This window comes from Hakea prostrata, chromosome 1 (assembly GCF_041222555.1).
Source record: "Hakea prostrata isolate BN-2017 chromosome 1, UWA_Hpros_2, whole genome shotgun sequence".
NCBI classification, from domain to species: domain Eukaryota; kingdom Viridiplantae; phylum Streptophyta; class Magnoliopsida; order Proteales; family Proteaceae; genus Hakea; species Hakea prostrata.
Window position 1 is genome coordinate 49,785,312 of NC_142600.1, and position 72,089 is coordinate 49,857,400.

Consider the following 72,089-nt stretch of genomic DNA (forward strand, 5'->3'; position numbering starts at 1 on the left):
GCATCGGAGGGAATAGTATGGGATGTTCTCCGATAGTGCCTATCGACACTCTCTCGAGTTATTGGATGACATACATAGGATTGTCTAGTTGTGTGGCTAGGTTCATCCTTGTCGTGTCAGACCCGAATCGGAAGGGCATTGAGACCGAACAACCCGTGGTAGTGTATGGTTGGATGGGCGCTCTTGGCCGGTAGCCAATCCGGTAGGGGACATAAACCATGCTACGGATACCTGAAAGGGGCCATTTATTGGTAGAGTTGCATATGGATAGACTTGGGCTCACGGGCGCTCAAGACCGGTAACCAATCCGTGAGAGGACGTGAGAGCTTCCCGTTTACTATATGTGGATGACCAATAGGGTTGATGAGTCCGAAATCTGGGATTTCGCTGACTCTAGTGTGAAGGATACCGGAAAGGATCGCCGGGGGCGAGGAATGGACGTATCTTAATCTGGCATGACCAAATGAGTAGATGACTTGCATTGGGCTAGGCTTTACTGTGACATGCGCCAGTACTTGACCAAATGGTGGTGTGAGAGAGTGGTGACCGATCCCCTTACCACGGCTTTTTGATGACTTTACCGATCTTCCCCGGGCATTCCCAAGATATGGAAATGGGAGAGTGACTGACGACCCAGAGAAGTACGGTGCTATGACTTAAAGCATGTCTACCCTAGAGACCAGCATTCATAGAGTTAGGCTCATATCTGCATCATATGTTCCATATCGCATTGCATTACTATATGTTCTGAATGTGTATGATTTCTAATTATGGAATAACTTCCTTGCTGAGTTCTTCGAACTCATTCCTTTTTGTGCAAATGTTTTAGATTACATTCCAGGTACCGAAGATTATGATGGCACCTCCTATGAGGCGGACTATGATTCCACATACTACCCTCTGGGTAGTGGCGTCGGTGAGGATTCGTATATTGGAGCCAAGGAGGATTACTATCAGCACCAGGGTTAGCCCCACAGTTGTGCGGGAACGGCAGCGTTGGGTTTACTTCATCCGTACTGTTGAGGAGACTACCATTAGTATAGAAGAAACCCTAGCATAGTACCCCATTCCCCTGGTGTATTTGTGGAACCTTGGATCTTGTAATTAACTTGTCTTTGAATTATTCTGGTGACACTTGGATATGTAACTAACTTGATTTACTTCTTTTCCACTGCTCTGAGAGGGTGGCTACCACACCTTCTCACCCTTTATGATTTTGATCACACTTTATTATTATCTATATTCCGCACTTTGATTTAGTTAATCTTATCTTATTCATGATACTTAGTATTAGCAGTTTTTACCATTGATTATTACTGTTCATGATTGTGTTACCGTGTATGTGGGAGGCATGGACCTCAGATCATTGATCCTTGGACTGCGGATCACAATTCGGGTATTCCAAATGGGGTACCGGCTGGGTGGATGTGACAGCTCTCTCACATCACCATTGGTCTAAGTAGTGGCGCATGTCGAGGTGAAGCCTAGCCCAATGCAAGTCTTCTACTTAGTCATATCATGTCAGATCCATATACGTCCATTCCTCGCCCCGGGCGATCCTTTCCGGTATCCTTCACACTAGAGTCAGCATAGTCTCGGACTACAGACTCACCAACCCTATTGGTCATCCACAAATAGTATACGAGAAGCTCTCACGTTCCCTCAAGGATATGACCCACCAACCCTCGAGCGCCTGTGAGCCCAAGTCTATCAATGGCTCCCACAATGTGATTCATGACCTCTCATTTTTCATTTCACCGGTCTTCCGTGCCCACAAACCCCACTGCTACCACAGGTCGTTCGGTCTCAATGCCCTTTCGATTCGGGTCTGATACGACAGGAACATCCTAGCCAAACAACTAGACAATCTTATGTATGTCATCTAATAACCCGGGAAAGTGTTGATAGGCATCTTCGGAGAACATCCCATACTATTTCCTCCGATGCCCAAGGACAGAAGCGTCAATAGGACACTCCCCAATCCCAAGTTATACCTAAGCAATCACATACTCAAGTCCATCATATCACATACATTTGATACATCATCATGATAGAAGTTAAATCATAACATTAAATGATCCATCATACATACAAGTAGCTAGAATAATAAATCATTATAACAAGAGTATATGAAATCACAATACTACTGTTCTAAAACATGTATAGCAGTCCTATGATATTCAAAAGCAATTAAGAGGCTATGTTCACTAAGTTATGAGAATTAAGACATAAGTACATAGCCTATGTATTTATGGCGATAATCATCCTTACCTTAAGTTGAGTTGATGACGATCCAAGAGTTGCAAAGGAATGATCCAATAATAGTGTTAAGACCCTAAACAACATAAATAAGAGATTAAAGAAGAAATCGGGAAGATCGGAGGTCGAACGGGTCAAAACGGACCAAGGTTGCTGTCAGCAGCATGTTTGGTCGATGCCCTTTGGTTGATGGGATCGACCAAAAGTGGTTTCGGACAGCAAGTTGGATTTTGATGATTTGGTCCGAAATCGGTCTTCCGGGGCTCGGATTGATCTGAAACTTGGAGGGATGATTAATAACAATGTAAGAACACTACCTAGCAAGTATTATCACAATCCAATGGTCCAAATAAAAACCCCCAAATTGAGGTCCTATATTCTAAAGACAAGAATCCTAGCATTCATGAGAAATCGATGTAATTGAAATGGAAGCTAGAGAATAAGTGGGGAAATGGGTTAGGAACAAGATTACAATCAATTGCAAGCCAGAATTTTGGCTAATCATACTCCACATTTCAGTCTAGTATAAGAAATCAAGTTGTTAAGCAAAGAATCATGGTAATGCATATGCAAGGATCAAGATGCAAGTGAGGCATAGCAAGAATGAAGAAAAAGCAAGTATAAATGGGAAGAGACATTCATGGCAAGGTGTTTGCAAGGTTGCAGCACCTTAGCCATGGTCTCATCAGTAAAAAGAAGGAGAGAAGTGGGTAGGATAGAGAGCAAGAGAGAGAATCATACCTTAGAAGATGATAGTTGGAGAAGAGAGACAATGATTGCAATGATTGGGGGCAAGAATCCTTCACAAATACCAAGAGAGTGCCTTGGGAAGCTCCACTCTCATTCTCAGTGGTCTAAATGAGTGTAATAGGATTCAAAACACGAGGCTAGCATATATAGATGAGAGAATATACCAAAAAGCATCTTTTACTCGAATCTGGGCAACTTTGGTCGATGCTCTTTGGTTGATGGCATCGACCAAAGAGGATCGACCAAAACAAGTTTTAGCAGAAAATCCAGAAATAGTTCAGCAACTTCGGACAGGGATTCGGAGGGTTATACGGGGTCAAATTGAGTGGGGTTTTCTCCTACAAGTCCATCAAGAAGTCTAGTTTCCAGAAATACCTTCGGATCGTGTACAAGAGTCCATTAGATACTTCAAATAGTTCACCTCTCTTCGATGTGCAGTATTTCACTAAACACTGACAATGTACTCAAGTAAGGGCATCATCGTCAATGTCCATGGGTTTCAGGTCAAACACCATGTCTTCCACAAAGAGGGCCCACAAGGACTTCTTCCTTCACTTCAGGACATTGGATCTACTCTAAGGAAAAGGTCGGACATAACCTCCTAAGGCTCTCAAAGATAATAACACTGAAATTAAGGTCTAATATTAAGGTTTAACATCAAACGAGTCTTTCTTTATCTTAAAGCAATTAGGGTGTCCTGGTTAGGTTTGGGATGGATTTCACACAAACAGGGAAAAGTTGATGGTAGGCCCTCTTTGGTTGCTTGGGCTTGGTCTCTTGGGGCAACCAAGCTTGTTGTGTACGAACAACAAACTCCAATTTTGGTCGGAAACTTCTCGTTTGAGATCAGAACACTTTGAAATTAATAGGAAAATTATAAAATAGTATACTAAGAGTATCTAGCATGATCTAAGCATCTAACATGGTCATTGGAATAGAACTCTACCAAATCACATAATAGGCTTAATTTGAAATCGATCCATAGATTTCACGAATAGACTAGAATGAATGGGAATTCATTCTAGAGATTATAAAATAGTAGATCATGGTAAAAAAATTCACTTAAGAATAGATCTAGTATAGGTTAGGGGTCAAACAACACAAATAGAATTAAGATCATGAAGATTATATTAGGTTTAATACCGAAATTGTCCACAGGAAGAATAGAGTGAATGGGAATTCACTCTAAGACTATGAAGATCCGAGATTAGGTCATTATAGTAGTAAAAGACCTTTCTCACAATCACAACAATGGGTTGAAGCAGTAATGAGAAAAGATCTAGAGAGAATAGATGCAAATACTAACATTGTAGAAGAAAATTCAATGGAGGAATCTCTCACAAATGCTTGGGATCAACCTTGGCCTTAAAGAGGAAGCTCTAGGGTTCTTCTCACATTCTCCAATAGCTAAGAGGCAAAGTGGTAGGAATTAGATCAAAGTTTGAATATATAGGGCTCCAAAAACCTAATTTTCCCAAAAGTGACAATTCTACTCTGCACCAGCTTTGGTCACTTGGCTTGGTCGCCTGGGGCCTCCAAGGCAATCAACCAAGGTAGTGCCTCTTGGTCAAATGCTGAATTTTGGTTTTCGAAAGCTGCAAGCTCCACTTGGTATGAAATCCAGCCCTATCCTAACCTTGAACTTGACTCGGAAACCCGGTTGTTTGTAGGTCCGAAGACCCAGAGTAAAGGAAGAAGCCAACTATGGGCCATCTCAATGGAAGACATGGTGTTTGACCCAGAACCCATGGAAGTTGATGATGGTGTTCCATAATTGGAAGTCTGTGATGATCTGGAAAGGAAGCTGCAGCTTGTTGAAGATGAGTCAAGCTGATGAACTTAACGTATAGTTGGACATGATTCGAAGGCATTTTTTTATACTAGGTAAGTCATATGTTGTGTTGGGAGAAGCCCATGAGGTTTGGACTTGAGTTGGGCCTCCAATTCCCTGTCTGGGCCTTGCTGACCAGCTTAGTCGACTGCTTGGTCGATTGGGCCAATCGACCAACAGGTCCAGTAATTCGAGAAAATCCTCTGTTTAGGGTTTTTCACTTTCTATTTAAGTAAACTTCGTGTTTCTTAATATTCTCTACCTCCAAAACTCTCAAGAGACGTGGGAAGACTTCCCACAGCTTATCGTGGTGAACTCAAATAACTTTTGCAAGATCTAAAGCTTCTCATATCTGATCTGTCAATCTAAGGTTAGTGATGTCACATCCACCCAGCCGGTACCCCATTTGGAATACCCGGGATGTGATCCACAGTCCAAGGATCATTGATCTGAGGTCCATTCCTCCCACATACACGGTAACACAATCATGAACAGTAATAATCAATGGTAAAAACAGCTAATACTAAGTATCATGAATAAGATAAGAGTAACTAAATCAGAGTGCGGAATATAGATAATAATAAAGTGTGATCAAAATCATCAAGGGTGAGAAGGTGTGGTAGTCACCCTCTCAGAGCAGCGGAAAAGAAGTAAATCAAGTTAGTTACATATCCGAATATCACCAGAATAATTCAAAGACAAGTTAATTACAATATCCAAGGTTCCACAAATACACCAGGGGAATGGGGCACTATGCTAGGGTTTCTTCTATACTAATGGTAGTCTCCTCAACAGTACGGATGAAGTAAACCCAGCGCTACCGCTCCCGCACAACTGTGGGAATAACCCTAGTGCGGATAGTAATCCTCCTCGGCTCCAATATACGGATCCTCACCGACGCCACTACCCGGAGGGTAGTATGTGGAATCATAGTCCGCCTCATAGGAGGTGCCATCGTAATCTTCGGTACCTGGAATGTAATCTAAAACATTTGCACAAAATGAATGAATTCGAAGAACTCAGCAAGGAAGTTATTCCATAATTAGAAATCATACACATTCAGAACATATAATAATGCAATGTGATATGGAACATGTGATGCAGATATGAGCCTAACTCTATGAATGCTGGTCTCTAAGGTAGACATGCTTTAAGTCATAGCACCGTACTTCTCTAGGTCGTCAGTCACTCTCCCATTTCCATATCTTGGGAATGCCCGGGGAAGATCGGTAAAGTCATCAAGAACCCTGGTAAGGAGATCGGTCACCGCTCTCTCACATCACCAATTGGTCAAGTACTGGCGCATGTCACAGTAAAGCCTAGCCCAATGCAAGTCATCTACTCAGTCGGTCAAGTCAGATTAAGATACGTCCATTCCTCGCCCCCGGCGATCCTTTTCGGTATCCTTCACACTAGAGTCAGCGAAATCCCAGATTTCGGACTCATCAACCCTATTGGTCATCCACATATAGTAAACGGGAAGCTCTCACGTCCTCTCACGGATTGGTTACCGGTCTTGAGCGCCCGTGAGCCCAAGTCTATCCATATGCAACTCTACCAATAAATGGCCCCTTTCAGGTATCCGTAGCATGGTTTATGTCCCCTATCGGATTGGTTACCGACCTAAAGCGCCCATCCAACCATACACTACCACGGGTTGTTCGGTCTCAATGCCCTTCCGATTTGGGTCTGACACGACAAGGATGAACCTAGCCACACAACTAGACAATCCTATGTATGTCATCCAATAACTCGGGAGAGTGTCGATAGGCACCATCGGAGAACATCCCATACTATTCCCTCCGATGCCCAAGGACAGAAGTGTCAGTAGGACACCCTCCAATCCCAAGTCATACGTAAGCAATCACACATCCAATCTCATCATTTCTCATGCATCCAATGCATATTCATAATAGTAATCAAATCATGATATTGAAACGAATCATTATAAACATAAGCAAATCAAAATGATAAAGTAACACAACAAAAGTATAAAGATTTAAATGTTACTGTTCTAACACATATGTAACAGTATCATAATGATTGAAAGAAATTTAGGGATTTCATTCTTTGAATAAAGCACAGTTCAATATTTGATGACTTATAGGTTTATGGATATAATCATCCTTACCTTGGATGAGTTGATGATGAATTGAGAATACCAAGAATAGTCCAATAGAATTGTTAAGGCCCTAAACAAACATCAATAATAAGTTAGAAAATAAGTCGGGAAGATCGGATGTCATTTGGGTCAAAACTGACCAAGGTTGCTGTCAGCAACAACTTTGGTCGATGGTCTTGGTCGATGGTATCGACCAAGAGTATCGACCAAAATTGTCCTCGGGGCAGAATAGTGGATTTTGGGGATTTTGGTCCGAAATGAGTCTTCCGGTGTTCGGATCAATCTGAAACTTGGAGGCATACTTAACAACAGTAGTAGGACACTATAAATCAAGGAATTAACCCAATCCAATGGTCCAATTAAAAAGCCCCAATTTGAGCTATCAAGTTCAAGTGATAAACATCATGGCATGAGTCGGAATTGATTGCATTGATGAGGAATAGCATGCAATAGCTAGAGGAACTAATAGAAATTCGATTGGAATCATATGGCAATGTTAAACATGAACATAATATACTCTATAGCTCAGTTTGATATCAAATGGTATGATGTTAATAGGTAAATCATGGAATACATATGATAGGCATGAGATATAAGCATTAGCATCAATGAATGGCTAAGGGAATCATGGATTGAGCACGAGTAGGCACTTGGAGTGGTGGTTGCAAGGTTGCAGCACCATTCCAAATGTCCCATCAGCAAGATGACAATAGAAAAGAGTAGAAAAGGGTAGGGTAGAGAGTGGAATGAAGAGTCATACCTTAGTGTGGAAGATGAAGACAAGAATCAATGATAAACTAAGTGTCTTTGATGAGATACCCTTCACACTAACTAAGGAGCTGCTTTGGGAAGCTCTCCCCACGTTCCCAGGTGAGAAAAATGATTGCAAAAGGTTCAAGGCTCGAGGTCATATTAAATAGAAAAGGAATATTCCATGGAATCATTAACTTGGCAGACTGGGATATTTTGGTCGATGGTCCTTGGTCGATGGTATCGACCAAAATGATCGACCAAAATATTTTCAGCAGAAAACTCAGGTTTAGAACAGCAACTTCAAGTAGGGATTTGAAAGGCTATACAAGGTCAAATTGAGTGAGGTTTTCTTCCACAATTCAATCAAGAAGTCTAGTTTCGGGGAATACCTTCGGATTGTGCACAGGAGGTCATTTGGTACATCAACCATATTAATATTCTCCGATGCGCAGACTTTCCTTAAACACCGACAATGCATTTAAGCAAGGGGTATCATTGTCAATGTCCATGGGCTCGGTCTCCAAATCATGATCATCAATCAGAATGGTCCATAAATCTCTTCTTCCACCCCTTCGGGTCCTCGGACCTGAATACAACAGTGGATCCGGGTCAGGGTCAAGGTTAGAATAGGGCTTGATATTACAAGTGATCTCTTCGGTGTTGTGATTTATTCTTCTATAATCTTATTCTTGATTGAGACTATGAAGAAGATGCTGCATCCCTGCAACCATATCTTCCATAATCTCCTTCCATTCTTAAGGATTTATGATCAACATAATGATCTTAACCCTAATCCTTGTAAAAACCCTCATGAAACCATGATCTCCCTTTTTGATTCACTTTCTTAACATGATTGGATCTAATTTTCATGATGGAATTGTGAATGACTTCTGATTATTTCCTACTAGGATGAGATCTGATCATTTCTAGTTTTCACATGGATTCATAGTATATTTTTCATCGAAAACTAGGGTTTTCACCAAATTGGGGAATCATGATTTCAAATTGGAAGGTAGTGTTTTTAATCATTGTTAATGCCTAATCTATACTCTTTTAGTGTTAGAATACTATTATAAAGGTTTCCTCCAAGTTTCGGAGTTTCGAATCTTGTAGATTGAGTTTCGGATAAAAATCCATGTTTTTGCTTCGTACTGACTCAGTTGGTCGACTAGTTGGTCGTCTGGGTTAGTAGACCAACCAATCGACCAAGCAAGTCCGTAGCTTTGTTTTTCGCTCGGTTTGATTCATTTGATCTCCAATCTTTTAGGCCTCTTTCCTAATGTTGTATCTATGATTGTTTAGGGTTTATTTGCTAGGTTTGGACCTCTCTCTTTGATCTTTGGATAATCATCAATGCTATTTAAGGTAAGGACAATTATTTTCATAATAACATAGATTGCGTGAATTTTAGTTTCTAATGACGAAAACTCTTAGATTCGCAACTGATATTGTATTTTCTAATTATGTTGTACTACTGTAAGTACAGTAGCACCTTACTTATGTTTTCTTTTTCATTATTCAAGTATAAATGTATGCTTACTCATGTATGTTGTTTAATGAATGGATCATGCTTTTACATATTCTTTTATATGATGATATGTCGGTTATGTATTATGTGACTGATCTGAGAATGTGTTTGAATAGGTATGATTTGGGATTGGGAAGTGTCCTTTTGACATTTCTATCCTTGGACATCAGTGGAAATAGTATGGGATGTTTCCAATGATGCCCTCTGATGCTTTCCCGGATTATTGGTTGTCATACCTAGGGCTGTCTAGCAGTGTTTGGCTAGGATGTCCCTGTTATATCAGACCCGATTCGGAAGGGTATTTAGAACGAATGACCCATGGTAGCAATGGTGATTCATGGGCGCTCAAGACCGGTAACCAATCCGTGAGAGGACATGAGTCACATTGTGGATACTCGTGAGAGGCCATTTACTGGTAGGGTTGCAAATAGTAGACTTGGGCTCATGGGCACTCAAGACCGGTAACCAACCCGTGAGGGGACATGAGAGCTTCCCATCTGTTATTTGTGGATGACCAGTAGGGTTGATGAGTTCGTAGTCGGGGACTATGATGACTTTAGTGTGAAGGATACCGAAAAGGATCGCCAGGGGAGAGGAATGGATGTATCTGGATCTGAGTTGATATGACTAAGTAGATGACATGCATTGAGTTAGGTTTTACCTTGACATGCACCAATACTTAGACCAATGGTGATGTGAGAGAGCGGTGACCTATACCCCAGCCATGGATTGTCCTGAGAGATGAAGGACCCACTACCAAATGGCGTTGTGTGATGAGACCTTCCTAAAGAAGTATGGTGCTATGACTTAAAGCATGTCTACCTATAGAGACCAGCATACATAGTGTCACACCCCACCCGCCAGTCTCGGTTATCCGCCCGACAACCCGTGGGAGTGAACCGTCACAGGATACACGGTCTTACCCATCAATAAAAATAAACACAAATATAGACAATCAAGAGCAAGAATAAGTGCAATAATTAATAAAAAGGTTACAGGAGTCCAAATACTCCAATAAATATCCAAGAAAGAATCAAAGGAAAGAATCAAGAATCAAATGTAATATTGAGTTCAGCGGAAGCAAAATAAATAATCCTCTTTCCGTTTTTCTTTTCTAAATCTAAAAACTGGTTTTCTAAATTAGCAAGTAAAGGGGTCCTCCAATCTTTCTCCATACGAAGGGCAAACTGCCTGGCAACCTGCCTCCTCCGCCCATCAATGGGTGCTAAAAGGGCACACCAAACATCTTCAGGAGGCTTCATATAATAAGGTTCAAAACATAATCAGACGTGACAATGGTGACGTGACTCTGTTTCATCCTATAGCACACCAATCATCCTCCCACATATACAATAACATAATCATAAACAGGAAATAATCAAGGTTTAATATTATAAATAAGGTTCAAAACAAGAAATGAATAAACAATATAATCAGAGTGCGGAAAATGATACCAGATATCTGTAGATATAAAAAGAAGTAAAGTGAGGAGGAAACTCACTCCGCAAAATACAACGGAACGCAGTATGTAAGTCTAAAGGAAATAACAACTAAATCAAAGGAACTAATAAAGATAACTAAACATCAGAGTTTTCTATTCTATAGATGACGTCTTCAAAATAATGGACTTCATCAATCCATTTGAGACGTTCCACCTCCACGTTGTCTTTAATCGTAGTACGCAGCTTGATCAACTGAGGGATCATCAGAGTAATCTTGATTGTTGCCAACACCTTGCGTGAAGTACGCTTCATCGGCTTGCGCTTCATCGTACTGTTTGCCATAGTAATCAATACATGTAGAATAGTCTAACAAAAACAATGTACAAAAAGGAATGAGTTTCGAAGAAACTCAGTAAGGTAGTTAATCCATAACAACATAAATAACATGGAAGCAAACCATAATAAGATGCAATGCAATATGAAACAAATAATGTATTTATGCATCTATACTTTATGTATGCTGGTCTCTATTGGGCGACATGCTTTAAGTCATAGCACCGTACTTCTTTGGGTAGGTCACGCATACGGCTCCTGTTGGTAGTGGGTCCGGCATCCCTCAGGACAAACCATGGCAGGGGGTTAAGTCAACACTCTCTCTCACAGCCATTTGGCATAAGTACCGGCGCATGTCAGGGTAAAGCCTAGCCCAATGCAAGTCATCTACTCAGTTACATCAACCCAGGTCTAGATACCTCCATTCTTCGCCCCGGGCGATCCTTTCCGGTATCCTTTCCACTAGAGTCCTAATATCCCCAGACTACAGACTCATCAACCCTATTGGTTATCCACATATGGTAAACAGGAAGCTCTCATGTCCTCTCACGGATATAACTCATCGGTCTTAAGTGCCCATGAGCCCAAGTCTAACCATATACAACCCTCCAATACATGGCCCCACAATGTGATTCCCGTCCTCTCACGGGTTGATTACCAGTCTTGAGCGCCCGTGAATCCCCATTGCTGCCACAGGTCGTTTGGTCTCAATACCCTTCCGAATCGGGTCTGATATAACGGGGACATCCTAGCCAAACACTGCTAGACAGCCCTAGGTATGACAATCAATAACTCGGGAAAGCGTCGATGGACAACCCCGAAAACATCCCATACTATTTCCGATAATGTCCAAGGACAGAAGTGTCAAAAGGACACCTCTCAATCCCAAATCATACCTAATCAGATACAATCTCAGATCAGTCATGACATACACAGTCAACAGTTCATCATATACCAAAGAGAATATAAAGTCATGATCTAATCATTAACAACATGATAATAACCAATTCATATAAGTATGAATAATGAAAAGATAACATAACAAGTGCTACTGTTCTCACAGTAGTATATCAAAAGTAAAAGTATACAAACAGTAGTTAAACTCATAGTTTCATAAAGATAGAAACCAGAGAGTATGTGATCTATGTAGTTAATGAGATAACTGTCCTTACCTTCTAACTCGTAAAGGAACTTAGAGAATCAAGTAAGACCTTGACTAAACCTTAGAAAAGAGTCTTAAACAAGTGTATACAATGAGTTAGGGAAGATACATAGAAGGAAAGATCACAATTCAATTAAAACAGACCAAGAAAGGATTTGTTGTACCCATTGGTCGACTGATTGGTCTACTGCCCCAATCGACCAATGAGTCGACCAACAGAGACAGTAGCCTTTAACAATCAGAAATTTTAGAATATGAATCCGAATTTGGTGGTTCAAAAGGGTACAAAATAAGGGGGAAACTCTAATGGAAGCATCTAAGTCTATAGAGGACAACCAACCACCAATCAAATCAAGTTTCCAGGTTGCAACTTAGGAACCAGAAAGTTAACCTAATTAGGTTAAACATAGATCATGAAGGGAAAATATAGTATGATCAAGGGTAAGGAATTAAAGATTGATAGGCTACAATTCTAGTAAAGAGAATAAAGTGAGTGTCTTCTAACATGATCAAAATAGGGGTTCTTGATTTTACCCAAGAAACTAGGGTTTCACCCTTTTTGGCTCCCATGAAAAGGTTGAGAGCACCGGATGAAGGGAGGTAAATTGTTAGGTCAAATAAAACAAGAAGAATTAAAGAGTATTGAATTTAGATCAACCTCCACATTACCCATGAAGTTTCCCTCACATGGGGGGTTTACCAAAAGGTTCTCCTGACGACCACACAAGGTTAGGGTTTCAAGGGTTAGGGTTTACAAGGTTCAACTGGCAAGGGTTGAGATCATGATGATGATCATAGATCTCAAAGAACATGATGAGATCATGGAATAGATGGTTGCAAGAATGCAGCATCATCTTCTTGATCTCAATCAAGAACAGATTAAAGGAAAGAAAATCAGAGATAGAGAGGAAAGAGATCATAAACATACCTTTGATGCAGGAGGATGAAGATTACTTGAGTTCTTGCGAGATATCAACCAAGGATGCAAGGGAATCGATTAGAATAGTGTTCTAACTCGTTCCAGAGGCTTAGGAGGCAGATGAGGCGGAGTATTCCCGAGACTAAACTTAAATAGAGTAGCCACGACCTAAATTTAAAAAACAGAATCAATTGGTCGATTGATTGGTCGACTGGTCCAATCGACCAATCAGAACAGCAACTTCAAAACAGGGAATTGAAGGCTCAGATCAAGTCCAAACATCAAGGGGTTTTTCACACACCTAAAGTGACATACGTAGTAGGTAGAAAAGCCTTCGAACCAATACAGAGAGCACTCCAAGTCCATCAACTAATCCAATCTTCATCAGGGTGCAGTTTCCATAGAAGGGGCACTGACATTCACACTCAAGGATTCCACTCCAGCCATCAAGTCTTCTACAGAAATGGCCCAAAGATGACTTCTTGCCTTACTTCGGGTTACTGGACCTACAAACAATAGGGTTTCCGTCAGGGTTAGGGCTGGGTTTCACAAATAGCATGTGGTACCTAGCCATGCAATTCTAGACTCTCCTAGGTATGTCATTCAGTAATCATGATAGTGCTAGAGGCATCAGTGAGCATGTGTCCCATACCACATCCCTCTGATATCTCTAGCCAAGATATCCCAATGGAATACCCCTTCCATCACAACTACACTACATCACTCTTTATCATACCATGAACAGTTGTGCAATATCATAAAAGATGAAGTACATCAAGAAACACCACAAACAACAAGTATACAATAAGATTCACATGCTTTATACAATTACAACAAGTTACATGATCAAAGAATAGTAAATAGAACAGCTGAATCATCATGTATATGTAATTGCATATAAATAAGAATGCATGTCCTTACCTGTAATTTAATAGAAGTCCTTTAAATTGCAATCCAAACACAATTATAAAACTTTAAGTAGAAATAGAGGACACCTATATACAGGGTTATAAGAATGTATAAGAGTCAAGAGTCAAAACAAATCCAAAGTCAAACCTACACAGTCACTGGAAACCAGCCGGTTGCTTGTGCTGGTCGCTTAGGTTAAGTGACCTCCACAAGCGACCGCCCCAGTTTCAAACAGTTTCCAACTCCAAAATTTTGACTTTTGATCATCCAATTTCAATCCGTTTTGGGATGATCTTAGTCCAAATTTCAAACTTAATAGGTCTATAACAAAGGGGTGAAACGAAACCCTAAAATTAACAAAGATTTAAATACCCAAATCATTCCCCTTGATTAGATCCATCCATTTAACAAATGCAGGGATTCGTTTCTAGACAGGATCTCATCAAGAAAATTGGAAAGAGAGCTACAACTAATCAAGTGGGTAACCAATAACAAAATGGGGATGGGTTCATATCAATTAGAGGTTAAAAAGAAGAGAATAGCAGATGGAGATTCATTACCTTAATCAGAATCACCAAGAATAGAAGGGAAGAGGTTCTAGATCATTGACAGCACTTCGCCCACCTTCCAGCACGATTCCACTGCCGCCTAATCACCCAAAATAGCAATCCCGAACATAATAATGTGTTAATAGGGCGAGGGATGCTGTTTATAACGAACATGGGGCAAAATAGGGCATTTTCCCGCAAGCAAAAAGTGGCGGTTGCTTGGTTTAATCAACCGCCACTAGCAAACGCCCCCAAGTATATTGCTATACAAGGGTTTTTTGCTCAGGGGGTTGAAACCCAAACACAAACTAACCCAAAACAACACATGGGGGAGGTCTTACCTTCATTCCGGACATCTCCAAACACCACTTGCCTTCTACTAGAGATCCAACTTCCCAGTAAGGCAGATTCTTCAACAAGAGAATCCAGATCCATGGGTTCTGGATATGGATCATGGACTTCTATCTGGACACTCCACAAAATTAATCCGACTAGACCTTCAGGTTCTTAGACCTGCAATACGGATTCCGGGTTAGAAATATGGGGTTTGTTACATATAGACTTAGATTCATACATTCACTGTCTATTTCATATTGCATTACGTCATTTTATGTTCTGAAATCATGTTATTTATGTTGTTGTGAATTAACTTGCCTTGCTGAGTTCATTCGAACTCACTCCTTTTTGTGCAACCTCGTGTGTTAGATTACTCTACAAGTACTGACTACTATGAAGGCCAATATGAAGAAGCACCAGTTGAAGAAGCGTACTACACGCAAGGTGTCACATCCACCCAGCTGGTACCCCATTTGGAATACCCGGGATGTGATCCACAGTCCAAGGATCAATGATCTGAGGTCCATGCCTCCCACATACACGGTAACACAATCATGAACAATAATAATCAATGGTAAAAACAGTTAATACTAAATATCATGAATAAGATAAGACTAAATAAATCAGAGTGCGGAAGGCAATAACATTAAAGCATAATCATAAGGGTGAGAGAAGGTATGACAACCACTCTCTCAGAATAGCGGAAAAGAAGTGTGATAACGTCAAATACATGTCTAAGTATAAAAAGGGTAACTCAAAGATAAGTTAGTTACAAGACCAATGGTTCCACAAATACACCAGGGGAATGGGGCACTATGCTAGGGTTTCTTCTATACTAATAGTAGTCTCCTCAACAGTACGGATGAAGTAAACCCAGCGCTGCCGCTCCCGCACAACTGTGGGGCTAACCCTGGTGCGAATAATAATCCTCCTCGGCTCCAATATACGAATCCTCACCGACGCCACTACCCGGAGGGTAGTATGTGGAATCATAGTCCGCCTCATAGGAGGTGCCATCGTAATCTTCGGTACCTGGAATGTAATCTAAAACATTTGCACAAAAGGAATGAGTTCGAAGAACTCAGCAAGGAAGTTATTCCATAATTAGAAATCATACACATTCAGAACATATAATAATGCAATGTGATATAGAACATATGATGCAGATATGAGCCTAACTCTATGAATGCTGGTTTCTAAGGTAGACATGCTTTAAGTCATAGCACCGTACTTCTCTGGGTCGTTAGTCACTCTCCCATTTCCATATCTTGGGAATGCCCGGGGAAGATCGGTAAAGTCATCAAAACCATGGTAAGGGGAATCGGTCACCGCTCTCTCACATCACCATTTGGTCAAGTACTGGCGCATGTCACAGTAAAGCCTAGCCCAATGCAAGTCATCTACTCAGTCGATCAAGTCAGATTAGATACGTCCATTCCTCGTCCCCGGCGATCCTTTCCGGTATCCTTCACACTAGAGTCAGCGAAATCCCGGATTTCGGACTCATCAACCCTACTGGTCATCCACATATAGTAAACGGGAAGCTCTCACGTCCTCTCACGGATTGGTTACCGGTCTTGAGCGCCCGTGAGCCCAAGTCTATCCATATGCAACCCTACCAATAAATGGCCCCTTTTAGGTATCCGTAGCATGGTTTATGTCCCCTACCGGGTTGGCTACCGGCCTAGGGCGCCCATCCAACCATACACTACCACGGGTTGTTCGGTCTCAATGCCCTTCCGATTCGGGTCTGACACGACAAGGATGAACCTAGCCACACCACTAGACACTCCTATGTATGTCATCCAATAACTCGGGAGAGTGTCGATAGGCACCATCGGAGAATATCCCATACTATTCCCTCCGATGCCCAAGGACAGAAGTGTCAGTAGGACACCCTCCAATCCCAAGTCATACGTAAGCAATCACACATCAGATCTCATCATTTCTCATGCATCCAATGCATATTCATAATAGTACTCAAATCATGATATTGAAACGAATCATTATAAACATAAGCAAATCAAAATGATAGAGTAACACAACAATTGTACAAAGATTTAAATATTACTGTTCCAACACATATGTATCAGTATCATAATGATTGAAAGAATTTAGGGACTTCATTCTTTGAATACAGCATAGTTCAATATTTGATGACTTATATGTTTATGGATATAACCATCCTTACCTTGGATGAGTTGATGATGAATTGAGAATACCAAGAATAGTCCAATAAAAGTGTTAAGGCCCTAAACAGACATCAATAATAAGTTAGAAAAGAAGTCGGGAAGATCGGATGTCATTCGAGTCAAAACTGACCAAGGTTGCTGTCAGCAACAACTTTGGTCGATGGTTTTGGTCGATGGTATCGACCAAAATGATCGACCAAAATAGTCCTCGGGCAGAATAGTGGATTTTGGGGATTTTTGGTCCGAAATGAGTCTTCCGGTGTTCGGATCAATCTGGAACTTGGAGGCATACTTAACAACAGTAGTAGGACACTATAAATCTAGGAATTAACCCAATCCAATGGTCTAATTAAAAAGCCCCAATTTGAGCTATCAAGTTCAAATGATAAACATCATGGCATGAGTTGGAATTGATTGCATTGATGAGTAATAGCATGCAATAGTTAGAGGAACTAATAGAAATTCGATTGGAATCATATGGCAATGTTAAACATGAACATAATACACTTTATAGCTTAGTTTGATATCAAATGGTATGATGTTAATAGGTAAAGCATGGAATACATATGCTAGGCATGAGATATAAGCATTAGCATCAATGAATGGCTAAGGGAATCATGGATTGAGCATGAGTAGGCACTAGGAGTGGTGGTTGCAAGGTTGCAGCACCATTCCAAATGTCCCATCAGCAAGATGACAATAGAAAGGAGTAGAAAATGGTAGGGTAGAGAGTGGAATGAAGAGTCTTACCTTAGTGTAGAAGATGAAGGCAAGAATCAATGATAAACTAAGTGTCTTTGATGAGATACCCTTCACACTAACCAAGGAGCAGCTTTGGGAAGTTCTCCCCACGTTTCCAGGTGAGAAAAATGATTGCAAAAGGCTCAAGGCTCGAGGTCATATTAAATAGAAAAGGAATATTCCATGGAATCATTAACTTGGCAGACTGGGACATTTTGGTCGATGCTTTTGGTCGATGGTATCGACCAAAATGATCGACCAAGATGATTTCAGCAGAAAACTCAGGTTTAGAACAGCAACTTCAAGTAGGGATTTGAAAGGCTATACAAGGTCAAATTGAGTGAGGTTTTCTTCTACAATTCAATCAAGAAGTCTTGTTTCGGGGAATACCTTCGGATTGTGCACAGGAGGTCATTTGGTACATCAACCATGTTAATCTTCTCCGATGCGCAGACTTTCCTTAAACACTGACAATGCATTTAAGCAAGGGGTATCATTGTCAATGTCCATGGACTCGGTCTCCAAATCATGATCATCAATTAGGATGGTCCATAGATCTCTTCTTCCACCGCTTCGGGTCCTCGGACCTGAATACAACAGTGGATCCGGGTCAGGGTCAAGGTTAGAATAGGGCTGGATATTACACAAGGTGTTGGCAACAATGAAGATCACATTGATGATCCCACGAGTGATCACGTTGCGTACTACGATTAGACCTAATGTGGAGTGGGAACGTCTGAGTTGGATTGATGAAGTCTATACTTATGAAGACGTTATCTATAAAGTAGAAGACTCTGAGTTTAGTTGATTTCCATTTCTTTACTTTCTTTTAAGAACAGTTGTATCTCTTTTTAGACTTACGTGCTACATTTCCGCTGTAACTGTGAAGTGAGATTCCACCTCACTCTACTCCTTTTTTATGTTTACATCTGGTATCATTTTTCCGCACTCTAATTATACTGTCATTCATTTCCTTATTTGGATCTTTTATTTATAATATTTACACATTGATTATATATGTTCATGATTATGTTATTGCCTATGTGGGAGGATGATTTCCTCAATACTTGATCTTCGGGGCTGTGGATCACACACTTGGGTATGCCAGATAGGGTACCGGTTGGGTGGATGTGACACTTGGTTCCTCTTCCAACTTAAGAAAGGGTCTTACCTGATTGTGTAGGACCTTCTGAATGTGTCAACATTGTACTCAAAGTCCATCTCCCAAGTTCATCTTCATTCAAACTACATCTTCTATAAAAGTCAGTCAGGGTTTCCATAATGGGATTTTCATTATCAACTTCCATTGGTTCTAGGTCAGACCCAATGGGTTCAAATGAGAGAGTCCACAACTATCTTCTTCCTTGACTTTGGGTCTTCGGACTTATAGCATAGACTTTCGGGTTAGGGTTCGTGAGGGATTTCACACATTCCATATCTTCTTCCTTTCCCTATGGGGAAAATAGGATGGTAGATTATGTATAATGCAAAATATGGGGTACTTATTGTTGGGAAATGCCATGTCAGCATTACCACATTAGCTTCCATTAGTTTTGATGATAACAAACATGAATTACTATTGGCTATACTGAGTTGTGTTTGTTTAGTAAAAAGAGAGCAAGTGGACCAAATCCAACTCAATGCCAAATGCCTAAGCCCAAGTCAAGGCCAAGACCAAGCCAAGATGGACATGAAGTCTAAGTCAAGATGAGCATGAATAATAGAGTACAAGAAGACTCAAGAACATCAATGATCATCAACTCAAGCTCAAGCAAGAAAACTTAGCAAATTAGGACTTAAGTCACTTCATGTACACTCATATGTAATTGCACTCAATTATTCACATATCATGTCATTAGACTGACTTAGGGAATGTTAGGAGAGTGTATGATGCTTAGGATTGGATAGAAAATCTCAAAAACCCAATCGAGTCCTTAAATGCACATTACTGTGCACTCTGTGCTGTAGACTGTCGTCCGTCTAGTCAGAAAGTGCCAAACGGAAATTGAAAGCTAGACGGATGATCGTCTGACCAGACAAATGTCCATCTACTTTAAAAGTTTGCCTTAACGGCTATTTTCTAGACGAAGCTTCGTCTGATTCAGACGGACGTTCGTCTAGACTGAAATCTAGACTAAAAATATGTCCATTTTCTATTCGTTGGGGATTGGGCTAAGGCACTCAAAGACCATCTATATAAGCCAATTCATCCTATTTGAGACCTTGAACCTTACAATTGATCAACTACTCCCCAAAAATTCTTAAGCTCTCAAATTACGAAAAAAACACTTGTTTTTCCTCTCACCCTTACTCCACCCTTGAAGAACATACCAAGGTGTTTAAGCAAGCTCATTGGAGCAAAGCTTGAGCTGATTGAAGACTTTTCATTAGAAGGTTATTGGTGGTGCAAATTATATCATTTGGGCATACATCTTTTATTGCATCAGACTCACACAAGGGGTAAAGTGTCACACCCCTTGTTAGGTAATCTCTGACCATCTATTGTATCTACTTGTCTTCAATTATAGTCTAGGTAAATTAGAATTGATTTTAGGTGCTCTTGCCTATGAACAAAGATTGAAGAGGGTGCGCTTGCCCTAAGGGAAACAAAGATTGTAAAGGGTGCTCTTGCCCGGTAATAAAGATTGTAAATGATTTGATCTCTACCCATTGTATTGAAAGAGAATCACTTATGGAATACTCTCTTGAGGCCAAGAGGAGTGGACATAGACTTGTAAAGTCAAACCACTATAAATTTTTGTGTTGTGGTTGTTTGTCATCATTTAATTCCATTTGAATTTTCAATTTGTCTTGAAATTGCAATCAAATCGAAAAACTGGGACAATTCATTAGTTGCAACCAATTCACACACCCCTCTAGGTTGCACCAGCGCTTACATACTTTGATCAAAATTTAAATGATAGAGATACACCTGTAAATGAAATTTAAAAAGAGGCTATAGATGAAATTTCTGGCAACCCCTATGTGATTTTACACTTAAAAAATGATATCGATTTCAAAACTATAATCGAATTCATTACTGATTTTTTTACACTTCTTTGGTATAACTTAAAAGAAATGCGAAAAGCCAAATTATTGTAGTCCATTCTAGCGTTGTAACTTGTACGATAAACATAGAGAAGGAACAATGGAGGGGAAAACTTGATGGGATATGCCATTTGCAAGTAGCACAAGCAACCCAAAATCAAGACCAAGGGTTGGAAAATGGTCGCTACTCTCTTGTCAAATCCAATCAATCCATTCTCTATTGTAGGCAATAGGGTCTCGGCTCGACCATTGTTGGTTCGTCCAACTTCAACTCCATTGTTGGGTAGTCCGATGTCAATTCCCTACTTGTGGAGGAGCAAGAGCTTTCCAACATCGTCAATATAAATTAACTAGAAGAAAAGTTACAGTACCCATCATTGCCGAGCTAGAGCTGACGATTCTTCCTTCTGCCCTATCTATCGAGATGGCTTCAAGCTTCTATGTCTCAACCAAGGTTCAACATGTCGGCCTGCATCGCTGTGTCGGACCCTGGCGACACGGCGACACGGGCGACATGTCGCCAAAAGTCGGGCGACTTTTGGTTGGGGTTCGATTTGTTTCGAAGGGTATTTCAGGTCATTTTGACCTGAAAGTTGACGTGTAGCCTAATTTGAGGCTAATAAACATATTGGGAGTGTTATTTTGACCTAAAACATCACCTAAGCTAATGTTCTTAATTGACCCATGTCCTACTGTATGCGGACCAAAGCCCCGAAACTAAAAATCTAAAAACTCATAAAAACCAAATCATCTAAAGTCTACATTTCATTGTACAAATATATAGAATCATCCAACCGTATAAAGTACAAATACATAGAGTCATCCAACCGTATAAAGTACAAATACATAGAGTGTTGTGCCTACATCCAATCTCGAACTATCAATACCAAGTATTGTGCCTAGGTGGATCAAACTCTTGTGACTCAGACTGCCTTTAGTGATGGTCCCCTAACAATTTCACATAATGATCCCATGTCATTGATACGGACAATGTTCCAGATAATCATTAACTGCACCTCTATAGCGGTGATCTTCCGCCCCCAAGAATAGTTACCTTTTGATGAAAAAACTCCCAAATTTGTGAAAAACACCGCCTGATCGACAAAAACAACGTGATATCCGGCAATAATGAAGCAAGATGTACTCGTAGATGTCGAAGATCGGACCAAAATATGGTGAAAAGTTTGAAAAATGAGAGAGAGAAGCTCTGGAGAAGGGAGAGAGAAAATGTAAAAAAATCAAGTGGGAAATTCAGGTGAAATCCGCCTAATCCCCCTATTTATCACCAAAAGTCGGCGATATGGCGATACATCGCAGAGAAGTTGACGATATATTGCCGACAAATTGTTAAGTCGGTGTCGCCAGGGGGTGTCGTGTCGCCCCCAGCAACACCTCGACATGAGGGTACCATAGTCTCAACAAAGGAGACGACGAAGAGGTTACAATTAACAAAAAAATACAATCAGTTTCCATAAATTAAGTGTTTGACTCACGAGATTAAATCTAACAAGGGAAAGTAGAAGCAGGACCGTAAATAAAGAAAAGGCAATTGGAAATAGCCGATGATGAAAAGTTAGCAATAAATAATCGAAAAAAATATAATTTAATTAATAAGAGGTTTAGATTTAATTCAATAAAATTAATGGTAGGATTTTTTTTAGCGTTCAGCCAGCTAATGTCATGGCCATTTAAGCTTTTTATTTATTCTGATAAAAATCCAAAATAAAAATCATGCCAAACACTACCCATTTCAACTGGATAAGGAACCGGTCGACTCGTAGAGTCGTACGACCAATTCTAATTCATGCCGTTTTGGTTCAGAATTTTCTCGCTCGAAAATATTTGGTCTGTAGAAATGAGAGTTGCAGAAGATCAAAGAGCTCAGTTGTCGATCAACCATCTGAAATTTTGCTGATACGTTCTCCATGGAATCAAAACATAATGAGAAGGATTTAAAGCGAAATTCTTTCACAGCCTTGGAAGAGCTGGCCTGGTTCGCAGGCGTCGCTACATGCGTTAAGCTTCTTCTAATCCCCTCTTATCGAAGCACTGATTTCGAAGTTCATCGTAACTGGCTTGCTCTCACTTTCTCTCTTCCCTTCTCTCAATGGTATTCAGACGAGACCAGTCCATGGACTCTCGACTACCCACCTCTCTTTGCTTACTTTGAACGGTTTCTCTCCGTCTTTGCCAATCTCGTCGATCCAAAGATCGTAGACCTTCACGGTGGAATAAATTACAGTGCAGATTCGGTCGTTTATTTTCAGAGAATCAGCGTTATTGTCTCTGATCTGTGTCTGTTCTACGGGGTATATAGATTGACCAGACGCCTAGACTCTATTAAGCGGAGGTTAGTATGGGTTCTTGTTGTGTGGTCGCCGGCGTTGATTATTGTCGATCACATGCATTTTCAGTACAATGGATTTCTTCTTGGGTTCCTGTTGATATCGCTTTCATTTTTGGAGGAAGGGAGGGATTTGCTTGGCGGTTTCTTTTTTGCTGTCTTGTTGTGCTTCAAACACTTGTTTGCTGTGGCGGCACCCGTGTTTTTTGTTTACCTATTGAGGCATTATTGCCGTGGCGGATTCGTCAGGGGATTTGGGAAGTTTTTGATGATGGGTGCTGTGGTTGGATCCGTTTTCATGGTTTCGTTTGGGCCGTTTTTGTACCACGGGCAGGTGATTTTGCTTTTCTTTCTCTCCTCTCGATGATGTTGTTCTCCATTTTCCTTTTCGTTAGTAAGAAAATTCAAATTGGATTTTGAAGCTTGCAGTTTAGTTATGTATCTGCATTCTCTGTGTGTTATTAGTGTTTGCATTTGAACTCGTTACTTGGGGGCTGTCTCAAATAAAGTTGATTGGTGTTGCTGGTTGTTTTTGTCAAGTCACCCAAATTTGAAATTAGATTTACCAACCAAAAAAAAAAAAATTTTTGAAATTAGAATTTTGTGACCGTTGAAGTAAGTGTTTGATTGTTTACTTTGTGTGGTTTGTTTGTTTGTGGCAAAGGATTTCAGAAAGTACTTTCCATCTCTTCAGAATTGTGGCTTGACAGAATTGTTTTTTTTTCCCGTCTGTAAAGCTCCTGATCTGTCACAATGTTGGTAGTGGGATAATTGGTGCTTGAGCAAATCTGTGAATTGGAGGTTGAAGCCTGCATCTTTTTTCAGATAATCTGCTTTGTTACTGAAAACCAACATACTCACAGCTGCTGTGCTTCAGAAGAATGTAACGTGGGAAGGGGTTGACTAGCTGCAGGTAGTGGTCAACGTTATGAAAACTTGTTTTAGGAAGTGAGATCAGGGAGATGGTTCATCACGCAGTATAACAACTTGACAAACTCTATAGGGAAAGTTACCTGTGTATTTGGAAGTCCAAGTGATGTCAGATGAATTTTACTGATAATGCAAAAAAAAAAAAAAAAAAAACGTCTTGAATTGATTCCAAGTTTGAGGACAGGAGTTTGTGAGTATAAAATTGGAATAAGGAGATGGTGGCTATAGGAAATGACTGATCAAGGAATGAAATGAGTTTCAGCATCCTGTCATCCAGGAACTATTATATAGATTGGAAGATAACAGTGCTTTTTGGTGATGGTTTTTTCTGCTAGTATCAGGGAGAAAATGGCACGCCTAAAAGGCTTCATGGACACAGTGCTCATTAGGGATTTTAGGTGATATAGATGGGATGAAGTAAACCAAATAAACTAACCAAAATACACTTTTAGGTACTGTCCCTGGAACCTTTTTGTTGTGAAACCATCCTTCGGTAGATACTTTCTTTTATGGTCCTCATTGGTCAAGTCATGGACTTTTATGATGCCTTGAAGTTTGTCCTTAGTCTCTATTTTCAAAACCCTCCCCTTTTTTCTCTTGGGTCATGAATGACACCTCTGTAGGTGTCATCTGAAGTTGTTGCTAGACTTCCACCTATCCATATTTTTTCATTGACCTCCATGGATGTAATTTAGAAATCTACCTAACTGGTAATAATCTTCATAATTTCAAACCAATCTGTTGTCAATCTTTTTGAGGGAGAATCCTCTACTTTCAAAGATGGAACCATGTCCAACGGGAAATTAAGATCATCTGGATTGTTGTCGATGAGGTTTTTCAAATGATCTTTGTGGAGTGCAAGTGACTGATAATGTTAAATCTCCAAAAAGGATGGGATTTCCTTGGCTTTTATCATGCAGACAGCATTGAGTGAAATGCTTGTAATACAGTTTTGGTTGGTGTCTCCACCTCAATGATTGAATGTAATAAACCATGTTTTGCTGAGTGGAGTTCATGTTAATGTTTTATCATTTCTTTTTGTAGTGTCAAAGAGCGAGCAATTAGGAAGGTTATCTGAAACCTAGAGTCAATGCTTGTGCCCCAGTGGCATTATTCATCAAAAATACATATGAAACTTGACAATTCTGTCCCCAATTAATTTAATGGAGCCTACCATTTTAAGCTGTGGCACACTTAGCTGCATTGATGTGAAAACAACATTAAGCCCTTCAATGGATTCCAGCTGTTCACCGGCATGATTCGAGTGAGGAAAAATAAAAGTAGGTTACAATCTGTTCATCAATTAGATTTCATTTTTCTGTTTCTTGCAAATGTGAATGCCACCTCCTAGCACTAAACAAATGTTTAATTGCCTTAGTTTTTTCTCAATAAAGTGTTCTGAAACTTGTAATTCAACATGCATAGTAGCAGTCGCCATTTGGGCCTTTCCTGTCTTTCCCTTCTTCCTCCCTACACTTTCTTTCTTCAGTGGGATACTGTGCTTGTAAATTAATCATAAGTGAGAAATACTGATAAGTGATAGGCCCCTTGCATCGCGAGCGTATACTTGCAAGCATAGAAAGAGAAGCAAGGGATCTTATGTGCAGCAATAGGAGAAGGAAACCAGATCTGAGACAAGGATTATTGTTCTAGAATAAAAATAATACTGAATTGGAAAGGGATTCTGCGAATCCGATTAGGGGACTGATTTAGGAAATTATTTATTACTAATATTGGAGAAGGGTAGCAAGTTAGATAGCTTTAAATATTATCAGGGAAATTGCAATGTAGACCTTGCAGGGCGAGAGCTGCTGGCCTTGGGTAGCTGTAGAAGGTAAACCGACTGCTGGTTATGATATTAAGTATTTGTGTTCTTGAGTTCAGTGATTAATAAAGAACAATATTCTCATTATCCTAAACCAACTCTATTCTGTGCTTGCTGTTTTTTTTTTGGATTAACTGAGGGCTGTTGTGGGTGAGGGAATAGCCATTGTTAAACTAGATTGCGGGCTTAACAATAAGATTAGCAATAAAGACTGCACGAGGGATAAAATATGTCTATAAGAATTAGATGCAGAAAAGATTGGAAAAAATCAAATGAGTGGAGCAAAAAGATTGAAGAATACGGGCCGACCTAAGATAACCTCAAGGGAAGTGGTGAGAAAGGATATGCATAGCTTTGGCCTTGTATAGTATGGCCTCAAACAGAGCTGATTGGAAGGCAAGAATCCAAGCAGCCAACCCCATTTAGTTGGGACAAGGCTTCTTCTTGTTGTTGTTGTTACACTCCACCCAACTACCCATGGGTGTGATCCACAGTCACAAGATCAGGTTGCGTACCACAATCAAAATAATCAACGCAATACCATAATCAAGAACAAAATAATAAATGTCATTAAAAAGGAATGAAATGCTTAAATGTAATTAATTATGTCCTTTAATAAAACCTATCAAAACTGCTGAGTGGCATAGGAACACTCCATACATGCACATGAACTATAATGCGGCTTGTATTCATCCACGACAGGTGTCTAGTATGCCTCTACCAATACTGAGAACTCTTGCACGATTGCGTCATCATAACTTGCTACCAACTCTGAAATGTTTCCCTAAGGGGACGAGTTCCACAGAACTCGCGAGATAAACAAGTCTCGCATAAAAATAGCATGAATGTCCGAATAAAGTATGCAATGACATATGGAATGCATCTAGTAAACTAATTATGCTAGTCTTTATTTAGGTAATATGCATTAAGATACCACCAACCCCTTCTGGGTAGGTTTACACTCACATTAACCCCTCACAGCTCTCAACAATCTGTTGGGCGTTGACTAGGGTCCAAGGGTTAGGTCACCACTCTCTCACCACAACCAAGGTAAATAGGAAGTAGGTCTATCATATCCAAACCATGATAGTTGGTTTGAGATTGGCGCGTGTTAAGGAAATACCTAGCCCAATGCAAAAGTCATCTACTTGTCATGTCACTCAGCTTCAAAATACCCTTCCTCATGCCACATATTTTGTTGGTCTGGTATCCTTTCCAAGTCTAGGAATACTAATCCTCATGCCACATGCCTTGTTAGATTAGCACCCCGTAACCTTATGGTCATCCACATATGGTATGTTGAACGCCTCTCATGTCCCCTCACCGTTCTCAACCGTCTGTTGGGTGCCCTATGAGCCTTTCTCCTACCATATACAAGCCTATCATGAATGACACGTTGGTAGGACTCTCTCCTCACAGTTCTTAACCTTCTGTTGAATGCCCACAATCATGTCTGCTGCTGTCACGGGTCAATCGGCTTCAATGCCCATGCCGAATGGATAACAAACACATTATAAGGTTCCTAGCTATGCATCTAGACAATTATAATATTCAACATACAATCTATATGACATGCAAGAGGTACCAAGGGTAATGGCCTAAACCACAACCCCTGATAGATAACAATATGGATGCATCTACATTAACAACCAGCCCCATCATACTTATATATAATAAAAAAAATAAATAGAACAACATGTTAAATCATATTCCCAGAATAAATCCCATGCATGTATGTTCTAAACAACATGTTATCACTACAAAACATTACTGGCATATAAAAGAGAGCAAAATAAAGTCAAGCATCTTAACCCAATATGTGAGCATCGTTTCCCTTACCTAACTAGTTGTCCAAATCCTTTAAAATGATCTCAAACTTCTCAATCAAGTGAGCTAGCAAGCTACTAGAACTCCTAAAGACATGTTTATATAGATAGATTAGGGTTTGAAATCAAACTAACCAAGAAAAAGCCCCAAAACCAACATAGCAGGAGGGGCGGTTGGTCCATCCTATAGAGGCCAGTTGACCTCCTAGGTGCATGAACAACACCTAGCATTGAAAGTCATCCTTTTGATCCCTGATCCTCAAGAGGGTTCTAGGTTGATCTTAGGCATGGATTTCGTCCTTAAGGCATATTCAATCACAACCAAACACTAACAAATAACAACTAATTCAAAATATTTATCCAATTTGAAGACCAGAGATCCTATTCTGGGAAGAACAACAGTTGGGAAGGATGTGAATCTCATCCCTCCTGCCGGATCCAATTAGGATTGATGGAACAGAAAGGTTTCCCAATCAGATCTTAATCCCCTAACATAGTTCCCTTAATCCATCTCTTTAGAAAATAATGAAGAGTAGGAAAACAAATAGAAAGGATGGACATCTTGCCTTCAAGATCACGAACCCAAAGAAGATTTATGATTTCCATTGTGAATATCGCTGCCTTCCACATTTTTACAAACTCTTTGACTTGCTCCGAGTTTCTCTACCGTCTAAGAGTAAAATAATCCGAAATAAGGGTTTAGCACCATTAAATAGGGGCTTTAGAGGCTAAAACCCCCAAAATACTCTGTGTTGTCTGACTAACTGCCCATACGGAGCGGTAGGTTGGCAACCACCCTCCCCCGACCAACCACCCCTGTCATTTTGCAATAACGAGGTGGCCATCCGTCCAGGGTTGCCCTGGACATATGCACAAGCCTGGGGATCATTCCAAGGGTTCTTACCTGAACCTGGGCACCTCCTAATTTTGACACTCGTGAGCTAGAGATCCACCTTCCCAATCCATCTGGGTTTGAGTAAGATCTTCTTCCAAATTCTAACAAAGTGACAAGATCAAGATCTTCACCATCCAGGTCCATTGATTCTAATGCTAATTCAATTGTCTCAAGTTGGATGGCCCACAACTTCCTTCTACTGGATCCTTGGGTCCTCGGGCCTACAAGTAGGGTTTTTGGTTAGGATCCTAGGGGTTATCATAGGTGTAGTAGAGAAAAAAGATTATTACAAGAGTGAAAGCATAGGTGCTGCTTAGGGTATGTTCCTTCAAAGAAATAAAATGTTGTTTCATCTTTATTTGATTTCTCCTTGCATACAAAAAGAGAGGTTTCTTTGTCATTCTTGCTTGTTGCCTTTTTTAGTTCATACATATGTATAAAGGGCATATACATATTTCCTAACATTCTAATTTCTAAGAATGTAATCCTCTACTAAGGCCCAAAAAGAAAAATTATGATTTTGCCTTTACAAATTTAGAGGACTAGATAGAGCTTCCTTAGGTACAAATAGGCCTCCCACTTGATGAATTTATAGGATGGCATCTTATTGTTAATCCATTAGCTTTAGTTCAGTGGTTAAAGTTTATCTAAGGGATAAAATTTGCTGTTAGGTTTGTCTAAACGAACATACTTCAGGTATCTGTGATTTGGTTGATTACACCAGTTGCCATGACACCAATTTTCAAATATATATACGAAAAATTTCGATGTCCAAAGTAAAAGAAGCTTCAATGAGGATGAAAGTAGGCAAAGCACAGGTCCTGATGAAATTCCAATAGAAGCATAGAAGAGTATAGGAACCTATGGGTTAGCTTGACTGACCAAGTTGTCTAATAAAATTATGAACACAAGGATTGCTAGATGAATAGAGGACACTGTGGTCCCAATTCACAAACATAAAGGAAATATTCAAAGCTGTAATAACCATGGGGGTATTTTTCATCTGGACCCCCTGAGGTTTGGTCCATGTCACTTTTAGTCCAAAAAAAGTTCTTCTTTGCATCTGGCTCCCCTGTGATTTTGAGAAATGATAAAATAAGGACATATCATAATTGATGACCAAAATGCCCTTATGGTGCGACGGTCAAGATTGTATCTATATATGCCATTTCGATCTAACGGTTCATATTAAAAAGACAAATTATAATTACAAGTATAATCTTTTCATTTTATATTCAAGGGTTTTAAGATTTCAAATTTACAAAATTATGCCCGAAATATCAAGCGCTAAACTAACCGTAGATGGCTTACCAGCTGGTGCCGAAGCTACCGTCGATATGATCTCCATGGATCAAATACAGTATCTCAAGATAGCCTATGACCTCTTGAAACCACAACTCAAGCAATTTTTCTCCCAAGATACTCCACCCAGATTGGATCGTTTAAGATTTTTTCCCCCATTGGATGTCCGAGATTTCCCAGGAACTCAATCTCGAAATCCTTGTCATCTTCTTCTCAGTCTTCACCGCTGCTTTGTTAGCCTTCCTCAGTCCACCAGAGTACCTCACTGTTGAAGCCCATAGTAAATATTGGTCAACCCCTGAAACCCTAACCTCTCCATCTGAGTGGATCACCTTTCCGTCCACAGGTGCTTACCGACCATTTGAAGCAGGTCCTTTACATGTCAGTTTCTTTGGTAACAATGCCTCAGGCGTCACTAACGCTGACCTAGTCGAGATCACGGTGAAGTCTTGCAAGGCGATCGCTATACGAAGCTGCAAAGATTTTGAAGGTGAATACGGTCGATTTGCTGGAGAAGATCTATCTTTCTGATTAATGGTTCTAGGTTGTGTATTTCTGTTAAAATCAGTCAGATATTGCTTATGGGTGCCCCTGGAACACAGCTGAAACTAGGTAAAGTGTGGAATCACAAATTCATATTGTTATTGTAATTCCTCAAAAGTAAATTTGTATTGCGTTCCTGCTTGCCCGTATTAGTTTGACGCTTGATATTTTGGGCATAATTTTGTAAATTTGAAATCTTAAAACCCTTGAATATAAAATGAAAAGATTATACTTGTAATTAAAATTTGTCTTTTTAATGTGAGCCATTAGATTAAAATGGCATATATAGATACAATCTTGACCGTTGCACCATAAGGGCATTTTGGTCATCAAAATTATGATATGTCCTTATTTTATCATTTCTCAAAATCACAGGGGAGCCAGATGCAAAGAAGAACTTTTTTTGGACTAAAAGTGACATGGACCAAACCTCAGGGGGTCCAGATGAAAAATACCCTAACCATGGAGGCATAAAACAGATGAGTCATGCTGTGAAATTATTGGAGAGAGTAGTTGAAATCTATTTAATACAAAGACCACTACTATTGAGAACCAAGTTGGTTTCATGCTAGGAAGATCTACAATGGATGCTATTTACCTTATTAGGAGACGTATGAAAATGTATAGAGAGTGTAGGAAAGATCCCCCGTGTGGTCTTTATTGACTTAGAAAGAGTTTATAATGGAGTCCCTAGAGCATTAATTTGGCAAGAACTAGAGAAAAGAAATGTTGCAAGTAAATATGTAGAGTTTTAGACATAGTTAAAGATATGTATAATGGTTCTGTGACAAGTGTAAGAATTGTCGGAAATAAGGTGGTGAATTTCCGATTATAGTTGGGCTATATCGAGGATAAGCTTTTAAGCCCATATTTATTTATAAATTATAATGGATGACTTTTAAGCAAATTTCACCACCCAAAAAAAAAAGGATGATTTTTAGCCGAAGACATTCTGATGGAAGCCCAATTTTAGGGTTAAGGCTCCTAGGATGATTTGCCCAAATTTTCCATAAAATAATTTTAAAAATATCAAGGGATGCCTATGGGTCTCTAAGAAAGTTGTTGAAAGCTCTTATTAGGGATATGGTTTGATAGCAAATTGGTGGGAAATTCTTAGGGAAGATATGGGTTGCTTTGATCTAGATGGGAACTAGACAGAAAGGCTAGAAAACAAATTGGGGATCCTATGGGGTGATAGGGAAAAGTTATGGTTTTAATAAACCCTAAATGGTGGAAACTTTGGAGGGGAAATAGTTAACTTGTGGGATGGGATGGGATAGGGTTGTGAGGATCTTGGGCAATCTTTCTTTCTTTCCTTTTTTTTGTTTTGCTGCGTTTCAGTAGAGAAAGAGAGGGGCCAAGAGGTAAAGAAAGGGGGGAGGAAGGGTGCCGCAAGGTTGGGAGGGGCTGGGGGGAGGGTTTCCTTGCTCCTGCAAGGAAGGTTGGGAGCTAGGGAATGCCTGCATGGGCGAGGGGAGGGTTGGGGAGGAGCTGTGATGAGAGGGAGGGATTTCTAGGGCCTGCACAAGAAGGAGAAGGGGCTTGGGAGGGGTGCGATGGGTTTGGGAGGTGAAGGGAGGGGATGGCTGCCTGCTGTACTTAGTTGGGAGCTGCTGTAAATTCTTGAAGTTGCTGGAAACTGGAAGAAGGGTGCTAGAAGTTTGAAGAAGGTGCTGATCTTGAAGAATAACTCTTATTCTTGACTCAACAGTGGCCTCCTTAACAAGGCCATAATCCTTAATCAATTCTTATTCAAATAATCAGACTTATAAGAGTCATTCTTTAAAGAAAGACTCCTAAGAACTCAAGAACTCAATTCACAAATCAAACTAACTCTAAACAAAACAACTCTGAAAATTAAGAATAAAGTTCTGAAAATTAATTCCAGCGGATATTGAGGGCTGAAATTGACCAAAATACCCCTCTTGGAGTGTTCAGCCAGCCCTAGGTGCACCATTTTGGAGTGGCCTTGGGGGCTTCCTTAGGGTTTCAGCGAGGGGGTGAACCCTTATTCACATCACATTCAAGAAGAAGTTCCTTGATGCATGCTTTTTGCTGATGATATTTTTTGATAGATGAGACGTAAGTAGGGATTAATGCCAAGTTAGACTTTTGGAGAGCAACTTTGGAATCAAAAGGCTTTAAACTAAGTAATACAAAGGTGGAATATTTAGTATGTAACTTTGGTCCTGATCGGATGTATTATGAGGTGGTGAAAGTTGATGAAGAGATTCCACAAAGTGATTATTTTAGGTACCTTGGTTCAATCATAAATGAAAAAAGTGATACAGAGGATGATATTTGCCAAAGATTTAGGGTGGATGAAGTGGAGATGTGTGTCCGGTGTCTTGTGTGATCAATGTAGTCATTTTAAGCTCAAACGAAAATTATATAGGATGGTTCTGCGACCAGATATGATGTATAGTGCAAAGTTTGGGATGTTAAGAAATATCATATAGATAAATTCAGTGTAGTGGAAATGAGGATGCCGAGATGGATGAATGGCAAAATTGGGAAGCATAAGATAAGGAATGATCATACTATAGATAATTTGGGGTTTAGCTTTGTTAAATAATTAGTTGTGAGAATCAATTGAGGTGGCACGACCATTTTCACTGGAGGTCTTTAAATGCCCCTATATAGAGAAGTGATTTAATCTAGATTGAAGGAAGTAGAAGAACTAGGGGCTGACCTAAGATAACCTAAATAGAAGTGGTGAGAAAGTATATGCATAACTTAGGCCTTGTATCTAATATGGCCTCAAACAGCTAATTGGAAGGCAAGAGTCTATGCAGCCGACCCCATTTAGTTGGTACAAAGACTTTTTGGTTGTTTTTGCTGTTGTTTGTCTCATCCACTCACTGTTGCATGCGGGAGTAATATTGCAGAGTCTCTTTACTGTCTTCTCAGCTGGAGATTTCTATGTGGCCGACCCCATTTAGTTGGTAGAAAGGCTTTTTGGTTGTTTTTGTTATTGTTTGTCTCATTCACTCACTGTTGCGGGCAGGAGTAATATTGCAGAGTCTCTTTACTGTCTTCTCAGCTGGAGATTATCTCTTGTAGACTGACACCTGAAAACATTGCTCCCACTTTAATCATTCTCCTTGGACACCATTGAATATTGATTTATTGTCTTTCTTGCAGATTCATCAAGTCATTGGCCGCATGTTTCCATTTGGCAGGGGACTCTGCCATGCATATTGGGCTCCCAATTTCTGGGTATTTTACATTATTTTGGACAAAGTGCTCGCGTTCTTGCTTGCAAAACTGGGGTTCAAGATCCAGGCACCAACAGCTTCATTTACCGGTGGTCTAGTAGGGGAGTCCTCCCCTTTTACTGTGCTTCCTCGGGTAATCCTGTTTAATTTTTCTATATTGAGCATCAGATGGACTTAAATGTCTTACTGTTCAATCAGTTGTTGACCATCTTATTGTTAAACCCTATATTAAAGTCATCCACACAGTGGACCAGCTTTCTGTTCTGCTGTTCAATCAGTTGGGCTTAGTTTTGAGTTGGCATTGCTCTAAATGAGTTGATGCTGGACACTCAACCTTGTATGCCTTAGGCCTGGAAAACTGCTGTGGAAAAGAATGTGAACTGGTTTGCTCCCATTGCTCTGATATTTTGCATTCAGGGTTAGTGGGTTGGTGGACCATTTGTTTGATATATAGTACATTTGCTCATGTTCACAGGATTTTTCTCCTAATTATTATTTTAAAGTATTTGAATTTTCTGAATTACAGGTTACTCCGATGGTGACATTTCTTTTGGTCCTAATCACAATATCTCCTTGTCTGGTTAAGGCATGGAAAAAGCCTCAGCCAGGGATGATCTCTAGATTTGTAGCCTATGCTTATACATGTGGTTTTCTCTTTGGGTGGCATGTACATGAGAAGGCATCTCTCCATTTTGTGGTTCCCCTTGCACTTGTTGCGATGCACAGTTTGGAAGATGCGAGACATTACTTCATTTTGTCAATAGGTACATCCTTAAAGCCAATTCTCCTTTTTGGACTCTTTCTTACAATTTTGGTTCTATGCACTGCCTAACTTGTTTTTCACTTTTTAAGTCTTCTGGTTGTATGCACAACCAAATTGGTTTACTTCATTCATAGAAGCAAGCCAGAGCCTTCATTTTATAAATTTTCCAATTGGGACTTATAAAACTTGCGATCTGCATAAAGTGTGTAACTAGACGTGTTCAATTGGATTCTTTTGGGGGCCAGTGTCATATCGGTGGAGTGAACTTTGCCAATCCACTGCAGGTAATCTGAAACTGTGAGTAGCTGTTGTGCCTGACCTTAATTAACCAAAAAAATGGGATGACGAAAAGTGGCTGAGGCTAAGGGTGTAAATTGATTTATGCAAATTAAATATAGAGATATATGACCTCAAAAATGTCGAGTTCATTTGGGTCTGTATATCCAAGTTCGAATCCATTGATTAGAAGTATGATGATGAGAATCAGTAGATCAGCAGCTAAGAAGGTAGGAAGAGGATAGTTGATGGAAGGAGACGTGAAATAACCTAAGAGCACTGTAGGTTCTGAGTACTTACTGTGAGACCAGGCCCATATAGTTATGATTTAATAAATAAAATATACTCCCTCCAATCATCATTGTAAAGAATTTGAATGTGGCATCAAATTGAGTCTGAATCGATTTGTCGAACTTTTAAAAATAATAAAGCGCTACACTTTCTTGTTGCATTAGATACACCCATCTGGTATGACTGTGACATCAACGAAAGTGACCAGAGATGGAAACATGATGAGCTAGACCCATAGTTGTTAAGGCGTTGCCTAGGCGTCCGCATGGTGGGAGATCTCGCTCTCGAGCGAGATCTCGCCACTAAAAAAACCGAGATCTCAACCGAGATGGCGAGATCTCGGTCGAGATATGCCAAAAAATTGGCGGTAGTCTCGGTGGCCCATCTCGGTGTGTTTTAGGGCTCTGGTTGGGCTAAAACTTGGTATTTAGCCTATTTAAGGCCTTTTGAACACATTGGTGGCCTTAGATTTGTGAGAAAATAACCCTAACTATGTCTCCTAAGTCGACCCTATGTGTAAAACCGAAATTCTGTGAAATGCAAGGTTAGAGTCTTAGAGAATAGAGTTAGAGTCTTAGAGAGTCAGAGACAACATGTAATGTAAAGATATCAAGTAATTCAAGACTTCAAGTAAATGAGTTATCAATTATCAACTATAAAGTATCAAATACAAATATACAAATACAATAACATTACACATCAAGTATTCAAGTCAAAAAGTGATTAAAGTTCAAACTTCAAACTATCAAAGATTCAAAGTAATAAATTGTTAAATGTCTTCAAAATTTTACAACCATAAGAATTAAGAAGATTACAACTTACAACTTACAAGACTAAGAGTATCACTCAACATTCCGCATCAATTGATTCTGAACGGTGGCCACATATGACTCCTAAGTCAATTGATCACTGAAGTATGTCACATATCGGTTTATATGATCAGTATATGTCTGCATGTCAGAATACTGGAGGAATAGCACTCTGGGATAACCGTCAATCATGGGTGGGTGAAAGAGCCATTGTTGTTGTTGTTGTTCATATAGTTGTTGAGTATTTGAGTACAGGTTTCTAAACCACTCATTTAACAACCCACCTTCACTCCTATATGCGTACTCTCCAGGTGAAGGGTCTTGAGGAATAGTATGACCTCCATAAGAAGAATACCCACTGTAATCTGACCCGGTGCTGTGATCCCTGTATTGGTACCCCGATGACAGGCTCTGCTATTGTGAATCACTCTGATCTAGGCTCATGCTTCCCATGTTCAATTCAAGATCATGCATGCTCGCATCATCATTCGGTTGCCCCCCCTCCTGTTTTGATCTGCTCTTCCTACTCCTACTATAAGTCCGAGAGATAGGGGAACTGTGGCTCACATGTGTTGGATGACTCGGACCTGGTGGAGGTGAGTCAGGTGACTCCCTTTGTTGACGCTGACTTCCACCAGAAACACGATCAGCCTGATTGCCTCCATGACTCGAACTCAATGGTTGACTTGGGCCACTTGGCTGTCTGGTATCATCGGCGTCATCTGAATCCTCACTACTAGTTATCACCTCAGTTGTTTCAAGTCGACCAGGTGGCTCCACAAATGGTACAGCTGATCCTTCTGATGCCGCTACAGCAGCCTGACCCTCATCAAAGATAGGTGCTTAGCCACAGCATCTGGGCCCATAGCAGCAGCAATGGTAGGATCAGGCTGCCCTTCTGGCCCATCTAGCACTGGGCCACCTCGATCCCTAACCCACTGATATATGATATCATCTTCCTCATCTTCTGCGGGGGGCTCATGGAATATATTAGTCTACTCAATCGGTTCACGACTGTCGTCATCTATATTATCTTGTATGTGCCCTACTCTCAATCTCATGTTGTAATGCATATACACTAAGTCCTCGAGCCTCTTACTCCCCAATCTGTTCCGTACCTTACTATGAATGAGCGAGAAGGTGCTCCAGTTCCTCTCGCAACCAGAGGATGAGCAAGTCTGTGAGAGTACTTTAATTGCTATGTCCCTGAGATTTGGCGCACTAGTTCCATATAGAAACCACCAAATCACCGCATAACAAAAAATAAGAATGCATTAGGCAAGTAAATCTTTATATTTATATAACTTATCAGTTATCATTTATAGAGTTATAGTCTATAGACTTATAGACTTAATGACTTATAGAGTAGTGAACTATTTACCAGGATCAGTTTTTTTCCTAGTTGCAACTGCAGAAGGCTTTCCAAAACTCCCAAAGGCATCCCTGAACTCCCTGATCTATACACCAATTCTTCAATTATTGTATTATGTATATACTAAATGCACTAATGCAAGAAGTTGAAGAAACAATTGAATAAGTTCTCACCTCTCCATTAATTGTCCCTTGCATGACGGGATTTGACACAAGCTTCTCCACCACCTCTTGCACCGCAGTCATCAACTTTACATCAAGCCCCAGATCATTCTTGTAATGGTACTTTGGGTTGAGGTAGTAAGCTTGCATTGTGGAAATAAAAAATTTGGTTAGTGACTTAGTGATTTGGTTGTTTAATTGTTTATAAATTATAAGTTATAACAAATAAAGAATGTAAATTAAAGTATACAACAAAAACTTAAAGACTTAAAAGTGACTCACCAGCCAAGTGCAAAGGATGCATCAAGTGCATCTCCCATCTATTATCGATGATCCTCTCGTAGGATTTGAAGGTGCTAGGGGCAGCAGCTCTAACCAACTATTTCATTTGCTGAAGGGCAGCATATATGTGGGGCATTGTGGGCTTCTTCTCCGAATCCACCATCCTTAAAACAAACACAATAGGCTCTATAATGCCCAGTGTCCTATTTAGCTGCCTCCAAAAGGAATCATCAGCAATGGTTTGTTGGGCTAGTATTGCATCAGGATGGCTAGATCCACGCCAACCAAACCACTCCTCACTTGCAAACATGTGCCGAAGACCCACCACTTTCTTCTGGAAGCTTTTCAGAGCTACATAGTTGGTGGCGAATCTAGTCAATCCAGGTCTGACTAGATCACCCTTACAGTAGTTCCTCATCATCTTCAGCACATAACCATGGTTATAAATAAAATTACTTGCCCTTTTAGTCCTCTCAACCACAATATTGATTGACTTTCTTTTCCCCAAGTCCTTTAACATAAGATCAATCGAATGAGCAACACATGATGTCCAAAAGAGGTGGATCCTGCTGCTCTTCTTTCTCATCAACATTTCACTAGCTTTTTTGAAGTTAGCACCATTATCTGTGACAATTTGGACATGGCCCTACTTCGAGGACCATCTCCCTAAGAAGCTTGTAAAGGTAGTCAGCATATTTGATCTTATCTGAGGCATCCACTGACTTAAGGAAGGATGTCTTTCCATTGCAGCCCACCATGAAATTAATGATGGACTGTCTAGTAGGACCAGTCCATCCATCAGCCATCACAGTAACACCATATGTACTCCATTTTTCCTTTAATGAACCAATGTATTCATCCACCTCCTGCTTTACCTTGGGTAAATATTTATTCATTACTTCCCAAGTTGTTGGGCCTTTAACCCCTACACCTGCCCTAGCAACTGCATTGATCATCCCCTGATAGTATGGTGTGTTGGCTACATTGGCTGAATGTTGTTATAGAGCATGAATTTGCTGATTGATAACCTAGCTTCCTCCTCCCTACTGCCTTCTCTACCTCCAGCAAACATATAGGGAATGCTTCTTTGATAGATGTCTTGTTGGTTGAAGAGGGAGGGATCTTGGTCAAATGTGGAATCATAATGTCTAGTCTTCCTCCTCCTTTCGGTCCTCTCAGTCTCAGTTCCCTGAAAACTATGTCTAGGTGGCATGTATGCCCTTGACCCCGAACCACCTGCTCCCCTTGTCTGTTCATATTGCCTCACACTCTCAGCATGTAAGGACTGTCTGTTAGCTTCCATTGCAGCCTTCATCTGTCTCCATTCAGCTCGTGACTCAACACCCATAACCCTCCTCCTCTCTTCATCATCGCTTGACTCCTCATCAACATCAAGAGTAGGTCTAAATAGCACTGTATCCTCAAATTCCCTTTGCTTTTGTGCCATTTCTTCCTTTTTTTGTTTCCCTCCCCTTAAAGTTACTGCAATTGCTTTTTGCACTTCATAAGGAACCCTGGGACACTTGGCAACATCTTTATAACCATCAGCCAAATGTTGCTTTAATCTGGTTGAACCACCAGAATTCAAAATCTTGAGGCAATACTTGCATCGGGATTTCTTCTTGTCAGCAGTCAGTGGATCCCCATGTTGCCAAGCAATGTCCTGAGTCCCACTACCAGTGCCGCCACTCCCACTAGTTGCCATTTAAGATTCAAATGTACAGCACTGAAAGTCTGAAATACATACATGAATCATGAATATTCCCAAATAATCATTAGAATAATTTTTAATAGACATTATGATTGTAGCCATAATCAAAATATTAATACGTGAGATTGTAGCCCTCTAAATGTAGTTTAACATAAATAATAATCACATTCATATCATAAGTATTTATTTATAATCTTTAATTTTAATTTTTTAGATAATATATTTTTTAAATACGAAAATTCAAAAAAAAATAAAAAAACAGAAAATTAAATTTTTTTCCATGAAAGTTTAGATCAAAGCTTGATCATCAACATATATTTATATCACACTCATACAATCATTGTAGAACCTTGTATTTGAAAAAAAACAAATTTGGGGGAAAATCTTACATTTCTTGAAGATCCCTTGAAATAGGCTTGAACCACTACAAATATGCTTGAATTTGTTGTTGTAGATGAGTTGATGATGTTGCTATGTTGAATCCCCAACAAATTCCGGCCAAATTCTGGCAAAAAATCGAGTTTTCCGGTCAAAATTATGCTTCCAGTGAGATAGAGGAGAGAGACAGGCTCGAGAGAGGCGAGATATGCCTCTCTCGAGCGAGACAGGGGCTTTAAAAAGCCCCCAAAGCATGCATTTTTGTCCTGTTAGATCGCAGATCTCGCCAGAGATCTCGTCTCGCCTCTCACAAAAGGCGAGATATCTCGTGAGATCTCCCATCATGGGCGTCCGAGCGCCTCAAATCGGCGTCGCCTTATTTTTAGGCAATAAGGCGACCGCCTTGGGGTATGAGGCATTGCTTAGGTGTCGCCTCGGACGCCTTATGTTCCAAGGCATCCGCTTTTTTTCTTATTTTTTAAATCACATGAAAGATGCCAAGTTGAAGGCATATATTGAATTACTTATTAAATTCCAATTGTAAAGTATCTATTGTTTGAACCTATATGCATATTTATAATGATGCTACATATGATCAAATGTTATAATAAATAAATAAAAAACAAACAAAATCGAAAGAGAATAAGTTCTTGACTCGAGTCTCACGCTTACTCTAATCCCTAATTTCTTTCTCTCTTCCTCTCTTCTTCTCTTCCATTCCCGCAATGATACTCTGGCAAGTAGCGGCCAGCGACAAGCGACTTCTTCTCCTCCTTTCTTCCTGCAACTTTTTATTTAGGACCTATTATGTGTGGTTTGTAGTATGTTGGATGACTTGAGGTAGGCTAATATATATATATATATATATATATATATATATATAAGATATGTGATTTGTAATGAATTAGAGTGAATGAGATATGCACTAAAATGCCTCAAAAGCGCCTCGGAGGGCACCTCGTCGACTCATCACTTCAACTAGCCTAAACTGCCTCGCATCTCCTCATCGCCGTGACAACTATGGCCAGACCCCATACATCAGAGTGAACCATATTGAAAGGGGAAATATGGGAGTAAAGTCCCAATTGTGGATTCCCTGATGTGCAGTGCCATTGATATTAGTCCAAAGAGGTAGAATGCAACTGATGAACGGGCAAGGGGACAGCAGGCGAAGAGCGGGAACCTGATGTAGCCCAAGCGGAGCTACTAGAACAATAGGATCAGGAGAGTGACTAGCACACACTGAAACTAGTCACAACTACAAGCAGAATTTTCTGTTCTGTAGTGGGTTGGACAACTACAAGCAGAATTTTCTGTTCTGTAGTGGGTCGGGAAAAATGGTGTATCTTCTTCAATATATGTTGGATTGACCTGATTCAAAAATCAATATTTCAAGGACTTGTAGATCTACAACTTTTGTGTTTTGAGTTTCCTCAGATAAGGACTGGAACATGGCTGAAATGAGGATGGAAGTGAGAAAATGTGGGTGGGTAGGTTTGGGGGTTTTGGTAGAATATGAAGGGGATGAGTAGAACCTGAAAGGCTGCTCTTCATGGGGGAAAACTCCAACTCAAGAGGGCATCAATTCTTCCAGATTGATGGGGTGCTCTCTTCAAGGGGAGAACTCCAACTCCAAGGTTCAAAGAAAATGCTCCTAGGCAATAATACATTCGAACTTTTGAAACTTTTGCAAAACAAGATAGCCTTTTATAGGGAAAGTAGAGGTGAGGAACCTAATTACTATGATATCTCAACCCTTGATTACAAAGGGGTTTGAATAGTTGAAATTGACATAAGACTTAGAGCTATTCAGAAACTAAAAATATAAGAAATAGTAAATTCTTCCAATAACTAGTGTTGTTTCAAAGTACTTCGAAGCAAGTTCCAATGAAGTTTTCTTCCAAAGCTCGTTGATGCAAGCTCCAATGAAGTAGTGGTTCCAATACTTGTTGAGGCAAGCTCCAATGTTTAGAGAATAACAAAGTTAAAATGGAACTAATTCTTGGGCTAGAATTGTCCAAGAATTATAATTGAGCAAGAACTAGACTAGGCTAGAGTTGAACTGTGCTTGAATACAGGGTCGATCTTCTTACTTGGGTGGGGCTTGTCATGTGGGCTTCAAGGTAGGTTGCCTTAGAACCACTATCAAGCAATTAAAGAGCACTGTGCACTTTGTCACATCCAACTGTCTTTCGGTCTCCATATCCTGTAAGACACAAAGAGAAGGGAATTTTTTTTGCAATTTAGATCTGAGGGAACTACTAATAGATACTAGGTTAATGGACATGGAAGGGGCATGCAGAATAGAGGACGAAGTAAGACTAGGAGAGCAGTGATAGAGCCCTTTTCAGATATAGAAGAAAGAGACCCATTAGTGATCAAAGTTGGTCTCTCCTGAGTCCTGAGAGGGAAAATTTGCTGAAAATTGGTAGAACTAACTAAATGGTTGGTTCAATGGAGTCAATGATCCAAGAATGTAGACTGCCAATGCACAATGAACCCATGAGGAATATCTAAGGCAATGTGAGAACCAGAAGAGGCAGCACCTATAGAAGACTGTGCATCAGAGGTAGAGGACAACTTTAGAAACCTACAGAAAGGCTGAAGTTTGTCCAGAGGAATTCCACTGGGGCTGCAGTTGTTTCAGTGTAACATGGAGTCATGAGAGATACATTGATCCTAATGTGGTAATGTAAAACTGTAAACCCAATGGTAAGGTCCAAGTATGATGTCAAGCTCCGAATAACTCCAATAGGAAACCCAGCTTCACGTATAGAATCTATAGACAGCCAAATTTGGAGAATAGAGAATAGACTCAGATTAGGTAGTACTACTATTACAGCAACCTAGCAAACAGTTGAGGTGAAAACTGGAATTGGGTGAAGGTGCATAGAGCAGTTGAATACCTTTAAATCTCAATAAATTTTTACCATGGGTTGCCAAGTTATGAATTTCACTAGTTGCAGTAGCAAGACTAAATTGCAGGAACAGCAATAGTATTCAATCGATGGCCACAGATAGCAGCATCTGGAATCAACTGAGGACGGATTCTAATCTTCAATTTGAGTTCTTCATGATGGTTGCAGAAGCAAACAGTAGCAGCAGATGGGAAGATAAAGGTAGGGAAAAGATTGTGGAGGGAGGAGATAGACGAGAACAGGGTAGAGGTTAGGCTATCTCAGCCCTAGGTCTCTCACCCACATCTATCTCGGCTGTTGAACATGGATTACTCCATAAGCAATGGGAACATGGCCTGCATTTTCAATTTAATTTTTCTTAAGTCTTATCATCTATTGGAATGAGAGGGCTTATTGATAGGCTTATAGCTAGGCTAAAGCTTTACAAGAAATATAATCTTTCTAAACTGAAAATAGAAACTAGTGACAATTGGGCCTTTTTGTTATCAGTTCTCATTCTCTATTTTGCCTTTTTGAAAGAAATGAACCATAGGATGAGTTTCGAATGAAACATGTGAACTATTGGTCAAAATGCCTGCATATTTTCAAGTTGAAACAAAACTGGGCAGATTCCGTTTCGGTCTTTCGGTACAATGTTTCGACCGAAATTTCAGTTTTCAACCATCTCTGCCTCTGTTTCCCAGCTAGGTTTTGATATTCTAACTTGTTTTCCCTTGGTTTTTGTTGATTTTTATCCCATTTTCACCTATTTTCCACAAGTCCTTAAGTCCTTGGCTTTCAAACACCTCTTTTGCTCCTCTTTTGCCTTCAAACACCTCTTAAACCACAACAACATTCATGGGCCTAAGCCCAAACTGCAAAGGAATCTCCATCAGTAATTGGATGTGAAGTATGAGCCATACCCAACAATTCCAAACTTCTCATTTTTTTATTTTTGTTTTGTTCGTGCTTAAATGATCTTGTATTGTGACAAGTCCCTACTAATATCTCAGAAAATCCATACGAAAATACAATAATTAACAAGATAGAAGTTGGTTTAATGGTGCCAGTCACCCCCACACCCAAAGGTGTCCCTCAGCCTACAGCTGCCCAAGAAAACTCTCAAAACATTCCCCCTTTCTCCACTCAATTGTCCCTCTATTACTACCCCTCAACTAACCCTAATTCTCCCTCTCTCCTCCACATGGCCTCATCCTAGGGTCCTAACAACTACCGGCCCCTCGAAAATCACCTTGTCCTCAAGGTGATGGAAAATTTGAGGTTGAGTCTTCACATGTGTGCCAGCCAGCTCGGCAACCTGCACATTCTTTTGAAAAACTTTCACATGTTCATATTGCAAAGAAAGGGCAATCAATAAGCTCCTATCATCAGCGGAGGGCCCGTGTATATGGGTTGTCCCCACAAAAAAGCTGCATAAAAAATGCCTAGAAGGATAACCGTTTGATTAGGCAGCTAGCAACTCCAATCAGTAATCAAGGGCTGATCTCAAGTACTCGTCATCCATCCACATCAAGCTCTTATGGGTCTTCTCTGCAGCATAAATAAACGGGTTATTCAAGAGGTTGGCGACGATGGCATGTGGCGTGGCAATGAATATATGGCGTTGCCTAAGTAACCAGGTGAAAGTGGATGGCGCAATGTAGACTGTCTTTCAATGGAAACGAAGAATAAGGTTTCCTGATCATCTGAGTAACCTCTTACACTAGGTCCCTCTCGAGCACTATACCAAACACCATAAACGCATATTTGGGAGCTGAGGAGCTGCAACACTGCCATTACTAAGATGTGGTTGCAGCAACGACCAAGAAGCGATGCTTTAGATGTATATCCGCTTGAAATCCAATGTAGAGGTAAGCGATTTCGGTCGACGATTTTATGGCACAAGCAGTGATGGAGCGCAGGTCACTAAGCACATCAAGAAAAAATTTCAGCGAAAAACCAAGGGAATGATGCCGAGCAGTGGTTTTCTCCGATAGAAATTTTAGTCCAAGTGTTGTTGGAGCAAATCGCACCCCTGCAAATGTTGCGCTCCATTCTCGCCGCCTGCATTTTGGCTCGATGCTGCAAGGTTGAAGACGGTGAATTCCTTTTCTTTTAGGTTCGGTCAGACCTTGGTTCGGTAAGTGCTTGGTTCGGGCTGGTTTGGGTTTGGTTTGTTGATTTTCTGAGAGTATTTAGGCCCAAAATGGTGATGAGAGACAATGGGTTTTGGTGTAACGAATTGGGCCAGGCCCATAATAGACGTTTTAACTGGGTGGGGTCCAAATAGTTAACCCATTGTTTGGAAAAAATTGGCTGGGTATGGTATAAATTAAATGGGCTGGGTAATAGAATGGGTTGGGCCCAAGGGGGTTTCTTAGGGAACTTGATGGCCCAGTCTTTGAATTTGGTTCGCTTTGCCCCTAAGTTTGAGACATTGCGGTCCTGAGTTGGGCCCAAATAAAGAATTTGTTGGTCAGTAGAATATGAACCAAACCCATTAGCTGGCTGAGTGTAAACCAAACGAACCCCTAACTTCCTCTAGCATCGTCTTCTCCATCTTTGGCGAACAGAAACCCTAGACTGCCTGAAAATTACGGCCATTCTTTCTCGCCTTCACCCTCATCCAAGGGGGTTTCTCTGGCGCTCGCATTGCCCAATCGATTCTCCATCTTAAGTGATGCTGCCCCGTTCTTTGGCCAGTAACAAAGTCCTTTGCACCTTCATTGATGCATGCTTTTCGATTGCACCTTGCCCCATCGCCGACAGTAACTGTAGAGCATGGTTTCTGGTCTCTAAGATGTGTATTGAGCCTTGTGATGAACTTTGGGATGTTGGTTCGAGCAAGCAAGCCTCTCTTGTGCCGTTTACTGCAAATGTGGCGTGAGACCCCTGTAACATGCCATCGATCTCTGCTGGCGTTTCTACTTGGCTCTTTTCCCATCATTTTGGCATGGGCTTCCAAATCTATTACTCCATTAGCATCATTAATTTCTCCTTGGTTGCTATCCAAAACCAAGTTCACGTCTGCCACTTGGCTCTTACTGAAATCAGTTTGCAGGGCTTCTTTGAAACTCACCCACTCAAACATTGGCCAAGACCTTGCGTAAACCCAATCCAACGTGTCTCCTTCCAAATGTTGAAGAGCTATTCCGAGCCAATACTCCTGCGCCATTTGATGTTGCTTGCAAAAACTTTCGACTTCATTCAACCATTCTTGTGCCTTTCCATCACCAGAAAACAGAGACAAAGCCATTTCACCTTCTAGGACCCACACAGCTCTGATACCAGTTAATAAGTCCCTACTAATATCCCAGAAAATCCATATGAAAATACAAGAATTAACGAGATAGAAGCTGGTTTAATGTTGCCAGTCACCCCCACACCCAAAGGTGTCCCTCAGCCTATGGCTGCCCAAGAAAACTCTCAAAACATTCCCCCTTTCTCCACTCAATTGTCCCTCTATTTATTACCCCTCAACTAACCCTAATTCTCTCTCTCTCCTCCACATGCCTCATTCTAGGGTCCTAACATATTGCTTTGAAATTAATATATGTTTAGTCTAGGACTATGATCTATGATTGTGTGTTGTTAAACTTAATTTTTGATAATTGCTACTATTTTTTTAATTTTCTGATTTTAAAAACTATTTTCTACCTCAAAATACATATATATACATGATATATGGGCTTAAGCTTACACCATCACTTGATCTAGTTGGTTATTGTATTTTGTCGACTTGTATATGTAACTATTCTATCAAACAACTCATGTGTGCTGATGATTCTATGATTGTATGCGATCCAGTTGTACTTGTCGGACCAGTCATTTGTTAGTATACTTGGATTATAACTTTTTCGTTTTTTTTTTGGACAAAATACTAGTTCTGTGGTGTTTATTATGCTTTAAATAGGTAGCAAGTAATAAATCAGATGAGATGGAGGTCATATAGGCCTAAAAGACAGGGTCAGAATTTAAAAAAAAAGCACAAGGTTTTGACTGAAATTTTCAGTCGAAACCGGCCTTGAAACTGAAACCTTGATCTTGAAATGAATACAAAAATCCATTTATAGTCAAGAATGAAAAATGGTTTGGTTACTTTTGTCCAAACTAAATTTTGGAATGAAGAATAAATTTGGCATGTCAAATGAAATATTGTTAGAAAATGATGATGAAAATTGATACCAAAAATTGATACCAAATAGGTCATATTAATTAATATCCATAATTAATTAATTATAAGAAAAATGCGATTATTTTTGTTAATTAACATCACTATGTAAGAAGAAATAACTAATATTGTACAGTATAAGGAACAAATGATGAGGAACATAAACTTATATTAACAAAAAAGTTACTGTATAAGTCATCAATTACATCTGAAAATCTTGTTACATTGAAGAAACAAAGGGAAATATGGAGGGTGTATTTGGGTAGACATGGAACTTTCTAAGGTTAGGAGCTTAGGGTAGCTTTGTCTTCAATTATTTTGATCATCTGGTGGATTGACCAGCTATGTCATCTACTGAACCCAGTCGGCAACCTTTCTCCACCTGCAGTACAGAATATCCAATTAAAGATCAAATTTTCCTAAGAGATTCCAAAGCCAAGTGGTTTTCAAACATAAAAACATAATCACAAAAGAGTGAAGGTTTCTTCAATGAACAACACCTTCAACCATATTGCTAATTACAATTAATAGCTGAAAAGGGAAACATACTGCTAATAAGACAAGTTAACTGAAAAAACCAATCCACAGAGAGATACAGCAAAAGAGAAGATTAATTATTAAACCATTCAACAAGTTGGAAGTTAGGACCTGAACGGAAGGGGCCAAGGAAGCAGAAGAAGTGACTTCATTAAATAAAAGAGGGAGCAAGTAGCTAAAGTACTTACCATGATTAGCCAAGTAATTCTCCTAAACTAATGAAGTCATGCCCTCTATAGAAATCACAAAATCTAGATGTAGACCAATGAAAAGAAGAGAGACTTGACTTTACCTTCCATACTAATTGAATTGATCAAATGGATTCCGAACTCCTTTTAGGATAAAGTCCATAATATACTCAAATGTTCTTAAGAACTTGATACACAATATTCCTATGGACAGATTAGTTTTAGCTTCTAGAGCAAACAAAGTGAACTTCACACAAGTCATGGATCTAATTATTTATAAGCATACAGGGGCCCACCACATCAACTATGTGGATGTTCGGGATGCTCATATGATTATCAAGTGCATGCCCAGGGATGATCCAATTACTATTACAATCTACCTTGCCATAACTCTGAATTTGTGATGGTTCTAAACAGTCAAAGACAGACCTATGCTATAGAGAATCCAAAAATATGCAAATACACGTTGAGAAAGATAAGCAAAGCAACTTAATTAAGCTTTATACAAACTACTAGGAATTGCAAATGAATTATGGGGGGTATACAAACTATTAGCAAACACAAATGGATTATGGATTTCACCAATATTCTCATACTGAATTCACCCAAAATAAATAAATAAATTCACAGATTAAGACTTGTGAAGAGGGAAAGTCTGTGCACGCTGGAGGAACAGCACAGAGTCATTCGATGAAGGCTTGGTTCTAGTTTAGTTGGGATAAGTGAATGTATGAGTTTGAGCAGGCAGGCAGGCAGGCAAATATGAAGGGATTTAACTCTAGCCTGTACTGGAACCTGGATTCTTAATTTTGAGTTGAAACGGGTTTGGATGAGACCTTATTGGTGAAAACTGATTGCCTATTGTTGTGGCTCTGTAACTAACATGCATATGAATGGAAAAAACAACGATATTGCTTTGGGTATAATAATAGGTATGTGGAGCAAAGCCAAGATGGAGTTGAGTCTGTTCAATTTAGAAATGTACTAATGGTAACTGCTAAACATTTGACTTGGTCCCAGCGGTTGATGATGTTCATTACGTACGATTTTCAGAATATGTATATATTGGTAGAAAAATGAAGAGAAATAAAACAAAGCATATCTGAAAAAACTGACAAAAGAACTTGGACCAAAGCAACTTCAGAACACCAAAAGGGATCACAACTCAAAAGGATGGAGTCCTACATCTCCTGGTTAGTTAATTTTCTTTTTCCAGATTCTTAAATAGAAAATACCAACGAATTGCACAGAATCAGGGAAAAGTTATAAGGCTTCATATATATATATATATATATATATATATATATATATATATATATATATATATATATATATATATATATATATATATTAACAATCAGATCAAGAAGATATGAATAAATCTGTCAATAAAATCTAAAGAAAGAGCAGTAGGAAAGGGATCTGCAAATCTTCAAAAGAGATGGTTAGAGGAAAGGCATCAGATCTCCAAGGTGATAGAATCAATGAAATATCCAAATGCAAATTACCCAAACTCATGAGATCAAATCAAACAATAGACATAAAACATGAACTCAGAGAAATGCAGAGTGAAAGAAGAGTAAGGGAAGCGCCTAGAAACTAAGGCAAAACCAATGAGACATCTTGAAAACTATGTTTATTAGTACAGCCATTATCAGACTAACAGTCTCAAATCAATTACACGAATCAGTGAAAGGGACATTGAAGGATCATGGATAGGTTGAATGTTCAAGATTTTAATGGCACTGTAGCAAACTGTGAAGGGTCATGAACCAAATAAACTCCAGAGGATGAATCAATGTTTTGTGGGGAGGGAAGAGAACTGATTGGGTAATGAACCCATAACATATTCAATCCATCAAGAGATGGTCAATGGATAATCAGGTATGGTCAATCATATGCTTGGATTGCTATTCTTTTAACAGGCGAACCTAGACCCCTGCATATAAAACGAACCATATACCTTGTGTCTCTGCTTCTTGTTGAGAGATGAGAGATAATCAATTTGCTTATCTATTTAGAAACTCTTTTTTTAAATTTCCTTCCAATTTCTATTAGTGATCTTTACAAATCAAAGATAGATCAGAACCATTAGCTCATGACAATGCAGAAGTAAATGAAATTCACTCTCATTTTCTTTTCCTCTTAGTTCTGATGAACCACTTTATATTCTTAAGAACCTATTCTCATTCAACCACAGAATGTTGGAGCTGTAAGCGAGGAAATAAACTTACTGTATTACTTCGATGCAAAGGGTTTGGCTCTTTTAAGAATACAAGTCCTGCTTCGGTAGTCACCAGCACTTGAACCACCTGCTGTGCTGCCAAAGCAGGAAATGAAAATACGCTGCGACCTGCAAACTTAGTTATTAACAACAAAGAAGAGGAGAGGTAGAACAGAGATTAAGATCATACTTTGATCCATGTCTGTCGCACAGGACCAAGATGATCGATCTAGGACAGCTACTGCGGGGGGCGGAAGCAAACTTAGTTACATACAGAAAGGGAGATAGAGAGCAAAACAAGACTGCACTCTGTCGCAAAGTATACCTAGCAGATCGAGCAAAGGAGAAACCCCAGCAAGAGAGCAGAGAGCACAGTCAGTGAGAAACATTGGGAGGGTCTGGAGTGAGATGAGAGAGCAATGAGAATTGTTCTTAGGTTTTTCTTAAAAAAAAAAACGTGATTTTACTGTATGCCCTTAGTTTGAAACATTTGAGTCACTTGAATTTAAAGGTTTACCGCAAAAACGAAATGAATTAATGGTCCATGATCCATAATAGACTATTTCTGGCCTGTGATCCATAAAATGTCTATTATGGATTCTGGACTTTTTTCTATTCTTTTAAATAAAATTATCATAACGGATACCAAACACAAACAAAAATGGAAAATCATGGGAAAATGAGAATGAGAATTGATACCAAAAAAGCCCGTAATCTTATGAAAACCAAAACTGACTATAATTAGAAACAACTATAATTCAGGCAACAATGCAAATTACAAAATAATAAATAGTAACTACTAAAATAGAAACAAAACAAAAGTTCTTAATCTCCCAGGAGTTAAACCTTCGCTTAATCTGATCGTGGGCCCCACAAATCTACCAAGGATATTTTCACTGATGTCAAATATGGGCCTGACAGTGTTCACATAGACGGTGATTTGGCCTCTTTTTAGTCCTTATGGAAGACCAACTAGGTTAATTGGGCTGCTTGGGATGGCTTGGTCCAATGGTGGTCACATTTGGTCCTGGTTCCATGCACTTCTGTCCAGCCTTTGACTCTACATCAGCTGGACCTCTGTCAAGTTGTTGAACAGTGGTTCTTGTAATGTGCTTGATGAAACCATTAGGGGCAAGATTGAGGTAAGTGGAATGTGATCAGATAAGTTAACTGGTCTCGTCCAACTTGATGCTGATTGCAATAAACAAAAGGTAATTAGGGTGGTCATGACTAGACGAATCAGAAGTGATAGCAGACGTTGTGACCCAATCAGTGAAGAGATTAAACCTAGAGATAAGGAACCTTAAAATTCAACAAATTCAACCGTCTTATTAGCCGAAAATTGGATCGAGTTGCTATGGTAATGACCAAGATGTTTTCCAAAAAACAACTTATGATTAACTGATACAAAATTTGTTGAACAAGAAAACTTACCTGGAGAGATTCTTGAAATTGCACAAATTTGACCATCAGAATAGGCCAAATATTGGATCAAATCCTGTGGTAGTGGGCAAGATGCCTTAAAAAACCGGCAACTTTGGATGAGCTGAGACAAATCCCTAATTTGTTTAGGGCAAGAAAAACTTGTCAATCAGAAAGAGCTGCTGACCAGTGGAGCATCCAAAAATTTAGGATGAAATCAATATTGCAAGAATGGGAGACTTGATTGCCAAAAGAAAAAAAATGGGCAGTAACCACTATTCTTAGTCAGAAAAACATCTTTGGATGAGGTGGAGGGAGGGGAGCTAGTAGATCTTGAAGAGATCAACTTGTAGTGTTGAGAGAGCTACAAAAAGAAAAGTATTTTAAAGACATCACCTCAGAGAGTTACCTTCATAGTACCCCTTGTGGACACTAAAAACTGGCCAATCACCACTGGCGATGATGATAAAGTTGAATGTGCATGGAATCTCATCTATCTCAGACAATTACCTTCCATTTTTAGTTGAAAATCCAGCCTTGGAACCTTCCATTTCCTTGAAAGGTACCTGATGAACAATCCAAATGGGTCTTAGGGATGTGCCTGAGGCCAATAAGACCTAAGGAGCCTCTTGGTGCTCCGAGACCCCCCATGGTTCTCATGGGTTCATGAGACTCATCCCTTAATGTGGTCCAGACAGGCTAGAAGGCTACTGCACCACTTAAAGAAAGACAAGAAGAATCTCTTGTGGGGTCTACAACTATAGGAAACGATAAGAATTTCTGGTGGGGGGTCTACACGAACAGGAGACCGGGAGCCCAGTACATTTAATTTTTAATTCATCTTGCAGTCCTATTTTCTATTTTCCAGTTGCTAGTTTAGGACACTGTCAAGTTAGTTTCACTTTTTTTGTCACTTTGAGGAGCAAGCTACTGCTATATATATTTGTGACAACCTTAGAAGCCCAACCCCATGATTAATGAAGTTGATTTTGAGATTGTTTTGTGCAAATTGTTTGTCCTATTGTGATGATGAAGGGTTGATAAGCTTGGCTGAGAGAAGAGATTCCTTATACCCCTTTATATTATACTCCTACTCTACTTGAGTTTTCTGTCCTGCTGCTGCTGTGGCTTTGTTAAGTGCTGGAGTGCATCTTGAATACTAGCATTGAGCCCCCTCTCAAGGCCAAACCTTTTACTGCTACATCAAGTTGAAGCAGAACATTGGTTGTCCTTTGGCTCTACTGTGCTGCCCATATTGCTCCACCAAGTTTGAGTACTGATATATCTGTAACAATAGTGTATTCAACGGAGTTTTGGAGGGTCAAACTATATCTACAAGCATGACTCTTGATTGTTTGATGTCCTAAATTCCAGTGGTCTGGAAGTTCTGTCCTAACCTTCTAATTTTGATTCCTGTCCACATCTCGGCAACCAGACATTACAACAAGTTGAAATGTGGAGCTTAGCCCTAGTTCAGGATATAAAAACTGGATTTTTGGTGGTTGATCCAATTTCCTGATTTCTAATGCTCAGTAGAAATTCCAGATTTTGATATGATAAATCATTACTAGAATAAAAATAATGGTAGAATAGTCATTTGTTTTGACACCTAGATACCTTTTCCTTTCAAAGTAATTATGACAGCATGATCATATACACCATTTGACTGGATGTTAGCTCATTTTTTTGGGTACATAAACGGGGCGAAGCCCATTAACTCCTTTAATATTAATCAGATTTAAATAATTTTGGATTTGATGGTAAACTGGTTTTGTGTTGTATCTAATACAAAAACATCTCATGTAACAATAAAATCATTTGAACAATCAAACTTCTTAGAGAAAAAGAACATTTTCTAAATTGAGAATATTTAATTACTGGAGATGAGATCATATTTTTCTAAGAATGTCAAAACCAGATCTGAGACTGCGTTACCATGGGTCCATGACAATGATTATACTTTTTATTGCTTCAAACTTCAAATATTTTGCTTATTTGGTTTTGCTGTCTTCTAGTTCTATGTTAGTTTTTGATGATTTGTGGTTTAATATTGCCTTGGACGACTTGATGTGGGTCAATGTTCTTTTTCTTTTTTCTCGATGAGTAATGAAGGAGCTGTCTAATGTGGCATAGTTTGGATTCATGAGTCGCTGATTTATTTTTGAACCTCCAGACGCTAATTATGTCTTTCCTTTTTAATGCAGTGTCCTGCTACTCGTTGTTCCCTCTTCTATTTGAAGCTAAAGAATATCCAATAAAGGTTTTATTGTTGCTATTACACTCTCTTCTCATTTGGGCTGGATTCTCATATGAGTTTAGCAAGACTGCAGCAGCAAAAGCATCACTCACCCAGAAAAAGGACGGCATAGTGCAATCAAAAAGAGATTCGGTTGCTGTCAAAGCAGGTCGGCAACACATTGTTGGATGGGTTGGCATGTGTTATTTATTGGGTTTATTATTTGTTGATGTATGGTATCAGTTTCTGCACCATTTGTTTCTTGCTGATAGGCTTCCCTTTTTACCCCTGATGTTGATCTCAATATATTGTGCATTAGGGATCACTTACTCCTGGATTTGGCAGCTAAAATTGATTGTTAGATGTTGATGGGAGAATTGGTTTAAATATTTGTTTTTGAGAAGTGGTTGCACAGCAGAACCTGTTTGAAGAAACAGCATATAACATGTGAATGACTTTGGGAATAATGGTTGCCAATCCCTGTGTAACTAGGCTTCAGTAGTCACTTCACCCACAAAAAGGAATGCATAAGCAGGAAAGTGGCTAACAACGGCAGTCAGCAATGAGATGCACAACTTTTGGTTATGGATAAGTGAGAGGAGGGAGTGAATCTCTCCAAAATGGTTAAATGCTTTTATTTTGATGAAATTATAGGACCAATATGAGTTTAGTTTTGCTACCCACATGGTAGGGAAAGATCTGTAACATCCATGGGGAATGGGTTCCACTCCTAAAAAGCATGGGTCTTGAACCTCACAAGTTGGTTCCATACTCTCATGAAAGATAAGAGATCTGTCCGCATCCATGTCTTAGTTGATCTAGACACGAAAAGTAACTAAAACGAAGGAAACGAACTCTTATGAAATCCTTTGACCTCTTGTAGGTTCTTCCCTCTGGCCTTTCTAGACAGTCACTTGAAACAATTGATGGAGATTTACAGCCTTTTCAAGTGGGAATGGTAATCTTGAATCCTCTAGCTGCCCAAGCCTTTACTTTTAGAGAACGTGGTACGGATGATCAAATAGAAGCCTATCAGGAATTGCCTGGTTACGAACCAAGCCAACCTTCAGTAGAAGATCGAACGATTCCCACAACATTGGCTGATTATAGCTGGGTCACAAAAGAAGTAAAGGTCACCAATGATGTAAAAGCAATATTCAATTTTTTTGAGTACAGGGGAGCTTTTACATGTAGTGGGGGCAGGGGATACTATGACATATACCAAAGTTGAGATCTTGTACCTATCAGAGTAGAGGATTGTGCTTCCCTCACATTCTTTTTACCACATATTTAGGAGATGTCGTATAAATGTTGTCAGTGCTCAGAGATGGGATTTTCTCTTTTCTTAAATGAGTGGATCAGATATGTAAGAGGTAGCACAATCCTCTACTTGTGGGGTTAGAGAATTTGAACTCTGTGAAAACAAGAGACAGTTGAAGGGATGATCTCTTTGCTTAGAAGTGTTGGTCATTGCCAATTGAGCAATTTTTATATGAGAATTTGAATTTTTAATGAAAAGAACCAAAAAGGTTGTTCTCCTAATTAACATATAGAATTAGGGTGGTTTTAATTTTGGATCCCAAAGTTATCCAAGTTATTATGGATTAGAAAATGACATTTCACATTTATTTATCTTGTACTCAAAAAAAGACCAACTAAGGATAACACTTAATGATAAAATAATTTTCTATAGTTAAGATTATTTATATGACCGAAATACCCTTTCTCCTATTCAACTCATCCTTACTCTTGTACTGTGATCAGTGAACTCCGCAGGTACAGAAGGGGTTGGGAAAGAAAGAATGTAAAGAAAACAAAAATTAGTAATGCATACATTAGACAAGAAATACTACAAAAGTTGCATCCTATTAACTAGAGGTGTCAATTTATAGCCCGAACCGAACCTTAATGTGCCGTAATTGGGCTGAGGGTCGTGGAGCCCGCACCAATCCAAATCCGAACCGCAACCCGTTTTACAACCCGTTTTGTAATTTTACATTAAATAGTATTTGAATCATTATATTACCATTAGGTAGTTGGTATAGACAATTAAAAAAAATTAAACATGAATTCAAAGATCAAATAGTTATCTACTTAATATCTAGGTTCTTGATTTCTATAGAATGGGTGGATTTTTTTTAATGGAAATTGACCAATAGCAACTTTGATTTCCATATAATTTTCGCTTTTGTTGTAAGATGCTCAATTGTTTTTTTTTTGTTCTTTTTCTTACACACCATAAACCGTTAGTCAACCCGAATCTAAACCGTTAGCCTAAACCGTTAGTTAACCCGAACCCAAACCACACCAAACCGAAACCGGCCCAAAACCGTTATTTTGCTAATGGGCCGTATTTGGGCTAGGTGTTTTTCAGCCCCAAACTGTACCGTTGACACCCTACTATTAACCAACCATTAATGGAATATCAAACAAGATATTATGCCAATTGCTAGTTGATCTCTAATGGTCTAAGGCTCTTTTTGGTATCAATTCTCATTCTCTATTATGCCTATTTAAAAGAAATAAGTAAAAGAATTCATTATTGGTCAAGAATGAAAAATGGTTTGGTGAATTTTGTCGAAAATAAATTATGGAATAAAAAAAAAATTTGGCGTCAAAATTAAAAAATTGTTAGAAAATAATAGTGAGCAAGTGATAAAAGAAGGAAAAAGTATGGGTTTTATAAAAAAAAACGTCTATTGACTATTTTATCCTCATCTTAACTATAAAATTTTAAGAAACTTGTGCATAAATGAAGATAATGAAATTTTCACCAATATTCCAGACAAAAAGTTTATTATGGATTTTGGAAGTTTTTATATTATTTTAAATAAAAATAAAACTCATAATAAATGCCAAACAACTTAAAATAATAAAAAAATAAGTGAACAAAAAAAAGCAGCTCTACCTCCTCCCGATTTGGGGGAAACAGAACTAGAAATAGGAAAAAAAATTAAAAAAAATTTGGGTGGAGTCTGTCAAACAGCCGTACGACCACCCAAGTTGGGAACCAATCATGGGAATCATCCTCGAAGGCCTGGTAGGATTCTGAGTAGAATCCATCAAAGCTGTTAATCACGCTCTGGTCACATGGCTATGCCTCATCAACCAGACTTGGATAAAGAGGTATGAGCCTGATATGGAGAAATTATGATCAGACCGGGTTCATACCTGGTTCGACCCTTGACCCCGGTCGAGACAGAGGGAACCGACTCGCTCCCGAGCAAACCGGATCCAGAAGATGGCTTGCTGAGGAAGAAAACTTATTCAGCTACAAGCACACCCTAATTCAACTAATGAATTAGGTTAATTACCCTAATGATGGCAGATTCAAATTGACGGCTGCGGCTAATCATTATCAAAGGGATAATCATCGCATAACCTAAAGGTTATCTCAGGAGTCCCCTACTAGTCCAAAGTAGTAGAAGTCTATCGCTCAACGGATCTAACTGTTAAGATCCAACGACTACCCGAAGAAGGCTCAAGTGCATCCAACGAAGGAGATTCGAAGGTACACTCTATATAAACCTCACTACCATACGAGGTGAAGAGGACACAGTCTGAGACTCAGACTCAGATTCAGATACATACTGATAGACGTAAACTATCAGAGGCTTACGATCTAGATCACCTTTCCCAATTCTTTATTCCTTAGCTCTGTGCTTCTAGCAGAGCCGTTTGTGATTAAGTTCATTAACTGACTTAGCCTTCGGAGGTGGACTCCCGACCCCCGCGGTCGGGCCACATCTGACGCTTTTGTTTTTGCAGGTCATCACGAGGAGATCTAAGGGCTGAGCAGATTTTGGACGCATCATTTGGCGCCGTCTGTGGGAAACTACTTGTAAAGCCATGGTGACTAGATCGGGCAGCAGCCGCCGCACACACGCGATTCCGGTGTTCAGATCCCTGGAGTGAATAATCCAGATGTTCCCCAGGGAAGCCAAAATCCTATCGAAGTAGATGGTGGTCAGGGAGGACGTAATCCTCTTGATACATTCCAAGATCAATTGAATCAAGTAAAGATTCAACTCTTGGAGGTGAGCCAAGCACTCCGCATGCTCACCAGACGAGTGGTGTTACCACAAGAACCTGACCATCGCGATCTAGGGAGGCGCGTTACCGCGTGATCAAAGATTGGCTGAAGATCGGAATATCGGTCAGAACTTTCGTGAAGGTGACCGAGGACCTAGGAGAATTGACGATCAACCTAGGCAAGACGATCGGTTTGACAGACCGCAGGAAAGTACAACCGATTCAAATACAAGGTTGGACACAGGGGTGAGAACTCACTCACCAACTGTCAGAAGAACCGGTCTCGATGATCGAGCAGTTCGCGACGAGCGGAATGTTCGGGAAGGACGGGCTGTTCGTGATGATCGAATAGCACGTGATGATCGTGTTAATCGAGGTCGTGATCATATCGCTGAAGATCACCCGACCAAGATTGGTCAGGAATTGGCCAACATCAATCAGAAGTTAGGGTAGTTGGCTAAAGGAAGGATGACTGAGGATATTTACTCAGTCATTCGGAAGACCCCCTTTTCCGAGCCAGTTACGGGATATCAGTTTCCCCATAACTTTCGTTTGCCTACCTTTTCTACATTCAATGGCTCTGGAGATCCAACGGCCCACATTGGCTATTATCAGCAGACCATGCCAGTATCAGGTAATTCTGATGAAATTTTATGCAGGGTTTTTGGTTCATCTTTAACCGGAGCAGCACAAAAGGGGTTTTCGAACCTCCCCTCTGGAAGGATCGTAAACTTTGATTATTGGCGCGCAAATTCATAGGGCGATTCCAGAGTGGAATACAGGTCAAGAAAACGGAAGAAACCTTGTTTACTGTCATACAAGGAAGAAGCGGATCGATCAAAGAATTTCTGAAAAGATTCAACAAAGTAACGATGGAGATAGAAAATTTGGATGAGCAAGTAGCCAAAACTGCTCTATTCACTGGACTCACTAACCGGAAACTCCTGGAGTTATTACTATAGGATATGTCTGCAACTTATGCTGAGTTGGTACAGAGATGCCAGAAGCAGGCCGAAGTCATGGAGATACTAGATGCGCGCCAAGGAGATAACAAAGTCTCCAATAAGGAATGTAAGGCTCCCCGAGCGAAGCGAAGCCAAAGAAAAATGTCCGTGATTGGGTTGGAAAATCTCAGGCTTGGCACCAGAGGTCTCCCGGTAAAAGTGAATATACTCCATTGAATGTTCCTCGGGCTGATATTCTAAATATCATCAAAAGGAAAAATATTTTGAAGTGGCCACCTAAAATTCTTTTGAAACCTGGGGAGTAGCAGGATCGAGAAAAATATTGCCGATTCCACAAGGACTATGGTCATTATACGAATGACTGTCGTCATCTGAAAGCAGATATTGAGAGATTAATATCTCAGGGACACTTGTCCAATTTTGTTAGCAGAAGGAGGGAGGAGCCACGTGAGCCACGCGCGGCTGCCCCTAAAAGGGACCGTTCGGTTAGTTCAGAACGATCAAGGGAGGCTCCGAAGTCTAAAAAAGGCAAGGAGGTGACTGAAGCTACTCGGTCACCTATCCTTACCATTTTCGGAGGACCAGAGCCCGAATCACTCCGCAGTTTGAAGACAAAATCCAAATTTGTCGGAACCGGAGAGACGCAGAAGCGAAAGAAGCTGAATGGTGAAGATTCTATCACCTTTGGCGAGGAAGATGAAAGAGGCGTTTGTTTACCTCATGATGACGCCATAGTCATCAAGGTAGAGATTGCACGTCGGGAAGTGCATAGAGTTTTGGTTGATACAGGTCTGCAGCTGACCTGATTTCTTATGAAGTGTATCAAAAACTGAAGGTGGATGAGGACTTGATGGAGCCTTCATCCACGCATCTATATGGTTTTGCAGGGTTGTCTGCGGTGGCGGAAGGATCTGTCCAGTTGGACTTATCTATTGGAAGTTTTCCTAAGGAAACAACCGTCCGAATCAATTTTTTGGTGGTTCGGGAGCTGCCAGCTTACAATGTTATCCTCGGGCAACCATCTTTATCCAAGATAGGTGCTATTGTTTCGACAAAACACCTGAAGATAAAATTCCCGACTGATATGGGAATTGGTCAAGTTTCCTCTGACCAGAGGATCTCTCGGCAATGTTACGTTGCCTATTTAAAGGACAAGGAGGGCCCGAGGAAGGTGACTGCCTTACCTATAGAAGTTTGAGACGATCGGGAAGAAGCAGAGATGCAAAGGCCCGAACCAATGGAGAAGCTGGAGCAAATCCAACTGTGTACCGAAGATAAGAAGAAGATTACTTATATCGGGTCTGAACAGTTGAAGAATTTCAAAGATGAGTTGAAGTTATTTCTTCAACAGAATAAAGACGTATTTGCATGGTCTGCTGAAGACATGCCAGGAATCGATCGGGCTGTCGCAGAGCATAAACTCTGGATAGATCCGAAGGTGAAACCAGTGATACAGAAAGGAGAAATTTCTCCATTGAAAAGTATGAAGCCGTTCGGGGCGAGGTTAAAAAACTGAAGAATTCTGGTTTCATAGAACCAATTGAATGCCCAACCTGGTTAGCTAATGTGGTAATGGTAAAAAAGGCGAATGGGAAGTGGAGAATGTGTACAGATTACACAGATCTCAACAAAGCTTGCCCTAAAGATTGCTATCCGTTGCCTCGGATTGACCTCTTGATAGATGCGATTGTAGGATATGAAACTCTAAGTTTCATGGATGCCTACTCAGGGTATAATCATATCCTTATGAATAAGGAAGATGAGAAGTTTACGGCTTTCATGACTGATCGTGAAAGCTACTACTATAAAGTCATGCCATTTGGCCTGAAGAACGCAGGAGCTACATATCAGAGGGCCATCAACAAGATTTTTAAAGATCTGATAGGAAGGAATGTTGAAGCTTATGTTGACGACATGCTAGTGAAGAGCTTTACAAAAGCAAATCATATTGCAGATTTGACTGAGGTATTCTCAGTCCTGCAAAAATATCAAATGAAGCTGAATCCAGAAAAGTGCGCCTTTGGAGTTTCCTCGGGCAAATTTTTGGGCTTCATGGTGTCACAGAGAGGTATTGAGGCTAATCCTGCCAAAATACAGGCTCTAATTGATATGGAGGCTCCCAAAACTGTTCGTGATGTGCAATGTTTAACAGGGAGAGTTGCCGCTTTGAATCGATTCATCTCCAAGTCTGGAGAAAAGTGTTTGCCATTCTTCAAGGCACTCAAAGATTTGAGGGGCAACAAGGAGGCAAAGTGGACCGAAGAATGCCAGAAAGCTTTCGAGGAGTTAAAAGAAGCACTTGGACAACCGCCGATTTTGTCCCGACCAGAGAAGGGGGAAATATTACAGCTATATCTAGCAACGTCCCTTTCAGCGGTCAGTGCAGTACTTGTTCGTGAGAAAGATAAAAAACAGTGGCCGATTTATTATGTGAGCCACGTATTGCTAGATGCGGAGACACGATATTCGCAGATTGAGAAGCAGGCTCTGGCTCTCATGATAGCCGCTAGGAAGCTAAGGCCATACTTTCAGGCTCATCCAATTGAGGTATTTACAACTTTACTCTCAGTAAAGTTCTTAATAAACCTGATTTATCTGGAAGGATGGTGTCCTGGTCAGTTGAACTCAGCGAGTTCCAAGTGAGCTTTAAGCCCAGAACGACAATCAAGGCTCAGGCGCCAGCCGATTTTGTAGTAGAAACTACTGCACCAGTGGAGTCTACCATTGAGGATCCCATTATACCAACCACTTGGGAGGTATATGTGGATGGTTCGAGTAATAAAAATGGAGCAGGAGCTAGAATTCTATTGAAAAGTCCAACAGGCTTTATTATTCGATATGCTTTGAGATTTGCATTTGAAGCAAGTAATAACGAAGCAGAATATGAGGCTCTGATAGCTGGACTTCGGTTGTCAAAAGCATTATCTATCGCAAATGTTACTATTTATAGTGACTCTCAACTTATAGTCAACCAAGTTCAGGGGGAGTACGATATTAAGGAACCACACTTGCAGAAATATCAAGAGATAGTGCAGGCATTTCAAAACCAATTTCGAAATTTGAAGATATCTCAGATTTCGAGGAATGAAAATTCAGTGGCAGATGAGCTATCCCGACTAGCCAATGCCAAAGAAAAGAATCTAGACCCTTCGGTCTATATTGAAGAGATAACATTTCCAAGTTATCATGAGAAAGAAATTTCTTATATTGAAGCAGAGCGTTGCTGGATGGATCCGATAATTAAGTATCTAAGAGATGACAAATTACCTGAGGATCCGAAAGAGGCAAGGTTGATCAAGATACGATCGGCGAGATTTGTCATTCAAAATGGGAGACTATACAAAAGATCTTATTCTGGACCCCTTATGAGATGTATAGGCCCCGAAGGAGCAAAGTCAGCTTTGGCTGAGGTTCATGAAGGAATTTGTGGGGCTCACATGGGTGGACGAGCCCTGGCCCACAAAATTCTAAGACTTGGATTATATTGGCCTAAGATCCAAGAGGCTGCTATGGAGTATGTTCGTCGATGTGGCAACTGTCAAATTCATGCTACAGTATCAAAGTGCCCGGCGGAAACCATGACTTCAATTCTAGATCCCATTCCCTTTGCGATGTGGGGAATTGATATCATGGGCAAATTCACCAAGGCGTCAGGAGGACGGGAATATCTGATAGTAGCAATTGATTACTTCACGAAATGGGTTGAAGCCAAGTGCACTGGCAGCAATTACTGAGAAAAAAGTGGAGAAATTTGTGCTTGAGTCAATCATATATCGCTTTGGGATTCCAAAGATTATCGTCACTGACCATGTTACTCAGTTCGACTGTCCGCAATTTGAGCAATTTTGCGGAATATATATGATCGAGCATCGTATATCCTCAGTGGCATACCCCCAGAGCAATGGACAAGTAGAGGTTACTAACCGAACGCTACTGGAAGGAATAAAGAGAAGACTCGAAGCTGATAAGGCTTCTTGGGTCGAAGAACTTCATAACGTACTGTGGGCCTATAGAACTATGGTTCGAACACCCACAGGAGAAACTCCATTCAGATTAGCATATGGATTCGAAGCATTGGCACCGGTGGGGATAATGGCGGGGACATTACGGGATCGAGAGTTCGAGGAAAAAGAAAACGAGCAAGGACTGCTTGATAGTCTTGATCTGTTGGATGAAGTTCGGGCAAAGGCAATAGCACGAACTCAACATTATCAAAGAAGGATAGCGTCTCATTATAATACTCGAGTGAAGAATCGTCGGTACTTAGCCGGAGATTTGGTGTTGAGAAACACCTTAGCTTCCGACCCACGTCACCAAAGAAAATTGGACCCTTCCTGGGAAGGACCTTATATGGTTGTAAGACCAGTTGGTTCAGGAGCCTACAGGCTGAAGAACATCAATACCCAGAAAGAGTTGGATCGTTTGTGGAATGCCAGGCATCTCAAAAAGTTTTATCCTTGATGATGATTTCAATTTTGTTCGTGATGTAAACATTTTCAACTCAATCAATGCAATTTTTGGCTTTCAACAAATTATCTTTTGATTGGGGGGCATCATACACCACATTCAAGAACAAGATCCAACGGCATTGGATGAAAATCCGTGTGGGTCCTTCAACACTTATGGAATTTTTTCGGAATCTCTTAAGTCGAGGCATCGGATGAAAATCCGAGTGAGTTCCTTCTGCAAGGCGTTGGTTTGAAACCCAAGTAAGTTCCTTCAAGACTTATTGAATTTTCGAATTATCCTTAAGTAAAGGCATCGGTTTAAAACCCGAGTGAGTTCCTTCTCAGACTTATTGTATTTCTCCGGAAATCCTTAAGTAAAGGCATCGGATTAAAACCCGAGTGAGTTCCTTCTCAGACTTATTGTATTTCTCCGGAAATCCTTAAGTAAAGGCATCGGTTTAAAACCTGAGTGAGTTCCCTCTCAGACTTATTGTATTTCTCCGGAAATCCTTAAGTAAAGGCATCGGTTTAAAACCCAAGTGAGTTCCTTCTCAGACTTATTGTATTTCTCCGGAAATCTTTAAGTAAAGGCATTGTTCTAAACAACTAAGACCTAGTACAACAGCGACTCAAGTGGCTAGCAAAGTCCAAGATGAAGTTAATTTCTTATTTCTTCAAAAGACCAGAAGAGGCCGGTCTCAACATCAAACATAAGATTACAAGAGCTGGATACAATCTTCGGTCCAAAAAGAAAGTCATCATCGATGATCATTAAGAAGTCATACAAGATCGGCACAACTTTGCTAGAACAAACACATGAGTCAACCATTGGTATGGATTCAAGGAAAAGAAGAGGAGAAATGAGGATTACAAAAAACATTTCAGTATGTATAAAATCCTCCGCAATTTCATACTCTTTGTCCAGCTTGTCCAGGAGAAGTATGGTCTTCGACCAAACTTGCATTCAAGGCGAGGTTGTCATAATTGAATCCTTCCAAGGGAGAATAAACAGGAGAGTCTTCCAGATAATGCATAATATCTGGATCAGAAGGCGGAGGATCAATCTTATTTTTGGTCCAGTCAGGAGGAGGAAGGCCCAGTTTGGTAAATACTTCAGGATGGCAAACAGCATTGTAGGGAGTCGTATCAAAATGAGGATCCTTCCCTAATATTGATTCCCATACTTCGTTCTCACCATCCCGGTATGCCTGCAAGTTATAAGCATTCAGCATATCAACAAAGGGCTTACTGTGTAAATACTTGAATCAGTTGGAAGGGATTCGAGCAAAGGAACGACAGCTTGCCTTTGGGGTAACGTTTCAGATCCTTTGGCTTCTGACTTTCCAACTCCTCGCTCTAGGTGTCGAATCTTCTCCCTGGCATCATCCAAGTCTGACTGAAGACGATCGATCACCGAATTCTTTTCTCCTGCAACCTCCTAAGCTAGTTTCCTAAGGCGAGCAATCTCATCATCTTTAGCTTCAGAGATTTCCCGAAGCCTAGAAACTTCATTGCTCAACCTATTGAGCCTAGAGGCTGCTTCCACTTTATTGTGGAAGTTACCAGTAAGACTCCTGCAAACAACTTCCGAGTTAAAAAGGAGCAGAAGAGTAATATTCAGAATCAAAAGATAATGAAAAAAGACTTACATCACCAGTGACTTCATAAAGACTTCATCTGGAAGTTTGGAAAGAACTGCGCTCTTAGAAGTCATTCGAGCAGCAGTGCACCATTCCAACGCTCTGTCAAACTCGTTTGACACTAATTAGGGTGAAGGATGAGAAGGATGAGCTACATCAAGAGAAGGATGAGCTGCATCACTTGTCACCCGACGGCGCTTCCTGGTGACAAAATCCTCCAACTCCAGAGGAGAGGAGGAGGATGCCAAACAAGCACTAGAATTGGAAATAGGAGTAGCACCTGCTGGGACCACACCTTCATCAGATGCCAACATAGTTGCCTCAGATGCCCTAAGAGTCTCCTTCGGGGGTGCACCAACGGTCTCTGCAGCAGGGGCGTCAGCAGCGCCATCAACAACGGAGTGATCAAGATCTTCCTGGGAAAGACGAGCGATCACTTCGGGCAAAAGAGGCACAGGGACGGCATCAATAGAAACTGTGGGAATTTGACTTGAAGATTCACCAATAGCAGTCGCCTTACGCTTGGAGGATTCACTAGCTGAACCCACCTCACTGGCCCCAACCACCGCCGACGGAACGATTTTCTTACAAGATTTCGCTCTGATAAAGTTCGGGTTGATCTTGGGAGCCACTATATAAACAAAAAAACCGTATCAGTACAGATATCCAACAACAATGGCAACAAGGGAAAACCCTAGTTCTCTGTCAAAAGCCTAAACACAATTAACTAAACCCCAAGTATTACTACTGTGCAGTTTACTCAGGGGGAAAGGGGGAAAGAGATGAGTAATAAAAAAACTCACTTGTTCAGAAGTTGATTGAGTTATTGTTGGAGTACGAGGAATACGGAAGCAAGAGGACGGAATGTCGCTTTAGCAAATCTAACTTGCAGATAGTAGGATAGATGGAGAGTACCCACGAAGGCTTTAAATAGCCTTAGGTATTAAGACGACGGTTGAGAGCTAAGGACAACCAATGGCCCAGATTGAAATGACGCTTCGAAATCCGCAGAAAGCAAGATCAACGGTCGGAGGGATGCCACATGGAAACATGTGGAGGCGAGCACCCGATGCAGGGATACCTCCAATTGTCGCACCGCCATTGTAATAATGGATGTATTTCCGATTCATTGGAAACAATGAATGGTATACCAGAGCAATGAAACGTTTGGACTTTGCAGATACGATAAGGGAAACGTGTGGACTTTGCAGTAAATGAAGTAGTGGGGAAGATTAATGCATCTTTCCAAAACGCATCTTCATAATATCTCTACAAGATTATTATTCGTCGAAGAATGTGAAGTTAAGTGATAAGTTTTATCATTTATATTTTGATATTCAAGACAAGATCTTAGCAGGAGACAGGGAAATGGAAAGGCCAACATGAAAAAGAAGTGTCTATTCATTAGCAAGGAGGTCAATCTTTATTAAAAAAAAAAAAAAAAAAAAAGATAACTCCCTAAGCCTCTTTTTCATTGTTGCCCGAGGAGACCTGGTCGGGAGGACTTTTCTCAGGATCCTGAGAAGAGCATTCCTCAAGAATAACATTGTCAAAGTCCTCTTTAGCAGCAGCTTGTGACTCGGCTTGTGACTTCTCCTCTGGAAGTGCCGGCTCGTCAGCCAGATATGCCTCATATTGTGGGTTAGCTGGAAAAGGATCATTTTCTTCTCGAGCCCAGTCTGGGAGATCCATGCCTAATTTCCCGAAGACCTCTTTATGGCACACCTCACGAAGGGGAGCAGTATCGAAGGAAGGGATTGATGCGAGAATTCGCTCCCAAACGTCATTCTGCCCAAGCGATAAGCTTGGATGTTGTAGGCACCTAGCAGCTCCGAGAAAGGTACGCTGTTCAGGTACTTCCGAACACACTCCTTCCGAAGCTCTGGCTTGATGTGCTCGGGCTCGCTAGGGACCGCCCACTTCAGATATCTCTTGTTCTCCGCACATTGAAATTCAAGCCTGTCACCGAACAACGTGGCAGCTTCTTTTTGCTTTTTGGCCTCGCGCTTGGCAGCAACAGCACGAGCCTTCGAAGCATCAAGGGCCTCCTTGAGGGAGATCACTTCTTCCTCATGCTTTCTTTGCAGCTCCTCAGCAGTTGCAGTCAACCGGTCTATCTCAGAATTGGCTTTGGCCAAATTCTCTTCATAGGTTTGCAACAAGGAGCTATTGCGGCCAACCCGGCTCAATGCTTCCATGTGTTGATAGAAGCTCAACACAACATTCCTGGGAAAGCGGAAATTATCAGAAGAAATCATAAGAAATTATGAAAAAATAAGTAAGCAAGAAAACCGGTACCTTGTGGATTGACTAACAAGGGCAACGTCATCCAGGGTTTCAAATTCCTGGTGATCAGAAGGAACAAGACTGAGGGAGCTCCACTCTGCTGCTTTCTCAGGGTCCCGAGTCACCCTGTCGGTCAACTTCAGGGTCCACTGAGGGGTGAAGACCTCCTCACAATCCGCAGAATTTTTGGACTTTTTGTGGGAGGAAGCGTCAACTGTATCATGCCTCCTTTTGGTTCGGGCGGAGGAGGAGACATTAGACCTCTCCACCATTGGCTTCTTCCCTTTACCCGAAGCATCAGCCATGGGCCTGATATTCCTGATACCCCTATAAGAGGGGTCGGGAGAGGGAACAAAAGCCTCTTGATCAATGGTCAAGGCTCTAGGCAATCGTTGCTCGGCTGTCGCAACGGCCCTAGCGGCCTTCACTAGCAGGTTCTCGGGGTTCATTCTTGGAGGCACTGCAAAGAAGAGCAAAAGTCAGAATTGAAGACGTATTACTTCAGTAAAATTAAAAGATGATGGTTAGAAGCTCACAATGAGCCAAGCCCCAGTACCGAAGAATGGAGTTATACTCCACCTCAAGTCCATGTATCTCTTGATACCATGGAATGGATTTGATCTTCCTGACGGCCGCCTCGTCTTCTTTGGATAAGGGAAGGCCTCGGTTATTATCGGAAGAAGAAGTACACTGCCTCTAGGCGGTCGGGAAGTTAAGATCCGATGGAGGCGCTCGACAGAAAAAGTATCGTTCGCGCCATCTTTTGTGGTTAGAAGGGCAAGTTCCTTTGGCAAGGATGCTGCCCCTCCAATCAAGTTTAGCCTTAGTGCGTTTGGACAGAAAAACCCATCCGGGAGGATGGGAGATAGAAAGAACATGAAAATGTACAAAGAGAGAAAGAGATGGCGTAATGCCAAGTTCAAAACACAAACCCATGAAGCCGACGATGAGACGCCAGCTATTGGGAAGGAGCATTTTGGGACAAATGTTCCAATGATTCAGAACTGCGGAGAACAAAGGATTAAAAAAGGGAAAGCGAACCCCGCTTTCCAGTGCATCTATGTACAGAGAAAATTCACCCGAAAGGGTTGAATCAACCCTCTTATCAGAATGGGGAGCCCTAACCTGATAAGAGGAAGGAAAATCAAAATCTTGGATGGCTGAAAGAAGGGTTTCCTCCTTGTAAATGGAGGGAACAGAGCCAGGTCCGCCATTGGACCTGGAAGTTTGAGGCTGCCTAGAAGACTCGGCAGTTACCCTAGAAGTCTTGGAAGATCCAGACTCAGGGAGGACAGATGGAGTTTCAGTTTTTCTCTCTAAACCTTTTTGAGAAACTTCAGCAAACTCACGCCAGAGGATAGTTAGGGTTTTGTTATCACTATCCGATTGTTCGGAAGGAGGAGAAGCAAAAGTGTGAAATCCCTCGGATTTCTACCCTTTTAACCCATGGTTTAAGACCGAGAACCTGGGCCTTGATTCGGCAACAATTGTGGACCATTCAAGTCAAGCCCGAAGGATTGGAAATTGAACCAATGTTGGCAGATGACCCTTATAATGACTCAAAAACTCTCCTAGAATTTAAGTGAAGAGAGAAGATTAGTCTCAATAGTGTAAAAAGGGTAATTTTAGAATATCTTTAGATCAGTGATGGAGAATTTGATTGATGCAAATAAGGTATCAAATCGAAGATCGTTGAAAGACCTTTCCAACGAGTCAAAAATCATCAAAATCGGAGTTCGTTTGGGGGTCCAAACATGGACCAGAAGTTTGGGCCATTTGGGTGACCAACCCCCACCCTATTTTCTGTTTAGGGGCAAAATTGGAAATTCAGATTTTTAAACCCTATTTATGTTTTATCTCATCCGTAAACACATTTTTGGAGGCTAGAAAGAGGCGGAGGCTTTGGGAAGAGGAGAAAGGAAGGAGAAGAGTATTTCTCATCCAATCAAAGGTGTTCTGCAACTTGAATCATTGCGGGAATTTTATGAAAGGTTAGTTTTCTTTAATCCTTCTCTCATACATGGTTTTGGGAGCAATTTCTCTTCTTTCCTTTTGAGAGATCTTAAAGGAATGCATGTTTGGTATATTGGATGATCCTCTTTTCTAATATTAAGGTTCCCCTTGAGTTTGGGAGTAATGGTTTATTCTCTTGCAAAAGATTTTAGAATTTGACTCTCTAGGTTACCCACGGGTGATTTATGAAAGCCAATTTGGGGCATTTTGATTTTGGTCAAATTGGATAAAATTGAAGGTACCTATAAGATCCTTTTGTTGTCAATTAGCTTTTCCCAAAATTTCGTTTCGTTTAGACTTCGAATTGGTGGCAAATTAGTGACCATTCACTAGTGACCCTTTTTAACCTAGTTTTCAGATTTGGGTTTTTGTGGGAAGATTTTAGGATATCCTTTGAAACTCAAATTGGCTCTAATTTGTGATAATTATTTCTTTTGCATAAATAGGTTAATATATCCTTAATCACTAATTTGTGGGAGTGGATTCTTGGATTTGGAGGAAGAACAAAGTAAAAGGTGAGGAATATACTTAACTTTATATTACATGTGTAATGATGTTAGTTACTTTTCATCATTGATATCTTGTATTGCTTTAGTATTATCTTGTGGTTATTTTATGTCTTGTGTTAAATATGAATTGCTATAATTTATGTTTATTATTACTTCTGATGTTGCTCCTTGCTTTGAAATATATTATTGTTGTTATGAAATGGAATGGGATTGTATGAGAGGAGAAATATTATTATTTCTTCTACCTTGTATTTTCTACTAGGGTTGTGGGTTCACCCATTGCCCTAGTGACATTATATGATTGTTTATATTATGGTTGGGAATGAGAAATGCCCTTTTGGCGTTTCTGCCATAGGATACCAAAGGAGGCGGTATGGGACGCATTCCTATGGTGCCCTTGGCTCTTTCCCGATTACTAATTTACATATTTAGGGCATGTCTAGAAGTGTTTGGTTAGGTGACCTCATGAGTACTACTACCCTTTCAGCAAGGGTATTGAAGCCGGTTAACCCGTGATGTTAGTGGCTGGGTCCTGTATGTCAAGCAGGCCCACTATCATCATAGAGAGGTAGGGTTGCATATAATAGATAAGGGCTCATGGACGCTCAAGACCAGTGAAATGACCCGTGAGAGGACATGGAGATCATCATGTCCATTATATGTGGATTACCACTGGGTTAATGAATGGGGTCCAACAGATGTCTCCATTGAGGATTCCATTCATAGGTGGGAAGGTATTGAACCAACAGAGCACTAGGCGTGAGGGGAAATATCCGGACCATATGTAGTACGAGACCATATGACTTTGCATTGGGCCTAAGATTATCCTTGACACGCGCCAGATCTTATACCAATGGTGATGTGAGAGAGTGGTGACCTAATCCCCGACCATGGCTTGACAGGACTTTACACAACAACCGCGGAGAACCCAACAGACGTGCTTGAGTGCCATGAGGGAAGAGTGATGAGACCGCCCAAAGAAGACTGGTGTGTGACTTAATGCGTATCTACCATAGAGACTTCATGATAGAGTTAGGAGCATAATCATTCATATATCATATCATTGTCATTAATTTCATTATCGATATTTATGTTATATGTGTGATGTGGAATCTTGAGAATGAATGTGTGATATGATGTTGAGTTGACCTCACTGAGTTCTGTTGAACTCATTCCTTTTATATGTCTTTTTCTTTTAGATTATACTGCAGGTTATGAGGACTTCTTCCAAATGGAGGATTCGTTGCTAGTATATCTTCTTGAAAGAGTGACCGAAGAAGAAGTGGACGCACATGGAGCTTCATGCCAGTATCAAGACTATTCTTTTGGATTTGATTCCATTAGAGAACTATTTTAGTTTATTTTTCCGCTGCAAATAAAACTATTCTCTTTTCTTTTCAAAAACTCTGATGTTATATTTTTATTTTGAAGTAATGGATGATTGTAACCATTATTTCGGTTTTGATAACGTAGTATGATAAACTTGATTTATTCTTGTCCATTTAATTATGCTATATCATGTTTTGTATGGATTTGTCACTGAACCTAGATCTTGCGGTGTATCACCCCCACGGGCATTCGAGTAATGACCGGATCCAGCTGGGTGGGGTGTGACAAAAAGCTTCATTACCACTACTATTACTAACACTGGGTACCAGAGAAGCCCTATTATTCGCCATTACTTGTTTCAGTAAGCAACAAAAAGAAAAAGACCAGTAAACTTACTGATTCAGTGAGGCAAAAGCTTGAGAGCAGGAAGGCGCGAAGTAGACGACAAAGGTTCAAATTCCGGACAGGAAGAATGAAACCTACGAAGACAACAAACCGCTTTTAAAAGCACCCGCATGAGTGTTCGGGAATTTGAACGATCGAGATTGATTCAAAATCAACGATCGAGATTTGAAGACGTTTTGAAAGTTTGAACTCATGAATCCGAAACAGGATGTCGGAAACCGTCGCTTGGATTACGTGAGCCACGACAAACCGACTGCAAGGAGACACGTGGCCTTACCCTCACAACGCTCGAGGAAAAGTGACCACCGCATTAAATGTGATATGACATTTAATGGAACACGCAGAGACTATTGCCTGATGAAGAACCCAGTTAAAAACCAAGCCCTCGGGATCGACCGAACGCTTGGTCTGGGGGGCTCGTGATATGGAGAAATTATGATCGGACTGGCTTCATACCTGGTTCGACCCTCGACCCCGGTCGAGACAGAGGGAACCGACTCGCTCCCGAGCGAACCGGATCCAGAAGATGGCTTGCTGAGGAAGAAGACTTATTCAGCTACAAGCACGCCCTAATTCAACTAATGAATTAGGTTAATTACCCTAATGATGGCAAATTCAAATTGACGGCTGCGGCTAATCATTATCAAAGGGATAATCATCGCATAACCTAAAGGTTATCTCAGGAGTCCCCTACTAGTCCAAACTAGTAGAAGTCTATCGGTCAACGAATCTAACTGTTAAGATCCAGCGACTACCTGAAGAAGGCTCAAGTGCATCCAACGAAGGAGATTCGAAGGTACACTCTATATAAACCTCACTGCCATACGAGGTGAAGAGGACACAGTATGAGACTCAGACTCAGATTCAGATACATACTGATAGATGTAAACTATCAGAGGCTTACGATCTAGATCACCTTTCCCAATTCTTTATTCCTTAGCTCTGTGCTTCCAGCAGAGCCGTTTGTGATTAAGTTCATCAACTGACT

General features: G+C 40.4%; 1 protein-coding gene and 1 non-coding gene across 2 annotated transcripts; one reads left to right on the top strand and one right to left on the bottom strand.

The window, feature by feature from the left end:
• The first annotated feature begins 22,641 nt into the window (after positions 1 to 22,641).
• On the top strand, positions 22,642 to 54,515 carry LOC149029096 (ALG6, ALG8 glycosyltransferase family). Its single transcript, XM_089140378.1, has 4 exons — positions 22,642 to 23,551; positions 33,683 to 33,889; positions 34,283 to 34,520; positions 53,443 to 54,515. The coding sequence occupies exons 1-4, from the start codon at positions 22,799 to 22,801 to the stop codon at positions 53,841 to 53,843; spliced, it is 1,599 nt and encodes a 532-aa protein (XP_088996504.1). The 5' UTR covers positions 22,642 to 22,798; the 3' UTR covers positions 53,844 to 54,515.
• Positions 54,516 to 56,447: 1,932 nt separating this feature from the next.
• Positions 56,448 to 56,632, bottom strand: LOC149029097 (small nucleolar RNA U3). The gene has a single exon (XR_016171386.1). It is a non-coding gene; the product is annotated as a small nucleolar RNA U3 (small nucleolar RNA).
• Between the last annotated feature and the right edge of the window lie 15,457 nt (positions 56,633 to 72,089).

Excerpts from the sequence above, each read along its gene's own strand:
- LOC149029096 (XM_089140378.1), top strand. The coding sequence starts at position 22,799 with ATGGAATCAAAACATAATGAGAAGGATTTAAAGCGAAATTCTTTCACA. Across the intron at positions 33,890-34,282 it reads CTTTTACTGTGCTTCCTCGG|GTTACTCCGATGGTGACATT; the intron begins GTAATCCTGTTT and ends TCTGAATTACAG. Across the intron at positions 34,521-53,442 it reads TTACTTCATTTTGTCAATAG|TGTCCTGCTACTCGTTGTTC; the intron begins GTACATCCTTAA and ends TTTTTAATGCAG.